The sequence below is a fragment of the Ptychodera flava genome, chromosome 1 (genome assembly GCF_041260155.1).
Source record: "Ptychodera flava strain L36383 chromosome 1, AS_Pfla_20210202, whole genome shotgun sequence".
NCBI lineage: Eukaryota > Metazoa > Hemichordata > Enteropneusta > Ptychoderidae > Ptychodera > Ptychodera flava.
This window is the reverse complement of record NC_091928.1, coordinates 26,827,388-26,889,887: the sequence shown is the minus strand read 5'-3', so window position 1 is coordinate 26,889,887 and position 62,500 is coordinate 26,827,388. Positions and strand designations below refer to the sequence as shown.

At 37.9% G+C, this 62,500-nt stretch overlaps 3 protein-coding genes across 3 annotated transcripts in view; all 3 read left to right on the top strand.

Moving 5' to 3' along the window:
- Positions 1–21,927: 21,927 nt before the first annotated feature.
- On the top strand, positions 21,928–32,334 carry LOC139133995 (scavenger receptor cysteine-rich domain-containing protein DMBT1-like). Its single transcript, XM_070700830.1, has 10 exons — positions 21,928–23,567; positions 23,797–23,931; positions 24,258–24,431; positions 26,030–26,311; positions 27,084–27,425; positions 28,154–28,339; positions 28,690–28,752; positions 28,853–28,900; positions 29,086–29,179; positions 29,475–32,334. Exons 1-10 carry the CDS (start codon positions 23,465–23,467, stop codon positions 29,824–29,826), a joined length of 1,779 nt encoding a protein of 592 aa, XP_070556931.1. The 5' UTR covers positions 21,928–23,464; the 3' UTR covers positions 29,827–32,334.
- A 12,679-nt stretch (positions 32,335–45,013) lies between these two features.
- Positions 45,014–47,869, top strand: LOC139135709 (uncharacterized). Its single transcript, XM_070703385.1, has 5 exons — positions 45,014–45,193; positions 45,523–45,585; positions 45,681–45,728; positions 45,906–45,999; positions 46,427–47,869. Exons 1-5 carry the CDS (start codon positions 45,058–45,060, stop codon positions 46,776–46,778), a joined length of 693 nt encoding a protein of 230 aa, XP_070559486.1. The 5' UTR covers positions 45,014–45,057; the 3' UTR covers positions 46,779–47,869.
- A 4,258-nt stretch (positions 47,870–52,127) lies between these two features.
- LOC139135666 (scavenger receptor cysteine-rich domain-containing protein DMBT1-like) overlaps positions 52,128–62,500 on the top strand; it is a 15,781-nt gene continuing 5,408 nt past the window's right edge. Inside the window, exons 1-5 of the mRNA XM_070703250.1 lie at positions 52,128–52,640; positions 52,890–53,024; positions 53,375–53,548; positions 55,060–55,347; positions 60,053–60,391. Of these exons, the coding sequence (XP_070559351.1) occupies positions 52,574–52,640; positions 52,890–53,024; positions 53,375–53,548; positions 55,060–55,347; positions 60,053–60,391 (1,003 nt within the window). The 5' untranslated portion in view covers positions 52,128–52,573. The remainder of the gene's footprint in view (positions 52,641–52,889; positions 53,025–53,374; positions 53,549–55,059; positions 55,348–60,052; positions 60,392–62,500) is intronic.

Sequence of the window (62,500 nt, the reverse complement as noted above, 5' to 3'; positions counted from 1 at the left end):
CAGCAGCCTAAAAGTAAAATGACACGTCAATTGACGTTATTAATCGCGCTAGTATGCAATCTAGACAAATTTCACCGTTTTTTTCCAGACTTTAGAATAGGATATATAAAGGTGCCTGATATATATCAAGTATGTCCTCTTCATATGGTTCAAGGTGCGCGCATCGTCATTCCTCGAGGACATAGTCCCAAGCACCTATACTTAGGCTCGATCTCACCATGCATCCGTCTCTGTATGCGCCCGTGTGTCCAAAGCCTTTCTCTGAAATCTGCGCACTCAAATTCCTTCAACCTGGCACGGGGATGATACACTGATACGTACGCACATATATGCACGTCATTTTAATTTGTTTCACAATATAATAGACGCGGCTCGACAGATCTATTTTTAAATTTATATACGGACAATATACGCATGTTAATTTATGTTGCGGCACGATTTAATATGGCTGCCAGAAACCTAATTTCTTTGTACAAATTTTGCATGCCCAGAGTCGTTACTGGGACATGTCATGTCTCGACCGATTTCCACTTCAGTATTACAATTTGTCGTGATACGATTCATTATGGCTGCTGGGCGATCATTTTATGATTATATTTCCATGTTTGGTACCAATGCTTGGACATAAATCCGTTTCAGATGAGTGATGTAAACAACTTTAATTGTATCAGCAGCAGAACTGTTTACTTTTTGAAAAGTTTGATTCATTGCTCGTTTGGTTTGATATTTTTCCAAACGTACCGGTTACTAAATCAAGTACATTTTCGACATATGCGACAAACTAAGTAGACTATTTCATTCTAGCTCTTTGGTAATACGTAGCACTTCCATGAAACTTTTCAACATTTGCATATCCTTTGATCGAGTGCACTCGCAACCACATTTCCTACCATGTCAATTTTTGTGATAAGGCAATCCCTCCCCCCCCCCCCAAACGACAAGCAAACAACATCTAATAACTCAAAAAGTGAGACTAATTTACATGTGGTCTCCAAACCATGTTGCAGCATGGTCGAGATGTTATGTCGATCACCCAACGCGAACAAAGGTGGCGTCGTTAGCAGCTTTCAAGTTTTAAATTTTAGCGACGATTGCCGCAAATACGTTTTTTATGTACAAGATACAAAAATCTATTTGCTTGGCTGTTTTACCATTATTTATCTGCAGTCTTGGATATATTATCATTTTGCTATGTCTCAATTTTAGTTGATAGAATACTAAACACAAAAATACCTGTTTTGTTGATTTTATTCAAAATTTGTAGATCGGGGGTTTTATGGTATAACTGCTTTACACAGTATTGTAATGGTCCTGGCATGTAGACAGTTTTCATCTCGCGTGAGGGCTGAAACAGAAAACTTTAAGATGATTTGGATGATTTGACGTTGTAGATAAAAAATTAATCGTCTAAAGTGCATACAAATCTCAGGGAGATATCAGCTCGAAGATGCTAAATTTAAATTTACCTGATTGTCGTTGTTATGCCATTTGGTATATGCCAAATTATGGGGCTCGGCAAACCTCGCCCGTTAATTTTTGGCTTTCCTCTCGCCCTTGCCCATAAATAAACGTTAATGGTCAGCGCGTCGCCCATTATTTCTATAGTAATGGAAATAACACTCTGCCCTGACCATTAACGTTTATTTATGGGTGCGGGCGAAAGGAAGGCCATAATTTACGGGCTTGACGAGCCTTTTGCCTATTAATATTTGGCGTTCCTTTCGTCTTTGCCCATAAATAAACGTTAATGATCAGGGCGTCGCCCATCATTTCTATAGTGAATTGCGTGATGTTCTCTTAAATCATTACCACGCGTACACTCATGCTATATTCACCACCACTATACATTGTCCGTGCGTCACGCCAATTATCGCTCTGTACGGATAGATGTAGATATGTATGGATATAGAGATAACTACATCTTATCTTATAAGACACGAGTTGAGATATAATTCGATAGACTCGATTGAAAAACGTTGCTGTGCATAAGGTTAAGTATCCATACGCGAGAAATACTGATTCAGAGGATCCAAAAAACGCATCCCTAGCCATGTTCACCTGTTAAACTGCCTTATATTCAATCACCATAGAGTTCTTGAAATTATAGGCGACCATGCTACCTGAACATGCTTATGGCTCTGTCCAAGGTAAGTAGAAACGTTTTAAGCTGTCACATACGGTTAAAATTTAATTGTTTTCTGGCAACGTGTATGTAGATTTACTTTAACAAAACAATTGATCCATTGAAAGCGCTTGCCTGATGGCATTCTTTGCCTCTTGATATCTGACAGTGATTTGCAGAACAACTTCTTTCAAACTACAACACATAACTGCTGACAATCGTACACAGGCAACGTTTCGTAAATGCCAAGTGGTATAGATCAATCAATCAGTCATTTAATCAACCAATCATTAATTCATTTAATCAATCATTCAATGAATCAATAGATCAAATACTCTTTTGTCCATTGAATTTAAAAATATAATGAACATTTTCTTTTTTCTTTACAGAGTCCCATTATACAACTAAAAAGCCCACTATTTTGACATAAAAAATACAACATGGCAAAATTGTATCGATCTGCAAAATGTAAGTATACAAGACCGAATCATAACTGAGAGAATCCAGGGAATGTGTATGCAATAGGTATGATTGATTCTTAATAATTGAACGTTTTTATCCGTTACAACATTATGGCTGGTGTAAAAGTCAGGGAGTTGTTTCATCATTGAATCAAAATTTCTTCCTGCCAGGCTGACGCCTAGTGTCAATTTTGTTTTGTCTTTAACAGAAATATATTCCAACACCAGATACAATATATCAAGACGCTGTGAAGGAGACATTGATGTTGAAATATCCCTACTAACGTTAAAACTATTAATCTTAAGTAGGAGCTAAAGACGTGATTGGACCTTATTAAAATGTAGTCAACATGATCTTTAAAACGTAGATTGCAATCAAGAAGATTTCAAAGATACTTAAACATGTTGATTTTCTCTTCTTCCTCTTGTTTCCGCCCTCCTATAATGCACATATCCTTCGTTTTCCGAACATTTAGTTCAAGGAAACTCATCTCTATGAAAACCACGATATTAGCGGGTGACCAAAACCATATCATCTTTAAGTTTGGTGAAAGTAACAAGAGCGTCGTTACACATAGGTTCATTTGTGTACGAAAGGAAAAGGACGGGTGACAAGACACATCCCTTAGGAACACTCGTGTTTGCGTACTAATTCGCTTGAAAAAGGACCGATTACGCTGACGCGTTGTGGTCGGTGGTTCAAGAAGGCTTTAATCGAGAGTATGAATACTGTGTTGGTGTGCTAATCTAGATTAAGTAACCATTTCAACAAATGTGTTACTGGGATGACATGAAAAGCAGAAGAGACTCCCATTAAAATATTACGAACAGAAGTGCCTCGGGGAGAATCAAGATGGCGATAAACTCAGTTTACAGTATTTGACTTGCATCTTCGACCCCAATTTGCGTGTAATGGATCCATAAGATCGGCCAAGGACCAGGTAAGCCTCTAACAAACAATATGCGATCCATTTGGTTGGTTCAGATCTCAATACTTTGAGAGTGGGAAACACTATCAAATGACCAATGGCTTCTCTGTTTGCCCCTCTCATCGTGCAATAGGACATCTGAAAGGCGGGATGTCAGATGATAGCCTTCGTAGTGGTGACGTCACTCTTTCAACGATATGTGTTGTCAACGTGACGTATGCTAGAAGTACAGCATTGCGAATTGTTCTCACAACATCACTGACAAAAATTGTAAGTACAAAAAGCAAAGTACAACTTTGAGTATTGATTTTCAAGGCGAACGTTTGTCTAATCTTTAATCCCGGTCCAAAATTAAAACCGGTGCAGTGGATGAACAAATCGCGGGTCTTTCCATTGGTATTAACTTGAAGTCACGAGGAACTGTTGTCGGGTATTCCGCTTTGAGGGCTATTGTTAGATACATCACAATTAGCAGTATAATTTTATGTGAGTGTACTTTGAACTATTAGGCGAGTGGTTTGTAAGTAGCGGTGCTGTGATTAGCTATCTACTGTAAGTCCGCGATCGTTTGAAAATTTAAATTTCAGGTGTCACTGCGCTAGCGCCGCTACAGCCGCTAACCATCCGCTGCTGTTGCACGAAGGTCGTATAGCAGCCTTTCCATTTCCCAACATTCTACTTTCCTAATGCATACCACACAGCAGCCGTCGTGTATCGGTTCACAAGCGACTGTGGTTAGGACCTGTTTGTATGTTGTTCAGAGTTTAGGTAAGTCTGGTCATGGCATCATAAGCGTACCACGACATCACCAATTAGTCACTTATTTCTCATAATTCCCACGTTGAGGGTATGTTTTTACACACACAACAATCACGCTAAGAATTTCTGGCTGGATTGTATGCACTTTGAACCGGCCAACTCAAGCAAGTCATAAAATCACATATCATTAATACTTGTTTCAAGAGTCCGCCTGGTCGAATGTCAAACTGTCTTTGAATCAACCAGCATGGAATTCCAGTTATTCCTAGTATCAACGATTCTGGTTACTTTATATGTTCACCGGACTGTACAACGTAAGTGAAAATGTTCTGAATCGTTTTCATACTGGTAGAATTGTAACGTTTACTGTAAACTTGTATCCGGGTTCGCATTAAGGAAGCAAAGTACAACACGTACGCTTTGTCCATAACTATGTCACTGCTGTCGTTGTTAAAATAAATACAAGCTTTATGAACAACTTGTGAATGTAAATGGGCGATATAGCCTTCCGTTTATAAAAAAAAACTAACACTGCCCTTTCATTTTCACTTCCTAAGAAACCGGGAAACTAACGAATGGTCTGACGCCGTACGAAGGCAGAGTGGAAATGTTGACTGAGGAATATGGTTGGATGCCAGTCTGTGACGAAAATTGGAATATGGCCGATGCAGAAGTATTCTGTCGTGATATAGGTAAGCAAAGTAACATTTGAAAGTGAGGTTCTCATTTCAGTATCTGACTTTTTATTTTTGGATGAAGGAATAGCAGCTGAAGGCGTGTTCTTATATGTATGTCATCAATCCCAACGACGTTCATTTTAATACATTCTTCCTCTTTTGGTAGTTGAATGTTATTCAAAGTACATCTTCATGGCACACACGTTTATGATATCACAATGTCATTGCTGACAATTTTGCATAACCCAACTTTGTTGTTTATACGTTTTCTTATCGTTTAAAAAATTCACTGAACTGACAATGTGGGAAATCGCATTTAGTTATGAATTACATTTCTATTACTTTTGTTTTGTTTTGTTTGGTTTTTTTTTTGTGTTTACTCTATATAATACATGACAGGATATACGAAAGGCGCGATGAAAGATGACAGCCCACGTACTAGTGACGTCACTGTTTCCACGAGATGTGTTGTCAACGTGAAGTGTGACGCGAACAGTACAATATTCAACGAATGTTCTCATAAAATCAGTGCCGACTGTAACAATTGTATTCAGACAAAAGCAACGTGCAACTGTGAGTATTGTTATAAGCTAATAATATCTTGCAGGTCAAATAGGCTTACATCGTCCATCGCAAAAAAGTCGGACAGAGCAACAAAATGTCTGCTTTATGAAGCATAGTGTTTCCCAGATCCTTGCACGAATAAAGTCATGATAACAGCTATGGTTTCGCAACTAATTTCAAAGATTTTAGGGGCTTGAAGTCTTTTCAATATTGATTACAAGTTCAAAGATTCGGGCAATACAAGCATATTTTGTATACTACTATGTTCTCGTCGTCTGTCTCGCAAAAAGTAGGCTTTCGTCTGGAAAGAACCAACAGCGTGAACATTTCACAATTTAAAGAAATCCCTCAAAAATGAAGAAATTTTGCTTCTATTGTGATCAAGGGAACTGTAAACTTTTTTATAGTTTGGCAAAATTTATAGTTTTGGATAGAAATAAGGGATCAACGTACAAATGGTTTGATGGATATTAAACTACGTCGAATGTATCAAACTTTGGAATTAATTTGATTAAAGGGACGCAGTCGTCGGAACTGTGCATGTGCGACTTTCTTGTTTACAATCAAAATATTTCATACATGATATGTAGCTGCATTATGTAAACATAGCTGCAACATATAAATTTTACGATGTACATCATGATAAACATGTTTTAACCTTCATCAGTCGCCAACGTACCCGGAATACAGTATTTAAATCGGGCATATGGGTCCCTTTGGACTTTTGAGCGCAGTTACGACGACCGCCTCCCTTTAAATTTAGACTTGGTCCACACTCTCTAGAGACAATGGAATTTTGCAATATTTTGAGAGCTCCTAAATCTGACCGCGGAGGGGGGGGGGGAACTGCATTGAACACAGTAATCTCGGGAAGATGGATCATTATATATTAAAAGAAGATATTCAAAATAAGACATTTTTAACACATTAACTTTCACATTGTTTTAGGATTTGCATGGCAATGATACTCTTTTTCAAAATCTTCCGTGTGTTCATGCGACATTCATGTGGATATTATTTGAAAAGCAGCGTGTAATTGTTTTAGTGACTTTTGCCATGCAGATTTTCTTCACTTAGACACAATCCAAAAGATCTTATGGCCCATTTCTACTATTCTAGTCTATTTCGTTCGGAATATATACCGAATTTTTGAAACGTTAAGACGCAAAGCTTAAAAAATTACCTGCACACCAAACCAATATACCTCAGTCAGAAGCTCTGCCACTACACAGAAAATGTTTACAAAGCTTGACAAATTGTATATACTAAGTCTGGAAAATTAATGCCAAGCTGTTTTGTCTCACCAGTTTACACATACAAAGGATGCTATCATTTCAACAACTGCAACACTAGTGGAAATTTCGCCGATACCAACATGACGATACAATATTGCACAGAATACTGTCGAACCCAAAATTCATCCCTCGCGATGTTACATGGTAACGATGGAAACCAGTGTGAGTGCCGAAATCTGAATTCTTTGTGTGATAAGTGGGGTCGTTTGCCAAATTCAAGGTGTTACAAATCATGTGCGGGCGCCGACTGGCAAATTTGCGGAGGTGGTGCTACATCAGCTAGTGTCTACGATGGTGAGTTACTCTGTAATATAGTGGGCGGTGCGTTGCGTTTGCGAAAATTTACGTGTCTATTGTCGTCAGTATAGTCACTTAACATAATCCTGTGGTTACTTCATATAAATTGACTGCACTGTTTAATACAAATAACCACATGTTTATAAATGACTAAGGAGGATGAACTCCATTTAAGATTAACATTTAGAATTGGAGATTCGTACCCACTTTTATCAAGGCAGTTTGATATCCAACCACGATTTCTCTGTGGTGAAAGGTTATATTATGTGTAAGGTCATATTTTGTGTAAGGTTATATTTTGTGTGTGTGTGCGAAGGCGCACACACTACAAACACACAACAACAGCAACAACAACTCTCTCCCTGCCTTCTTGCCTGCCTGCCTTAATATGCCAAGCTCGTTGAATGCATGCATGCATGCATGAATTCATACATACATAAACACACACAAAGTGTGTGTTAATACGCTAACGAAAGGTTGAACAAGAAACGTCTGTGTTTCGTGATTATCCTGTTTATATCCTAAAACTCACTCTGTTGTCTTATTTTGTATCTGAACAAGTGCAATGTTGTGTTTCTTTTTAAAAATGTAAAGTAACAGCATTTGTCGACAACGGGCCGATCAACATTATACATTTGAGATGCAAGGTTCTACCAGTTATGTTTGGAGATACAACCCATTATAGTGTAAACAAATTTTGTAAAAATATCATTTCGTAAAAAAGTCATATTGGCCTTTTTATTAATATTATTTAAACACAAATGTTTTTGAATTGCATTAAATACTAAAAATAAAGGTACCTCGATGTTCTCACGATCAAGAAACGATCAATTGAATGTCACTGCAATGAATTCACTTATGTATCGGGTCATAAGCTCGCATGGTATTTGAGAGAATGAATATGAGTGATCCAGATATGAGCTATAACCAGTACCAGAGAGTTGACAAAGTTGGGTCACTTTGTGACAATTATATAATCATGAAAGGTGAAAGAGATGTATGCGTTTGGTTATTATCGCTTTTTGTTAGGGGCCCAAGCCAACTTGGTGTGGGACCCCATTCACTTTGGCCTTGTTCGAATTAGCGCCCTAAGCTCACTTGGGCGTGCGCCCCTATCGTTATTGTTCGAATTCTACTTCTTCTGTTTCTTCTTACGCCCTTTTTCCTCTTTTTTCTTCTTACATTTCTTTGTCGGCCTAGAACTCAACAACTACTTGCAGCTTTAATATTTTATACGTTTTTAACCTGTTTCACTGACTACTACTCAAGTTTTATCGAGGCTATTTTCGATTCAACGAAAGTACCTGAGGGTTTCCAACAGTGTAAGTGACCAAATTTTGTCGTATGTCAGAAGACGACGCAAGATTCGGAAGCATAGCAACATATGATCAGGTAAAATCCCGTGTCGCTTGATCTCTCGTGAGCACAACGCGAAATATGCCAAAAGCGAAATACAATTTTTTTACTAATATATCTATCTCCATAATGATATTTAAGTCTACATGTTAGTTTTAGGTTAACACTTCATTTTCCAGTACAAATGGGAGCATGTGGAGGTGAATACCAACAACAGACTGGAACTATCTACTCTCCATATTTCCCCGGATATTACAAAACACAGGATTATTGTGAATGGACCATCGAATCACAGGAAGATCATATCTCAATAAGGTTTACCATATTCAACCTTGTCAACGATAATGACCACGTCATAGTTTATGAAATGTACCAAGGTAAAGAGAGAGTCCTCGGTAATTTCTCCAGGGCCTTTCCTGCGAGTGGTGATATTTACAGCTGCTCGAGTGGTGTTTTGATTGTATTCCAAGCGAATGATAGTGAAAACCAAAATGGTACTTTCGCGCTTGATTTCTCAGGTAAATTGTGCGTTTGCATTTATATTTGATTGGTAAAGTGTTTGAGAAGCCTTGCTATAAAAATCGAATGAGAAACCATTATATAAACATTTTTGTTTTTATATATGAAATTTAATTCTTAAGGACGTATTATCTAATCGAATCTGCTTAAGACCCATAGTATATGTTTTGCATAAAGTGACTCGATCTCTCTTTCATAGTCAGATTTAATAACAACAGTTTTGACATTCTGCTAAGCTAAGCATATTATATCATATTCCATTTTAAGCTCTTGGAACAACTGATATTGTTATTAGCGAGTATTACCGATTGATGTCGATTTAAGCATATATATACATATATATATATATATATATATATATATATATATATATATATATATTTCTTATTGTTTCGGTAAGGGCGAATGCGATGTGATAATCCCAGCGAGGTTGATATCGGGACAATCACTACGGACAGCAATTGCCCATACCGTACTGGTGACATTGCTAGGGTTGTTTGTAACCCTGGTTACGAGACGAATTCCTCGCATCAGTCAGTGAAGTGTCAAGATGGTATACGGAATGGCACGTTACCGCAGTGTGTAGGTATGTCTGTACCTGTAAAGGATGCTGTTTCCAACTTCAAAGACAATTCAAAAAAGCGACAAGTACCAGCATTCAGAAGTTACCTTAAGTAGATGCTTGTGGTGCATTGCAAATGAACTTTCGCCATCAGAAACGTCTACTATGCAACTTGTGCGGGACGAGAACTTGCATACGTAGACCTGCTGGTTGCCGATAACAAAGCATAACGTTTAGACTAAATCAGTCGTTTGAAAACCGCCAACAATTTTGTAAACCTTCTGTAAATCTACAGTGTGACAGTATAACTTGAATGTTTACATCACTAGTACCTTGGTTTGATGCGATCATACCCTTATTTTTATTTTCTTTCAGAGAGAATAAAGATATTTTCGACTGTTCCTTCGCCTGGTGCCTCCGAAGAGTTCATTTCGACAGGTATGTTCTTCTTTCCGTACACTCGTTCACTATGAGCGCTCCTAAAAATTCAGACGCTAACTATCAAGCGAAAAATTTATCTTTATCATTCCTTTCACAGAACTTCAAACAACCTCCAGCACGAGTGACACATGCAACTTGTCGATTGATGGGTTTCAATTCCGGATTGTTTTTGTTTGTATCGAATCGTTTGTTGTGAAATATATGATATGAGTAGGAATATTTTTTACATTTCATTTCTCTTCTAAGTTTACATTTTCGTAAGCCCAGAGTAACTAGCAGGTTAAAATCCTGGATGGATTTTGTGTCTAACAGGCTTAATATTCGGCGTTACAATTCGGTGACTGGGCTGGTCGTATTGGTAATCGTACTTACTATACTACTGATTCGTAGACGTCGCAAGGCATGGTAAGTTGTTTATCGGTCATCTGATGTGGTTATTATCTACGTCAAGTATGGCAGGTTGTAAGATTTCCTGGTATTCATGATAATGCTTATGATCGATAATGATGCTTATGATGATGGTGATGATGATGATGTTGGTAGTAGCGGTGGTGGCCAATACCATTTTCGTTGTTGAAATTTATGAAAACCCCTGTACCAGCAGTATAACGAATTCACCTTTGAGTTTTAACAATTGAAATTATTTATTATCAATCTCGTGGCTTCGTCAACACAAACTCTTGTTTGTAAAGCACAATGCTTATACGTATCTAATCTTGTTTGCCATATTTTTTCAAAGTTCACGAAACAAAGACGCCAATAGTTCTGTCGACTTCGTACAAGATGCAGTTCCTTCCAGTGGTACTGGCTGAGAAAATCACCAGTATGACACTATTGATGCCAGAATGATTGGTAACACATGTGAGATGAATCCTGTTGTTTCCGTAACACCAGACAGTGATCCTATTGAAAATAATCAGGCAGACATCGTTCGCAATGTCGAATCTGAAATATATATTGTTACGTGCAGAGAAAACGAACAAAAGGGTGAACTCAGCAGTTTCCGTTTAAACAAAATTTATTACGAAAACAAAACTATTGCTAAGTTAGGGACAGAGTACAAGCTTTAAAAGTGTACAGACTACTTATCTCAGCTGGGACGGCAAAGCTCCAGTCTCAGAGTTGTAACAGTCAGTCGGATGAATGAACAGTCCTTTGGCTTGCAGGCTTGAAGCTGCACAAAGACCACAGTATAAATCCAGCGTTGACAGTGAAGGTCTTGAAAAGTCTTGAGAATGACTACTGCTGGAGTTTAGTAACACACAAGAGACACGATCCCAAAAGTCTGACTGGAAGCTGTGCACGTCCCTTTTATAAAGGCATATAAGAACAATGTAGAACTTTTATTGACATGCTAATTACTGTTCTAAAATTATCTCTCTTACACAACTAATCAACTTTCCAGAACATTCCAAACATGACTAATTGAATTCAAGGTTGTGAAGTCATTAAGGGCAGTGACCTTGAGAATGTTCTAGACTAATTGAACTCAGGTCATGATGAGTGTGGGGAAATGACCTACATAACACACCCCCTCTTCAAAAAAAGAAAATTTTTCAAGAAAAATCTTTCTTTTACAAATGTAATCTTGAAAAGGATTTAAGTACTCAAATTTTGTTTACTCTAAAGTAAAATTTCTTGAAAGTGAACAACAATAAACTCTAAATACGAGAGAGACAGTCTGCAATTAAATTGTCTCTGCCTTTGATATGTCTAATGTCAAGATTAAACTCCTGTAACATTAAACTCCATCTTAGCAATCTCTGATTTTTGCCTTAAATTTCTGCAGAAAAACAAGAGGGTTGTGATCAATATAAACCACTATTGGCTGATTTGAAGAAGTAACATAAACTTCAAAATGCTGTAAAGCTAATATCAAAGATAAACACTCTTTTTCAATTGTGGAGTAGTTTCTCGGGATTTGTTAAATTTGCGTGAAAATAGCAAACAGGATGATCTACACCATGACTATCCTCTTGCAATAAAACAGCACCAGCAGCCGTATCACTAGCATCCACAGCTAATTTGAATGGCAAAGTGAAATCTGGTGCAGACAACACTGGGGCACTTTGCAGTATGGCTTTAAGTGTGTCAAATGCCTGTTGGCATTGCTCTGACCAAACAAACTTTACTTTCTTTTTAAGTAAGTTAGTCAAAGGCTCAGTAATTGTGGAGAAATTTGGACAGAATTTTCTGTAGTAACCAGCCATACCAAGAAAGCGCATCAGTTGTCGTTTGCAGTTTGGTATGGGAAAACTTGAAATGGCACTGATTTTGGCATCAACAGGTTTTACCTCACCCTGTCCTACAGTATGTCCGAGGTAAGTTACCCTCGCCCAACCAAACTCAGATTTGGCAAGGTTGACAGTCAACATTGCTTTACTCAGTCTCTCAAAGAACTTCCGCATGAGCTTGATGTGTTCCTCCCAGGTGTCACTATACAGGACGACGTCGTCAACGTAGGCTGCACACCCGTCTAGCCCGGATATGACGTCGTTGATCATCCGTGGAACGTTGCCGGAGAGTTCTTCATTCCGAATGGCATCACCTTGTACTGGAACAATCCGTCTGGTGTAACAAAGGCGGATATTTCACGAGCACGATCCGTCAGAGGGACTTGCCAAATCCCTTCAGTAGGTCAAATTTCGTCACATACTTGGCTTTTCCCACTCGGTCGATGCAGTCATCAATCCTCGGGATTGGGAAAGTGTCTGTCTTTGTTAAAGTGTTGACCTTCCTAAAGTCCGTGCACATACGATAACTGTGATCTGATTTGGGAACAAGTATGCACGGCGAACTCCAGTTACTTTTACTGGGTTCAATAAAGTCATTGTCCAGCAGGTATTTGACTTCTTCCTGGAGATATTTCGCTTTTGTTGGATTCAGTCTGTATGGATGTTGTTTTACAGGCTTACTGTCCCCAACATCAACGTCGTGATAGATGACGTTCGTCCTCGTTGGAACATCTTGAAACAGGTGTTTATATTCATGGAGCAGTTCTTTCACCTGTTGTTGTTGTTCTGGCTGAGGTGTGCCAACTTTGTAGACTCCAGCTTCTCCAGGATTTCTGAGTTCTGAAGCTTGACCGAGCCCAGCTTTGAGTTTAGAGTATTTTCACTCAAGTCAGTTTCAGTATCACTATCTTCATAATGGTTTGAACTGACTGCACTGACAGGCTGAGTTATAGTAGGATTATCCCTATCCAATATGGCTTAAGCATATTTATGTGACATAGCTGTTTTTGTTTTCGCCTGTCAGGTGTTATTATGATGTAATTTAAATCACTCAATTTCTTATCAATTAGGTATGGCCCAAAGTAACGAGCATGGAGTGGTTTGCCAGGAATTGGAAGTAGAACAAGAACTTTTGACCTGGTTCAAACTTCCGTTTTGAGGTGCTTTTATCATATTTGGTTTTCATTGACTGCTGAGATGACTCAAGATTTTCTCTGGCTAATTCACATGCTTTAGAGAGTTTCGTACGAAAATCTGACACATATTGCAAAATATTCAGACAATCATCATCGTCTGATAGGAATTTCTCTTTAACGAGCTTAAGTGGGCCACGGACTGTATGTCCAAATACAAGCTCAAATGGGCTAAAACCAAGAGACTCCTGAATTGACTCTCTAACAGCAAAGAGCAGAAAATGAATTCCTTCATCCCACTGCTTCTCAGTGTCAAAACAGTAGGTCCTAATCATGTTTTTCAAAGTTTGATGAAATCGCTCAAGAGCACCCTGACTTTCTGGATGATAGGCGGAGGACCTATACTGTTTAATGCCTAGCTGATCCATTACTTGTTGAAAAATACCAGACATAAAGTTGGAGCCTTGATCGGACTGGACACATTTAGGGAGGCCAAATAAAGTGAAAAATTTGACTAAAGCTCTCACTATAGTCTTTGTCTTTATATTTCTCAGTGTGTATGGCTTCTGGGAACCGGGTTGATGTACACATAATTGTCAACATGTACTCATTTCCTGATCTTGTTTTTGGTAGGGGCCCAACACAGTCTATTAGAATCCTACTAAATGGTTCTTGAAATGCAGGAATTGGCTGTAAAGGGGCCTTTGGAATGGTCTGATTTGGCTTTCCTACCATTTGACATGTGTGACAAGTTTTACAGAAATGTGCTACATCCTGCCTGAGATTAGGCCAATAAAAGTGACTGAGAATTTTGTGATAAGTTTTCCTTACTCCAAATGACCAGCCCAGGGCGTTTCATGGGCCAGGCGCAATATTTCAGCACGATAGGGCTTTGGAACCACAATTTGATGTTTTATAGCCCAATCGTCATCAACCAAAACATCTGGAGGTCTCCATTTACGCATGAGAATACCAGATTTTGTATAATAGGAAACAGAGCTATCTGAAGTTTTACCTTCATCATCTACCCTGTCAAACAAAGACAAAATATCTGGGTCTTTGTGTTGTTCTGCAATGAGATTTGATCTAGAAAATGTCTGACTTTGGTCAGCAGAAGTTTTACTGGAAGTTTCAAATCCACGAGGGATAACGGAATGATCCGTGTCAAACACCTGACTGAGAAAGGTGTCATTTAAGTCAACATCTGTGACATTATTTTTGAGAGTATTTTGATTCTCGGAAGTTTTCTTTGACATGGCTCGAGTAATGGCACATGATGGGAAAAGGCCGGGAATGTCTTCCTCTATTGGCTCTGGATTTTGATCTAAACTAGGATTATCAGTCACAAGTGGATTAGTAATGACCTTGTCCCCAGCAAGGTCGTTTCCAAGAAGAAGGTGAATCCCTTCAAAGGCAAAAAAGGCCTAATACCTAAAGTCACAGGTCCAGAAACAAAGTCCGAAGACAAATAGACATTATGGAGAGGAACAGGAATAAAGTCATTGCAATCTACCCCCTTAATAAGAACTTTAGAACCTGAAAATGACTTTTCAGAAAACGGCAGGGTATCTGCCAACAAAGAGACTGGGAAGCCCGGTATCTCTTAAAATTTTGACAGGGGTAGCGGAAGAAAAATCACTAGAAAGTGATATAAAACCATCATGAATAAATGGTTCGAAAATACCCATAATGCTATCTTGAGAAGAATTGACCTTGACCTCATTAATTGGGGATGAGAGGGGTTTAACCTCAGAAAATGTGTTACACACATTATTAGACTCTAATTGAGTTGATGAAGAAATAAAGCCGGTGGGCTTAGATCCACTTTGACCACTTTGACCTTCACGTTTTCTTTTCAATTTAAAACAATCTGACATTAAATGGCCGTCTTTCTTACAATAATTACAAGAAAGTGTACCGAACTGTTTGTCAGAAGGAGATTGAGACTTGGGATCTGATGATGTGGGAGTGTTACTTGAATTTGTGAACTGTTGTCATTTGATTTCCTACTCTCCTTTGAGAAATTCTTGGATGAAAAGGAGGAGTTAAATTTACCTGCATTGTTTCTGTATGAAAAGGACTGGATGGTTTGCTGAGAAATGAAGATTTGTGGGTCAATGAATAATCATCGGCCAAACGTGCAGCAACCTCCAATGTATCTGCCTTTTGTTCATTGATAAACGTCTTGATGTCACTCCGAATGCACCTTTTAAATTCCTCAATCAAAACAAGTTGTCGTAATTTGTCATAATTCTGACTGACCTTTTCAGAAGAGCACCAACGATCAAAAGTTGTTCTTTTGTTCGAGCAAATTCAACATAAGTTTGATCCTTCACCTTCTCACAATCCCTAAATTTCTGACGGTAAGCTTCAGGCACCAACTCATAGCCCTTGAGAATTAATTCCTTCACAGAATCATAATCCGAAGCCTGCTCTACTGACAACTGAATGTAAATTTCTCTGGCTTTACCCACCAAAGCACTCTGCAAAAGCATAGACCAGGACTCCTTAGGCCAATCCAGACTCTGAGCAATTTTCTCAAAATGAAGGAAATATTTATCAACATCCTTTTCTTGGAAAGGGGGAACTAACCTGAAATGCTTAGTGATGTCAAACTTGTCTGAAGGGAAGAATTTCCTGACTGTCCAAGCTCTAAACGTTTATTTCTACCTGTAATCGCTGTTCTTCTAATCGCAATTCTTTTTCTCTCTGTCTTTCTTCCATTTCTAATCTTTCCTGCCTTTCTTTTTCTTTCTGTCTTTCTTCCATTTCTAACTGCATTCGTATTTTTTCTTTTCTAATGCCTGTCTCTCTTTTTCCATTTGTAATTCTTTTTCTTTCTGTCTTTCTTCCATTTGTAATTCTAGTTTCTTAATCTCCAAATTTGTCTGCAATTCTAATTCTAATTTTCTGAGTTCAGAGGAAGACTCAGGCTCATAATCTTTTAAGGCAGACTCCTCAAAATGGCCAGAATTAACTAAATGTTTTGCAATCTTGAACTGTATTTCTCGCTTGCGCATAGATCTTTTGACATCTACTTTAAGGAAATTTGCCAGTGCTATGAGGTTGTCTTTTCTGAGGGAATTAAATGTGTCCTGATCAAGGTCATCCATAAATTCGTCTGGCTTGAATTCCGCCATGATTGAATTTCGCTGAGTTCACAGTATACAGTATTTTTGAAAAGGCTAGTCAAAATGTTGTCAAACGGCTCAAAATATTCGTATCCCGGACAAGCCCCCAATTTGTTACGTGCAGAGAAAACGAACAAAAGGGTGAACTCAGCAGTTTCCGTTTAAACAAAATTATTACGAAAACAAAACTAATTGCTAAGTCAGGGACAGAGTACAAGCTTTAAAAGTGTACAGACTACTTATCTCAGCTGGGACGGCAAAGCTCCAGTCTCAGAGTTGTAACAGTCAGTCGGATGAATGAACAGTCCTTTGGCTTGCAGGCTTGAAGCTGCACAAAGACCACAGTATAAATCCAGCGTTGACAGTGAAGGTCTTGAAAAGTCTTGAGAATGACTACTGCTGGAGTTTAGTAACACACAAGAGACACGATCCCAAAAGTCTGACTGGAAGCTGTGCACGTCCCTTTTATAAAGGCATATAAGAACAATCTAGAACTTTTATTGACATGCTAATTACTGTTCTAAAATTATCTCCTTACACAACTAATCAACTTTCCAGAACATTCCAAACATGACTAATTGAATTCAAGGTTGTGAAGTCATTAAGGGCAGTGACCTTGAGAATGTTCTAGACTAATTGAACTCAGGTCATGATGAGTGTGGGGGAAATGACCTACATAATATATATATCACTGACGGTTATTCTGACACTGATTCCCCGCTGACTGTGACACCAAACCTTGAAGCAAACGTACCAGAGAGTTCACAATCAGGGTTTGTGGAGAACGTTGCTTACGAAGGAGGCGATCATCTTCGTTTGTAATGAACTTGATAGTTCCTAAGAGAATCTAAATAACAAAATGAACACATGGAGAAATCTTAGAATAGATAGATAGATAGATAGATAGATACATACATACATACATACATACATACATACATACATACATACATACATACATACATACATACATACATACATACATACATACAAGCATGCATACATGTGTATATACTATAGCTCTGCGTACAATGCTGTGTGTTCCCGGCGTTATACGGCATTATACGACATGCGGTCCCAATTAGGAACGCGCACTAAAAACTACTTTTCTTACTACTTTCGGCCGAAATCAACTCGATTCCAATCTATGCCTACCCGAAAAACTCAAACGGTCACCAACTGCAAAAAAAACAAAATTGCTCTCGTGACGTCCCAAACCGTTAGTTTGAGAGTGTGAGTGATGCACGGTCAAGAGCCCAATGGCTCGTCGTTCATGCACGATAGGGCCTGTCACCTAAAGGAGCGACGGAATCGAAAGAAATCGACCTTGCTTGTTCCGCGCTGTTCGCATAGAAAAGTTGGTTGCTAAGGGGTGATGGTAACCATACCACTGACAGGCCATTCCACTTCGGGTTGTGCTCAGACTCTTTCTCTCACAGCACCTCTTACAGCCAGCTACGCCTCGGATCATAATACCGCCCTCAGCGAGCCGGCGAAATATCCGCTACGCTATGACCTGGCTGGCTCGGTGAGCCTCGCTTGCTAGAAAGAGTGTTGAGGGCGCATTACCATGTGGTTGAAGATAGAGCTGCGTTGCGGATAAGGGGCTGTGAGAGAGTCTACGGTAGTGCTGCACTTTCAGAGAGAACAATTAAAATGTTCAGATGTCGACGCAGGTTTTCACAGTTTGTTGGACGTTTATGTGTAGCTTCAGTGAGACGGCAGATGTAAAATATATTGTGGGCTGGACTGTGTAAAGTGAGTAATTTTTCGTGTTATGAAAAATAACGTCAGCCCTTCATGAACGTTAAGTTGTAGAGCGGTTCTGTCATGATGCAGTCGACCAAGACGGCACTCTCCAGGAATGTAGACGACAAGAAAACTGAACGGGACCGTGAACGATGGAAGGTGTCGCGATGTCAGTCGCAATGCGTGCAACTTTTCAGTGCGTTCGTTCCTCTGTTTTGGGAAATTGAAAGCAAACATTACAATTTTGACCAAAATTATTATGACGTTTCGTTGTATCAAAAGTTCTGTACGCTCAACTGTTTCATGTATATGATCATACCAACGCGTACGCGTAGCTGTAAGTTGTGCCGGTTACAGTGAAAATATGACTCATATTTTAACATGTATGATAAGTTCTTTATTGAAAATATCACATATATTTAAAAAAAGATGATTTTTCTCATTTCGTGCCGTTACCTGTGTCTAGAGTGTGATAATTGAAACATCGATGGCCATCAAGATACTTGAATTACAAGTATACATGCTTGACAGTTGATGTTATGAATTTCTTCTGATTACCTCGTTGTCGTGTGTTACCAGATTGAAACACATCGCTATACCCATCGGTCTACGGTTCCGGGGAATAGCAATGTTTTCTGATAACACACGGCCCCTCGGGGTAATAGACGGACGCTATAGCCCGTGTTTAATATACTTTCACGTCAACTTATGTCGTGATACGATCGATCATGGCCGCTCAACTTTCATCCTAATATGGTTTTGACATGTCTCAGCAGATTGATTTCAATTCTCTACAATATATGGGATCGTTCTTTACAACCTACGATAGTGACTCACCGTTGAAAAAGTCAGAGATCAAAACCACCCTGCTGAATTAAACTGTACAATGGTGGTTCAATAACCAAGTTAGTTGTTGCGAATTTTACGCCAATCCTGCCACGTGGTTTAAGTTAATTAATAACACTTGTATACACACACGTAGCTATACACTGACATACATCACACATTGACTCAATCTGTAATTATAAAATCGCTAAACTTGGTTTCAAATAGCATCGGGTAATATTCATTTCAACAGCAGAACTACCTACTCAGGTTACAAAATTCAGTTATTTCATTATTGGAGACTCCTCAAAAAGTTGTCTGCATAAGTGAATTAAGTTGTTGCGATCGACCATTTATTTTTGAAATAATCAGTGTGCGTAGTTGTAAGCAATGAGCGATTATAAATTATTATCGGCTCAACAAGTCTGTTAGCAATCGAACATTGTCAGTGATTCGACAATTGTACACAAGAATGTTAAAATCCAAACAGGGATCAACAGCACCGATAAACAGTTGATTCAGTGGGTGGCATCTGCAGTGACTGTTAAACATAATATTTCAGTAAAGCTACAAAGTCGGAAGGGCTAAATAGATATGACGCAATATATGTTACCAATAAAACTTCGTATTCAACAAACTACGTAGACTTATTCATTCTAGCTCTTTTCAACTTCTGCTCGTCCTTTGATCTAGGAACCTTGCGACTACATTTCTTAATCAAACAAACAAATCAGGGTATAACCATATAAATTTTGTGAGGAGACTAATCCTCCCAACGACCAGCAAACGATACCTAATCACATTCTACTTTATATTTGATTTCCCCAAAATATTGCAAAGTGGGTGAGGTGGTATGGCGATATCGATCATCCAAAAGCGAGCAAAGGTCACGTCATCAGTAGGTTGAATGTTTTGAATCTTACCGACGATTTCGGCAAATACCTTTTTATAAGACTATCGACAGTCTCTCGTGCCTTTTCTGTCTCTCATTGGTGTAATGTCTTGCACATACGACTGTGGGGGGGGGGGGGCGAAAGCATACATTGACACAAGGGACTGTCCTCTGCTGCAGGATTTGGGTTGCTATTATTTATTCATGAGATATGCCGTTGAGAACAGGTCGGAGACAAATGAGAAAATTTGCATAGAGTTCACAAGTGCAGGTGAGATCATACAATATGTCATGTCTTGAATCTGGGAACAGAGGCTGTATTTAAGATGCGCGCTGTATTCACTAATGTATGCATGCAATTCAGTGAAGACTTGAACATTCCCGCCTGACTTTGTTTTAACGTTCAAACAAACACGACGACACTAAATCAGACATCTTTGCCGGTAGCACAATCGTCAATAACTTGTCTCTGAAAGTCTTTGCAGTGCGAATATCCGAGTTCCTCCAAGGCTTTGCGTAAAGGTCCTTCGCTGTCGCCATGTTGCGTTGGTACTGTTGCCAGCTGGCCATGGCGTGACCGGTTCTTCTATGACCTGCTTCACCTGTCAATCATTTCTTCTGCGTCAGGTTACAACAGGATGTTCCCTGTTGTTGTCGTTAAGGGCGCGGCGGGAGGCGACAGTCCCTCATGCTCCGCACGTGGATTGCCCAGATCGTACCCTCGGCGCTTATACTCTTGCGATTCCCAACACCGTCGTAGGTGCGAGAGACTACACCAAACAGAAGCACAAGGGACTGTCGACAGTCTTCTTTTTTCTGCACAATACCAAAAACAACTTTTGCTTGGCTGTTTTATTGTTATTTGGCTGCAGGCTTAGATATACAATTGTTTTGCCTGGTCCTATATATGTTTGTTTGGTTGATAAAATAAAACGAAATACAACGAAAAAGACCTATTTTAGTTTATCTTATTCAAAATTTACAGATCAGGGCTTTTACGGTATGGCAGCTTTCCACATTGTGGTAATGCTCCCAGCATGTGAACAATGCTCATCTCGCCTTAAGGCTGAAACATCGAAAATTGCACGATGATTGGATGTTGTACAAAAAAAATTGCACGCCTGAACTGAAAAAAATGGCACTGTGAAATCAGCTCGAAGTGCTAGGTTTAAATTTGCCTGTCTGGCGTTGTTATGCCATTTGGTATTGGACCAGGTGATTTAATTGCTAATGACAACCACAGAATATATACAACTGGACTTGATCAATGAGCTAAATGTCGCTTGTGTGTTACTGTCTTCCTCATTTACGAGGGCGCGCCGTTTGCTCGAAATCACAATCACAGAAGAGAAGCCATATTGGATGATACTTCCCTGCTGGTCATGTGATTCGCTGAACTACCGCGGGAGAGGGAAGGAAAACAGCAAATATTATCTGACGGAAACACAAACGTCATGATATTATCAGCGGGTATCGAACAGACCTCTTATCAATGTTAATATTAGTATCATAGCGGTCAGTCACTTTGCAGAAGTAATCTAAGAGTCACTGTGATAAAATTAATTCGTTTCTATCACCTTCAACGAGGTTCTGTAAACGAGTTAACAAGCCCAAAAAACAAATCGATTTACTTGTTAAATACGACGAAAAAGGGAGCTTTCATACAAAGCCACAATCCGTCAGCTACAATAGCTGAATTTTTAAGAGTAAATAATAAAGGCTAAGATCCTTTCACTGGGCTACATGGAAAGCATCGTTCAGCAGATGTACATACATATATTCGTCTAATAGGAGAGGATTATGATCAAAAGTCGGTATTGAATTGTGTAATGTTCTGTTCTCATTACCACGCATACAACCATGCTGAATTTTCCACCACTCTGCATTGTACGTGTGTCAAGCCAATTATCGCCCTGTACAATATATGTAGATATATAGGGATATTATTAACTATATCTTATAAGACACGAGTAATATATGTTGCTGTGCTTCAGGTTAAGTAACCCTACGCGAGAAATACTGATTTAAGGGATCCCAAAAACGCTATCCTTGCAATATTCGCCTGTTAAACTGCCTCCGTATCAATCACTAAGGATTCTTGATATTCTTGGTATCAACGATCATGGTAGCTGAACATGCTTATATGCACTGCACAAGGTAAGAAGAAACATTTCAGGCTGTCATGTACAGGTTAAACGTTAACGTTTTTTTTCTGGTAACGCGTATGTAGATTAACTTTAAGAAAACGAAGTGCATCATGTAGACTCACCAAATGTCAATATCCGTAGGAATCTTCCGTTTATCTTATAAGTAACAAAGCACTCTGAACCATTATAATGTCTGACAAACTAAACGCTACTTCTCTCAAATGACATCTCATAGAAAGAGCGAGACTAACGAACGGTCTGACGCCTTTGAAGGTGGAGTTGAAATGCTTGTGTTGCTCCTACTATATGGACAGATTGCTTATCTTGCTCGAGAACTACAATATCTGAAAATGTACGATGATTTGACATTGTACAGCAAAGTTACTTGACTTAACTGTAAAACACTACACAGAGAAAGCTTTCTGGGCTTGTATTTGGCTGTTCGTTTGTGATATACCATTCGGTGTTGGACCATGTGATTTGGTTGCTAACGATATATATTCAACCACAAAATGTATACACGTGGGCTTGATCGATAGGCTATATGTCGCATGTGTGATCAGCAATCTTCCACATTGACGAGAGTGCGCTCCTCGCTGTTTACTCGAAATCAAAAAAGTCCCGCAGGCTATCTTTACTCTCCAATCAGACCAGATAAGTTGTGGGTTACACTTCCGTCTTGACTATGTAATTTATATAGGTGATACTTCTCTCCCAGTCATGTGATTCACTGCAACTGTCTGGACAAGGAAGGGAAACTGTAAACATTATCAAACGCAAACGTTGTGATATAGTCAGTGTGTATCGAAAGATAGCTCTTATCAATGTTAATAATTAGTAACATCATCAGCCGCTTGCAGAAGTAAGCTAAGAGTAAACTAGATAAAATCCGAAACAACACGGTTTACTCGGTAAATAACAAAAATCATTAAGTTATTTTTTCAAAGAGAGAGACGTTCTGTCAGACAAATACGTTAACTTTTTGTTAAAATAAGAGAAAGTAAATGTTCAAATGGTCATTTGCCAACATACAAAACATCCTAAGCACACACTCTCCTTATACTAAATTATAGGGAAGTGTTTATGAGCAATAGTTGGTATTGAATTGTGTAATGGTCTCTTTTCATTATCTTCACATGTGATCATGCTAAATTCTCAACCACGATGCAATGTTCGTGTATCACGTTAATCGTGACCCTAGAGAGATAGATAAAGTTATATATATCCTTATGAAATTGATATATCTTATCTTCTAAGGCACGCTTTAGATTTTACCTCAAAACTCAATCGAAATATGTTATTGTGCATTAAGTTAAGTAGCCTTGCGCAAAAAATACTGATTACAGGAGTCAGCAAAACGCTGTCCTCACAATGTTCGCCTGTTCAACTGCCTCAGTATTTAAAATCATGGAATTCTTGGTATTTTTGATATTAGCGATCAAGATAACTGAACAGACTTATAGCACTGCACAAGGTAAGTAGAAACGTTTATAAGCCGTTATTTACCTGTTGAAATTAAACTTTTTTTCTGGCAACGCATATCCGAGTCAACTTTAAGACAACAAAGAGCAATACGGATGTTAACTAACCAAAGACGATATCCGTACACTTATCTTTCAATCTCTGATGTAGGTAGCAAATTACTCTGAACCGTGATAACGTCTGAAAACTAAACACTGCTTCTTTCAAATGCGTTCCCATAGAAATCGCGAGACTAGCGAATGGTTCGACGCCATACGAAGGCAGAGTGGAAATACTGACGGGAGAATATGGTTGGACTCCAGTCTGTGACGAACATTGGGATATGTCCGATGCAGACGTACTCTGTCGTGATATAGGTAAATCTGACATTCAACGAAAATATATGTAATAAGTGTTCTGATTTCATGGTGCTTGATTTTATTTGTTGCTGGAGGAGTTTAAATATTAATATTAATCCTAGCAATTCAATCTAAATGCATTCTTCCCCTCTTGACATCGGACAATGATTCGCAAGTTTGAAAATTCGTTCAAACTTGGACACTTTCTCGTCTCACTGATGACAATCTTTTTCAGCTAAGCATTCTGTATCTGTAAAGTTGTTGTTTATACATAGTGTTTGGCTGTGGGAAGTATAATTAACTGAGTATCGGTTTACCTTTGCGCCCCTAATATCACATAATAGGATATCGGAATGGTGCAATGTCCAGTGATAGTCCACGTACCAGTGACGTCACTCTTTCGACTATATGTGTTGTCAACGTAACGTGTAATGCGGGCAGTACAACCCTGCGGGAATGCTCTTATAACATCAGTACCGATTGTAACAATTGTTATCAGGCAAAAGCAACATGCAACTGTGAGTATATCTTTGTTTGTAACATGTGGCAGGTCCAATAGAGTTACATCGTCCATTGCAAATAAATCATGCACATGAACAGAAAGCCTGCTCTTTAAACTAAGCAACCATCTTAGGTTGTTGTTCAAATTACGTATAATAATAGCGCTAGAGTACCGCAACCGATTTCAAAGATTCTGGGAGCGTGAGTTCGCTTCACTTTTCAGGTTTCTTTAGGACAACCTGTGGAACGCGGTAATGCATGTTCACTACCTAATACATGTCGTAGATCAAGCTTACATCATCATCAAAAATTTAACATCATCTGACAAATTCCGAAAAGAACGCGGTAATGCATGTTCACTACCTAATACATGTCGTAGATCAAGCTTACATCATCATCAAAAGTTTAACATCATCTGACAAATTCCGAAATGAAATGAATGTTTTTTTACTTTAAAGGAGCTGTTTTGTTTCATCTACATAGAAACTAGTATTCAACACTTTTCGGTGGAATTTTCGAGAAGCAAAGTTTGATTATCTTTTAAACCATGATAATAACTTCCGAAAATGTTCATCTGTCTGTCAGGCTGCATTTATCTAGAACACGATTCCGAACACGGAACTAATTTGGGATGACTTGATTTTCATATTTTGCAAATTTCTCAAAAGTGTTAGGTGCCATATAGCTGAATGTTGCAATATTAAAAGTATTCAATCATCATCATTAAACTATTATAATTGTTTTGTTATAATAATCAATGGTTTGTGTAAGTACAGTTGCGACCATCCAGTGAAGGGACGCAAGCATATTTTGCGCCATAATTTTCTCACCGTATACCTCACAAAAAGTGGCACCATGCTTTCGTCTAACATCTATCAGTACATTGTAACGATAGCGCAATCATTATTTGTTGTTAAACGGCAGTAAGTCCCCACCAAATGAACAAAACTTGCTTTTAAATTGTGCTCCAAGAATCTATAAACTATTGTTATCATACTTAAGGATAGAAGAAGGAATCCCCAAAAGAAATGTTTGCCAGGAGTGCAATTTATGTGTTGAAATTCAACATAGTTACCATTCTCTGATGAGAAGACTCTTTAAAAAGGATATTAAATTGCCTATTTTCGCAATAAGCCCCCTTATGAGTCCACTTAAATTATTGCAAGATTTTGAGAGTTAACGCTTTTCCGCATTTTACCTCGAGAAGTTTATAAGGGGTTCCACATTGCCTTTATTTTCAGCATCATGAAGTTGCAAATATTTTTTTTGGATTTTCAAAGTCATGCATAGTTTTCTCGAAAAAAGATCTGCTTTTTTCCGCCAGCATTTATGTTAATGTGAAGCAGCCTGCACTCTAAAAGCCAATTTTTAGACCTGCAGATTGTTTTCCTAATCTATTGGTCCATTTCTAAATGTAAGTCCATTATCTACTTTGTACGTTATGTATTCCGAATTCTGGAAACCTTTACTACGCTAAGTTCAAAGTGATATCCTTCATACAGATCCCCTACCTAAGCTAGATGACTGACCATTACCCTTGATAGGCTTACAAAGGTTTTCACTTGCAGTAAATTAAGTCGCTATTATTCATGTCAAACACATTTTCTCTCATCAGTTTACGGATACCATGGATGTTACCATTTCAGCACCTGTAACAACAATATTTGGACAGGGCATGACAACATGACGATACAGTATTGCGTAGAACTCTGTCGGAACAACGATTCATCTGTCGCTATGCTTTTTGGTGAATTTGGTAGCGAGTGTATCTGTAGAGACCTGAATTCTACTTGTGCGGAGTGGAGCAATGTGTCAAATGCACAGTGTAACAAATTATGTTCGGGTTCCGACTGGTTAGCTTGTGGTGGTGGTCATTCCTTAGCCAGTGTCTACGATAGTGAGTTGATCTATTATTCGTAGAAGGCGGGATAACAGGATTTACGTGGTGAAAATAGACTTTTCTATCTGTTTCATTACTTATTGTAATAAATATTGTAGTTGACTTAAACAATAAGACTACACTGTTTAATATGTAGTTTCCATGTTTATCAACGACTGAGTTCCGAATCGGTTTTATGCCTTAAAAATTGGAAATGCAAACATTTAGAAATGACATACATTAATGAAGATAATTCAATAATATGACGATCAATTTGCTCTCCTTGGAGTGAATCCAAAGGTATTAAATCCTAGTTCATATATCGATTACATTCAACTTTGTTGTGAGTTGAAGCCATGATATTGAAAAAATTAGTGAGTGATACTGTTATTGGCGTTTGTCTACACTAGAAATGGGTCGAGGTTGGGATAATTCTATAATAACAATTAAAGGTAGCAGGGACCCTGCACTTCATTTTACTCCTTTTTCTTTTTGTGTACGCTGTTTTATGACTATACAAGTAAACAACAACAACAACAACAACAACAACAACAGTACTTGATGCTGCTCAACTATAGTTGATCCAATTTCAATTTGTTATATGTCATAAGACCGCGCCAGATTTAAAAGTATAGCAACAGATACTCCAGTAAAGTTTCGCTTGGTCTCCTTTGAGCAAATTTTACGTGATGCAAAATACGGAAGCATAGTAATACCAAATCAAATTTATGTAATTGTCTACACAATGACATGCATGTTCTAGAATTAACAATTTAACTCTTCTTTTTAGTACAAATGGGAGCATGTGGAGGTGAATACCAACAACAGACTGGAACTATCTACTCTCCATATTTCCCCGGATATTACAACACAGAGCATCATTGTGAATGGACCATCGAAATACCCGAAGAGTATACTATCTCAATAAAGTTTACCATATTCAATCTCGCAAACAATTTTGACAACGTTAAAGTTACAGAAACGTACCAAGGTGAAGAGCGACTCCTTGGGAATTTCGCCAAGCACTCTCCTCCAACTGATGATATCCACAGCTGTTCAAATGTCGGTCTTATTAGATTTCAATCGAGTGATGGTGAAAACACAAACGGCACGTTTGCGTTTGATTTCTCAGGTAAACCGTCTGTAAACATTAATTTTGTTTTGTTTATGCTTACTTTTAACATTAAAATAAATCATGACACAATTAGCATATTTGTTTCGCCCTAAACATTTTCATTTTTGAATATTTTTAAATATCATTATTATAATATGAATTATATATTATATAATATATAATATATGAATCTTCGCATCATGGGTGAAAATCAGCTAAGAATATTTTTGCTATGCTTAAAGCAGAGCATTATAGATAATAAAACAAATTACTTCAAGTACTAAGTAATAACATCTGTTGTTAGTTTAGAGCTAAGGATTCTTTCACTTCTGTCTGTAGATTGCAGGATGTATAGAATTTAAGAAACAGATTATTTTGTACTTCATGAATTTGCGTTATTATTTATAGCGCTCTGGTTTTCCCATAAGGATTTATATATATATATTATATATATTATATATATATATATATATATTATATATATATATATATATATATATATATATATATATATATAATATATGTGTGTGTGTGGGGGGGGGGCGGGATGGTGGGGTGTGTGTGTGTGCGGTGTGTGTGTGTGTGTGTGGTGTGCATGTGTGTTTTCTGATTCCTATTTTATTCTACACGATCATCACTTTGTCTACATTCGCACATAAAGATAAATAGAATGCACCGAAAGGTGTACTACTGCAATCAACTTCATTTTCCCACATTTTTCTGATGACATATTGTCATTTTTCAAGGGCGAATACGATGTGATAATCACAGCGAGGTTGAAAACGGAGAAATCATTACGGACAGCGATTGCCCATACTATACTGATGACATTGCTGCGGTTGTTTGTAACCCTGGTTACGAGACGAATTCTTCGCATCAGTCGATAGAGTGTCGGGATGGTATTTGGAATGACACGTTACCGCAGTGTGTAGGTATGTCTGTACATGATGTAGAAGCTGTTTCAAACTTTAAGACAATCAAAACCATTGCTAATAATTCTCCGTTCACCTTATATGAAGGTGTTTGTTGGGTAGTGAGAATTAACTTCAATCATTGAGAAATACGCTATGTATCAATGAGCTTGTAGCAATAGGCCATTGGTAGCCGAAAACGACAGCCAATAAGTGTAATGTTTAGATTAAATAAAGTCTACATTTGATGTTTCGATATGGTATCTGTACTCTTTTATAATTCCCCAATTTGTGTGGCGGTAACTAAATGTTTGTATCATTAATCTCTATTTACGATACAATCATGAACTTATCCCCCCATATTCTTTCAGAGAAAATACAGACAACGCATAGTGTTCTTTCGATCCCAACTTCCGAGGATTTTACTTCGATAGGTATGTTTTTGTTTTCGTTCACTTACTTTGAATGAGTATTCTTAGAAATAGAGAGACTAAATGTCAAACGACTGATATTATTTTTCAATTCATTTCATAGGACCTAAAACAACCCCCAGAGCAAGTGAAACATCGGAACTGTCGATTGGTAGGTTTCGATTCCGGATAGTTTTAAAACATTAATGGCAAGGTATCATTTTTCTGTATTATGTCATTGAAATCATTATCAGAAGGAACAACCTTAGAATTTCCTTTCTCTTTTAAGTTAACAATTGTCGGATACATAAAGTTACCTTAGCATATTATAATTCTGGATGAATTTGTGTTCCCTAGGTTTAATAGTAGGCGTAACGATTGGGATAATAGGTTTTGTCCTGTCAGTAGTTGTACTTACTTTACTGGTGATCCGTAGACGTCGCAAAGCTGGGTAAGTTATTTGATTTATTTATGTATATTTTTTATTTTTATGTAAATGATTATAATGATTTGTGGGAGTAGTGGTGTTTGTCGTGCCCAGTTTTATTTCCCTGTTGAACTCTATGGAATTACGTGCAAGTGACACAACAAATTCACTTTTGACAATTGATATAATTCACTTTAGATATAGATCATTTTCGTCAACACAAACCTCATCTCTAAACAAAAGGCGTCAACCACTTTTGAATTTCTCACAATAGGCTTATACATGCACATAATTAAATTTTCCCCATATTTTTTCAAAGTTTACGAAACAAAGACGACGCCTGTAGTTCTGTCGAATTCGTACAGGATACAGTCCACACTGGTAGTACTGGCAGAGAAAATCACCAATATGAAACTATTGATCGTGACAGAATGATCGGTAAGGCACGTCAGATAAATTCTTACATCTCGATAACGCCAGACAGTATTCCCTTGGAAACCAATCAAGCCGAGATCGTCCGCAATGACCAATCTCAAGCATATTTCAACGACAGTTGTTATGAGATATGTGACAGACAGACAGACGTCGAAGCAAACCTGCCAGAAAGTTCACAATCTGGGTTCATTGATTATGCTTATGCTTACTATGCTTCTATCAATGATAGAAGATAGATAGAAGATTGATAGATAGATAGAATGATAGAAGATAGATAGACAGAAGATCGATAGATAGATAGATAGAAGATAGATAGAATGATTGATTATGAACCCGTTTGTTGATTATGAACCGGATCTTATTCTCAAAATGAACGCCAGGAGAAGTGATAGGAAACGCTGTGGCAAAGTGTCACCATAGGAGTAGAGCATTGTACAGTTCAAATCAAATAAATACATCGGGCTAACACATAGAAACGGTATTCACAAAGCGAAAGAAATGGAAGTAGGTTTTGGTATATTGGTATTTAGGTAGATAAGAAAGAAAGTGCTTCTTAGATAATCTGACATGAAGACAGAGATAATTTAAATAGATAGATAGATAGATAGATAGATAGATAGATAGATAGATAGATAGATAGATAGATAGATAAGATAGATAGATAGATAGATAGATAGATAGATTATTAGATAGAAGATACATAGATAGAAGATAGAAGATTGATTGATAGAATGATAGGAGATAGATAGAAGATTGATAGATAGATAGAATGATAGAAGATAGATAGAAGATTGATAGATAGAATGATAGAAGATACATAGATAGAAGATCGATGGATAGGTAGATAGAAGATAGATAGAATGATAGATAGACACCTTGACACATACTGAGACAGATAAATGAATAAATAGATAAATAAATAAATAATAAAAACAGACGAGTGATTACTTTGTATTACATATATTTTATTCATATAAAAGGTAACCGGGTTATAAAAACAGGCATTCCTAGTAATGTAAAGATTGCTTGCTCTTAATTTCCTGACTTTTTCGTATGTCTGTTATCTTTCCTACACTCTCAGTATCTTTGAAATCATTGTCAGCAGGCAAACATACTGCTCTTTTAGGATAGGTTTAATGACCAATTATGAGTATTAAATGAGTACTCTTTTCATTAGTACTCATACTATGCTTAATTCTTCATCGTGAATCATTTGATTTTATTGACTCGAGTGAAATATGTTCGTGTGCATTAGTTGCACGTTGTGTAATCCTCTTCAGGGTTTCTGTAGTCAATCATTCGTTCAATTGTCGCATATTTTACTTTCTTCGTCTCAAAGATTCGGTGTTATATTGCAAAAAAGAAAATGACGACCAAACTTCAAACTTTTGAAAAGAGTAACCCCCTCCCTCATACTAACCTGGCGTAAGATAGCGCCTGTCGCTGACGCCACCTAGACCGACATCGTATCGCTGCACACTCCGTTCATATTTAAGAGACAGCTGTCATGGAATTTAACGCAAGAATGCCTGTTGTACTCACCTTGTTTACTAGTGCATATTACAAAGACGCTTAATCCAAATATTTTACATGGTATTTACATTTTGTAGTCTTTATCGACCGAAAGATACAAGGATTTCTTGAACTGCACTTAATCCGCTAAGGTTTAGTGTTACTAGTAAACTCCAATAAAAACCCATTGTTCTTGGATTGTTTTCAACAAACAATGGAAGATGCACTTCCATTTGAATATTGAAAAGTAGAAATATCTACCACCTCACTCACATGTTCAATGTACAATGATATTACCAATAAATTGTTACTGGCATTTCCGTCAATGAAAATACCGTTCTATGTCTACCTCTTGGTTATGATATATATTCGAACGTTGAGGGAGATTCGCATTTCTATTCTAACGAAAATAAATGTGAAAGTTTCACTGCCAGATCTAATGCTTCTGAGGCAGAGTGAACGATATGCAGACTGAGACATTCTCGATAGTGTACCAGACGGTACCCACTTGCTTGATGATGAAAACGGACCTCAACGTCAGAAAGAAGAAGAAGAAGAAGGTGATGATGATGATGATGATGATGATGATGATGATGATGATAGTGATTGTTATGATGGTTGTAATGGTGAAGGTAGTGGTGGTGGCCACTGCCATTCCCCTTGTATGAAAGCCCCTGTGCCATCGGTATAAGGAAATCAGTTTTCAGTTTAAACAATTGAAACTATTCACTTTCAACCTTGTATTTCATCAACGCAAACCGTCAATTCCAAAGCGAAGGGTTTTCTATACAGTAACTGTTTAATTCCTTGCAATAGGCTTATGCGCAATTGATTTTGTTTGCCATTTTTTCAAAGTTAACCAAACAAGGACGACGTCGGTACTTCTGTCGACTTCGTATACAAGAAAGTATTGGTGGTACTAGCATTGAAAATCACCAATTTGACGCTGTTGATGACAGAATGATTGGTAACGCATGTTAGATGAATCCTGTCGTTTCCGTAATGTCAGACAGTGTTCCTTTGGAAAATAATCAAGCACTGATCGTTCCCAATGACGAATCTAAAACAAATATCAACGACGGTTGTTCTGAGACGGGTTCCCCGTTGACTGTGACACCGGGCCCTGAAGCAAACGTACCAGAGAGTTCACAATGAGGGTTTGTTAAGAACATTGCGTACGATGGCAGCGATCTTCTTCGTTTTTAATGAATCCGTTATACGAGATGGGGGTGTGGGAGAAACTAAATGTCAAAATGAACATGTTTAGTAATCTTAAAATAACTATTACAAAGATAGATAGATAGATAGATAGATAGATAGATAGATAGATAGATAGATAGATAGATAGATAGATTCATGCATGCATGCATACGTACGTACGTACGAACGTACGTGCATGCATGCATGCATGCATTCATCAATCCATCCATCCATCCATCCATCCATCATCCATCAATCCACTTTCATGTCCATTTGTGTCGTGATATGATCAATCATGGCCACTCAGCTGAAATCGTGTTTTGACACGTCTTAGCAGATCGATGATATAAGTCCGGTGTTCTTCTTGTTATCACTTTTTACCATATATATATATATATATATATATATATATATATATATATATATATATATATATATATATATATATATATATATATATATATATATATATATATATACACTATGTGTTTAACAATTTCTTTTCTCGGATTTGAGGCTAAATTAAACTATACATCTGTAGTCAGGCGGAGTTATACACAGTTGTGGTGCGACATTTGTCGCACTATTTATATTGTTCTTGTCCAGTATACGGTGTTCAGTGAGTTTGTTCTGTTACCTTTTTATTGACCTTGTTATTGATTGATTTGTTGTATATCTGTCCAATAAGTGTATTGTGGCAGGAATTGGCTTTGTTATAGATATTTGTCAGTAATAAAAATCTCTTCGTTATACTGTTAAACGTAGTATGACGTAAGTTTACCCTAATCGTGCCAGAGAGTTTACGTTCCATGAAGAACACTCATACACACACTCGTAGCAATAAATTAACATACATCGCACACCGAATCAAATCAATAATTAAATCGCTAGAATGTGTTTCAAATAGCATCGGAGATATGTCTTTTCGGTGGAAGAACTGCGCACTCAGGGCAGAAAATTTAAATGTTTCTTTATTGGATTCTCCTCCTCAAAAAAGCTGTAATAAGGGGGTTAAGTTGTTGCGATCGTCAAGTTAAGATAATCGCGTAATTTTAAGCAATGAGCAATTTAAATGACCATTGGCCCCAAGAGTGAAATTTTATAAATATAGTTTGTGATTCGCCAATCCTAGATAAGAATTATGTTAAAATCAAAACAGGGACCAACAGCGCCAGTAAGCAGTTTATTCGGCGAGGACTTTATCATCCTCAACAACTATTAACGTTATAAAGCTACAAAGTCAGAAGGGCTCAACAGGTATGATTCAATATGTCACTGATAAAACACCATATTTAATAAACTACGTAGACTATTTCATTCTAGCCCTTTTGTGGTACGTAGCACTTCCATGAAATTTTTCAACATCTGCTTATCCTTTGATCGAGGAAACTTGCAACCACATTTCTTAATCAAACCCATAAGTCGGGGTTATAACCGTGTAAATTTTGTAAGGGGTCAATCCTCCCGACGACCAGCAAACGATATCGAATCCTGTTGAGAATACTTTGTATTCGATTTCCCAAAATAATGCAAATTTGGTTGAGATAGTATGCCGATCATTCAAAGGGAGCAATGGTAACGTCATTAGTAGGTTGAAGGTTTTAAATCTTAACGAAGATTTCTGCAAATACCTTCGTATGTAGGGTACCGAAAACAATTTGCTTGGCTGTTTTACCATTATATAGCTGCAGTCTTAGATATCCAATTGTTTTGCCAAGTCTCACCTTTGGTTGATGTAATAACATGAAACACTGTAGCAACAAAAAGGCCAATTTAATTGATTTTATGTAATTTACGGTATAACAGCCTCTACAATCTTGGACTTGATTGATGAGCTAAATGTCGCTTGTGTGATCTACAGTCTTTCTCATTAACGAGGGTGCGCCGTTTACCTGAAATCACAATCGGACCAGAGAAGCCATATTGGGATGCTCATCACCTGCCATTCTTTCAAAGCTGCAGACGACACTACGGTCAAATAGTCTTCCAAAGATCCAAATATAATCAAACTTTTCAAAAATGCCTTCTGACGTCACTTTTGTTGATTCTGTGAGGATAGGACGTAGCTATTTTCCCGTCACGTGACGCATTCTGGCGAATCGCAACACGAAATGAGCATATGGCGTGTTATAAAGATAACTATATATTATCCTATAAGACACGAGTGGGATATAATTCGATAGACTCAATTGACATATGTTGCTGTGCATTAGGTTAAGTAACACTACGCAAGAAATACTGATTCAGAGGGTCCACCAAAATGCTTTCCTAGCCATGTTCACCTGTTAAACTGCTTCTGAATCAATCACCATGGAATTCTTGGTATAACCAGCGACCATGCAGCCCGATCATGCTTTTAGCATTGCGCCAGGTAAGTAGAAACGTTTGAAACTTACCTACCGATTGAAATTGACCTTCTTCTGGCAACGCGCATGTGGATTAACTTTGACAAAACAAAGTGCAACAGACTCACAAAATGACAATATCCATACCGATCTTCCGTTTTATGTTATCAGTAAGCACTCTGGACCATTATAATGTCTGGCAAAGTAAATGTTCTTCTCTCAATTAATATCCCATAGAAATCGTAAGACTGACGAATGGTCCAACGCCTTGAGAAGGAAGAGTGGAAAATAATTTAATGCTTAATGAAAAATATGATTGAATGCTAGTCTGTGGCGAATACTGGCGCGTAGATGATGTACACGTACTCTGAAATGATATAGGTAAAGCCAACATTCAATTTAAATATAAATCAGTGCTCTGATTTCATGTTTTTGGATTTATTTGCAGCTTGAGTAACTATTCATTATTACATAAGCTTATGTACCACAGTTTACTTGCACTGCAGTGCAATACCAAAAACATTATGCCATTTCTTTATGTTAATGAGTATTTACCAATTTTGACCCGGAACTATTTTTGTTTGTAAACACAAAAAATGTCGTTTACAAGATTTCGTTTCTCTTTGGTTCGATGCTAGTTATGGTAAAATGCATGACATTACCGATAAAAACTACGATAAAGAAAATTGCATGTACTTATTTTAGTGTGATGATGATTGTTATTATCCGGAAGAGCAGTTTGTTTGTCAGCGAAGCAAAAACATTGACAACGGGCGACGTCCGTGTCTAGCTCCGTACCACGGCGGCCATCATACATTGAAACACACGTAACTGCGGGCGCAGCGGAGCCAATTAAACAGATAACATTTTCATAGACCTTTTTTGCCAGTAGTTTTCTCACGGGACATTCCCTGTTTACAATAGAAAGTCACTTTTGCATGCAGTTTATTCTGACCACGCTATTGATAACAGTGAGCGCTTGTGTGCCACGGTGAACACTGAAATTTGATCGTTCGACAAGTTACGTTTGCCGTATCTTACTCTTAAATTTCCCGTAAAAATCTTCGAACTGTTATTTGTATCGATCATTTAGAAGAATTTCAAGCTCAAAATGTGAAAAAATCAAAAGCGTTCCATGTTCAAAGTTCTCTTCGTTTGGCCATCTGTGGCTACGTATGTGTGAGCGATCGCAAGCAGAGTTGGAGCCCACCGACGTTCCTCTTACGTCATCCTTGATAAACAAGTAAACAATAGTTTAGCCAATCAAAATAGAGGGTGTGGCGGCGTTGACCAATGAAAAGTGAAAGCTGATTCGATGCCTCATTACAGTGATGTCAATGTTATATAACTCCGCAGGGTCGCCCTGAAGCTTTGACAGACAAGTAGTACGCACGACTAATCGTCGATTCTCTGGATAAATGATGCAAATAAAAGAACATGTAATAATAACAGAACGAGCGAAGCGAGTGAAAGGACAGCCGAATACACCGCAGCACGAGTGCAAATACCGCTAGTACGGCGCGCTTGCACTCACCGGCCACGGGGTTCTGTCATATAAATCTGAATAATATACATTGAAAGCGCTTGCCCGATGGCATTCTTTGCCTCTTGATATCTGACAGTGGTTTGCAGAACAACTTATTTCAAACTACAACACATAACTGATGACAATTGTACACAGGTAACGTTTCGTGAATGCCAAGTGGTATAGATCAATCAATCAGTCATTTAATCAACCAATCATTAATTCATTTAATCAATCATTCAATGAATCAATAGATCAAATACTCTTTTGTCCATTGAATTTAAAAAATATAATGACATTTTCTTTTTTCTTTACAGAGTCCCATCATACAATTAAAAAACCCAACTATTTTGACATAAAAACACAACATACAAGATACAACATGGTAAACTTCCATCGATCTGCAAAATGTTCGTTTACAAGACTGAATCATAACTGAGAGAATCCAGGGAATGCGAATGCAATAGGTATGATTGGTTCTAAATATCTGAACGTTTTTTCCGTTACAATGGCTGATGTAAAAGTCAAGAAGTTGTTTCATCTTTGAACCAAAATTTCTTCCTGCCAGGCTGACGCCTATTGTCAACTTTGTTTTGTCTTTAACAGAAATATATTCAAACACCAGATACAATATATCAAGACGCTGTGAAGGATACATTGGTGTTGAAATATCCCTACTAACGTTAAAACTATTAATCTTAATTAGGAGCTAAAGACGTGATTAGACCCTAAATTGTAGTCAAAATTATCTTTAAAACGCAGATAGCAATCAAGAAGATTTCAAAGACATTTAAACATGTTGATTTTCTCTTCTTCCTCTTGTTTCCGCCCTACTATAATGCACATATCCTTCGTTTTCCGAACATTTAGTTCAAGGAAACTAATCTCCATGAAAACCACGATATTAGCGGATGACCAAAACCATATCATCTTTAAGTTTGATGAAAGTAAGAAGAGCGTCGTTACACATAGGTTCATTCGTGTACGAAAGGAAAAGGACGGGTGACAAGACACATCCCTGGGGAACTGGGGAACATTTGCGTACTAATTCGCTGGAAAAAGGACCGTTTACGCTGATGCGTTGTGGCCGGTGGCTCAAGAAGGTTTAATCGAGAGTATGAACACTGTGTTGGTATGCTAATCTAGATAATAAAGTAACCGTTTCAACAAATGTGTGACTGGGATGACATGAAAAGCAGAAGAGACATCAATGAAAATACTACGAACAGAAGTGTCTCGGGGAGAATCAAGATGGCGATAAACTCAGTTTACAGTGTTTAACTTGCATCTTCGACCACAATTTGCCTGTAATGGATCCATAAGATCGGCCACGGACCAGGTAAGCCTCTAAAAAATAATATGCGATCCATTTGGTTGGTTCAGCTCACAATACTTTGAGCGTGGAAAACACTATTAAATGAGCAATAGCTCCTCTGTCTGCCCCGTTCATCGGGCAATAGGATATCTGAAAGGTGGATGTCAGATGATAGCCTCGTAGTGGTGACGTCACTCTTTCAACGATATTTGTTGTCAACGTAACGTGTGCTAGAGGTACAGCATTGCGAATTCTTCTCAAAAAATCACTCACTCCAGTCTGACAAAAATATGTAGACAAAAGAAAAGTACAACTTTAAGTATCGATTTTCAAGGCGATCGTTTGTCTAATCTTTAAGTCCAAATGACACCAATCCCGGTCCTAAAATAAAACCGGTGCAGTGGATGAACAAATCGCGGGTCGTTCTATTGGTATTAATTTGAAGTTACGAGGAACTGTTGTCGGGTATTCCGCTTTGAGGGTTATTGTCAGAAACATCACCATTAGCAGTATAATTTTATGGGAGTGTACTTTGAACTATTAAGCGAGTGGTTTGTAAGTAGCGGTGCTGCGATTAGCTATCTACTGTAAGTCCGCGATCGTTTGAACATTTAAATTTAGGATGTCACTGCGCTGGCGCCGCTACAGCCGCTAACCATCCGCTGCTGTTGCACGAAGGTCGTTGTTTCACGTCGAAACACTGGTCCCGTCGGAAATCGCACCCAAATAAGCACAGAAGATCTTTTTGGACGCAAAGAGGATAGCAGGTATGATTTAGGAGATGTGTTGGATACATCGATGCTGGTTTATTGAATAAATTGTGGATTTTTGTGAGGAAAAGCCGTCTCAAAATCGGCGACACGTGCGTATAACAGCCTTTCCGTTTTCATACTTTCTACTTTCCTAATGCATAAACACAGCAGCCGTCGTGTATCGGTTCATAAGAGACTGTGGTTAGTACCTGTTTGTATGTTGTTCAGAGTTAAAATAAGTCAGGTCACGACATCATAAGCATACCACAACATCAATAAACAGTCACTTATTTCTCATAATTCCCACGTAGAGGGTATGTTTTACACACACATCAATCACGCTAAGAATTTCTGGCTGGATTGTATGCACTTTGAACCGGCCAACTCAAGTAAGTCATAAAACCACATACCATTAATACTGGTTTCAGGAGTCCGCCTGCTCGAATGTTAAACTGTCTTTGAATCAACCACCATGGAATTCCAGGTATTTCTAGTATCAACGATTCTGGTTACTTTCAATGTTCACCGGACTGTACAACGTAAGTGAAAATGTTCTGAATCGTTTTCATGCTGGCTAGAATTGTACCGTTTACTATAAACTTGTATCCGGGTTCGCATTGAGGAAGCAAAGTACAACACGTACGCTTGTCCATAACTATGTCACTGTTGTCGTTGTTAAAATAAGTACAAGCTTTATGAACAACTTGTGAATGTAAATCTGCGATATAGCCATCCATTTCAAAACCTAACACTGCCCTTTCATTTCACCTTCCAAGAAACCGGGAAACTAACGAATGGTCCGACGCCATACGAAGGCAGAGTGGAAATGTTGACTGAGGAATATGGTTGGATGCCAGTCTGCGACGAACATTGGGATATGTCCGATGCAGACGTACTCTGTCTAGAAGTAGGTAAGCAAAGTAACGTTTGAAAGTGAGGTTCTCATTTCAGTATCTGACTTTTTAGACTTTATTTTTGGCAGAAGGAATAGCAGCTGAAGGCGTGTTCTTATATGTATATCATCAGTCCCAACGACGTTCATTTTAATACATTCTTCCTCTTTTGATAGTTGAATGTTATTCAAAGTACATCTTCATGGCACACACGTTTATGATATCACAATGTCATTGCTGACAATTTTGCATAACCAAACTTTGTTGTTTATACGTTTTCTTATCGTTTATAAAATTCACTGAACTTACAATGTGGGAAATCTCATTTAGTTATGAATTACATTTCTATTGGTTTTGTTTTTTTTTGTTTTTTTTGTTTGTTTGTGTTTACTCTATATAATACATGACAGGATATACGAAAGGCGCGATGAATGATGACAGCCCACGTACTAGTGACGTCTCTGTTTCTACGAGATGTGTTGTCAACGTGACGTGTGATGCAAACGGTACAATATTCAACGAATGTTCTCATAAAATCAGTACCGACTGTAACAATTGCATTCAGGCAAAAGCAACGTGCAACTGTGAGTACATTTACTTATCTTGCTGGTCCCATAGGGTTACTTCGTCCATCTCAAAAACACCCGACAGAGCAACAAAATGCCTGCTTCTTAAAGCTTAGAGGTCTTCCTAGATGTTGCAAGACTTGAGTCATAATCACAGCGCTATCACATATATATATATATCACTGCATAAAAACCCTATAATACTTACTGTATTAACATGGATTATTGCCTGTATTTTAGCTGAAGAGTGCATATACAGATGAATACAGTCAAGAATCCATTTTTTGTATTCAGCAAGCCTGTATTCGTATGGATTCATGTGAATTCACGTGTATTACACTATAATACAGGCAACTCATTAACGTGAATTTATCTGAATTTTTGGGTTTTCATGCACGTTTCGCAACTAATTTCAATTTTAAGGGCTTGAAGTCGTCTCACTGTTGAATACAAATTCACAGTTTCGGGCAACATAAGCGTATTTCGTACACCACTTGACTATGTTCTCGCCGTCTGTCTGGCACAAAGTATCCATGGGCCTGGAAAGAACAAACAACGTGATTATCATTCCTAAATGTAAATAAAGCCCTCACAAACGAAGACATCGTGCTTCTACTATGCTAAAGGGAACTATAAAATGTGTTTGTAGTTTTGAATAGAAATAAGAGATCAAAGTACAAATGGTTTGATTGGAGATAAACGTACCTCCAATTTATCAAGCTTTGGAATTAACCATGCCGACCATACTCTGAGTAGATTGTATAAAAAGAAAGAAAGATTCAGATCTTAGGCAAGACAAGTTTAGAACCTAGTACACACACTCTGTAGAAAATTTTGAGAGCTCCTAAATCTGACTGCGGGGGTAGGGGACTGAATTAAGCACCAGCAATCTCGGGGAAATAGATCGTTATAACTTGAAAGAGGATAGTCAAGCTGTGGCAATTTTAACATATTAACTTACACATTTTTCAGGACTTGCACGGCAATGATACTCTTTTAAAAACATTCCGTGATTTCCTTCGACGTTAATGTGGATATTATTTGAAAAGGAGCGTGTAAATGTTGTAGTGACTTTTGCTATGCAGAATTTCTTCACTTAGACACAATCCCAAAGATCTTATGGTTCATTTCTACTATTCCAGTCTATTACTTATGGAATGTATTCTGAACTGTTAAAACGTCAAATCGCAAAGTCTAAAGAAATTACCTTTACATAATACCCATATATCTCAGTCAGGAGATCGACCACTACACCAAAATAAAATATTTACCCAGCTTGACAAAAAAGTGTGTATATATATATATATATAATATATATATATATATATATATATATATATATATATATATATATATATATATATATATATATATATATATATATATATACATTAAGAATTAATGTCAAAGCTATTTTGTCTCATCAGTTTACTTATACAATGGATGTCATCATTTCACCAACTGTGACACCAGACGCGAGTTTACCGATGCCAACATGACGATACAGTATTGTGCAGAATTCTGTCGAAACCAAAGCGCATCCCTCGCTATGTTACATGGTAAAGATGGAAACCAGTGTACGTGTAGAAACCTGAATTCTTGGTGTGATAGGTGGGATCGTGTGCAAAATGCAGCTTGTTATCAATCATGTGCGGGCGCCGATTGGCAAATTTGCGGTGGTGGTGCTCCTTTAGCTAGTGCTTACGATGGTAAGTTAAACTACCGTAATCATGTGATTAATTTATGTGAGTCGAGTGCACTGTTTAATATAAATAACCATATTTATCAACATGTTTATCAAAATGTTTATCAACAACTACGTTCAGATGAATAAATATGTATTTTTCACATGCTGATCAACAATAGATTCCAGATTTAGGCTAACATTTAGTAAAGATTCGTATCTACTTTTACCGACGGAGGCAGTTAGATATCCACCCAGGATATCTGAGTGGTGAAAGGCCATGTTTTGTTCAAGGTTATCTTTTGTGAACGGTTATAGTGTGTGTACAAGCCCGCGCGCAGACACACACACACACACACAACACAACAAACACACAAACACAAACACACACATAAACACAACTCTCCTCCGGCTTGCTTGCCTTAATATGCCTACTTCTATGAATACATACATACATACATACATGCATACATACATACATACATACATACATACATACATACATACATACATACATACATACATACATAACAAAGTGTTGAACCAGACACGACTGTTTTTCGTGATTATTCTGTTTTATGTCCTAAAACTCGAATGGCTTTCTTACTTTGTATCCGAAGTAGTGGTGTTTTATCTCTCTTTTCAAGCATTTACCCTATATGGCTGGCGCAAATGCAGCAATCCCATTGGTCGAGACGTGAAAAGAACCGTGGAACATTCGCGATATACCACGGTTGGCACATGTGCGGACTCTTACAAGTGCAAACATCCTTTTTTGACGTTTCATACCAAAATTTCAATATACCGTTATGATATACGAGCTGAATCACACCCAGTGACAGTATATCACTCGTTTTGACCATTTTACTTCATATACGCACTCACTATCCCTCATTCATAAATATCATGAACTGATCAAACTCTCATGGTATACCATCGCTGGGGTTGCTTTATTGCCTAAGTAATTTACAGCATTTGTCGACACCGGGGCGATCCAAATTTAACATTTTAGACGCAAGTCGTATCAGTTTAGTTTGAGAGATAAAACCCATAGTGGTCATAAACAAATCTTGTAATAGTATCATTTAATATGTGCAAGTGGCTACTTTTTAAATAAAACTATGTATACATAAAGGTTTTGAAATGTTATTAACTACTGGTAATAAAGATAATTCGATAACATGACGACTAGGAAACAATCAATCAGATATCATTACATTGTATTATCTAATGTATCAGTTCATAAACACACAGGCCAATTATGTTCGATGCTGTCCTGAATAGAAATACAATATCGGAGAGAATGAATATGAGTGATCCAGATATAAGTGATGGTCCGGTTCAAGAGACTAGACAAGGTTGGGTAAATTTCGTGAAAAATTGTATAACCATGAAAGGTCAAAGAGATGCACGTGTTTGGTCACTATCGCTTTTTGCTTGTTAGGGGCCGAGCCAGCTTGATGTTGGCCCTGTTGGTTTCGTTCGCATTAAGGGCCCAAACCAACTTTGGCGTGGGCCCTTCTGTTCTTGCTGGAGTTCTACTTTTCTTCTTCAGCCATGTTTTCTCAAAACTTGAGAATTACCCTTGACCTACTTATGAGTACCTCGGCAACTATTAGAGCTACAGTTCTGGTTTGTCGAATGATGACCAGTATGAGATCAAACGTTTTTTTCCCAAAAATGTGAGACGAACTTTGAACAATTTTGCGCTTCTCAGCAACTATGAAGGTTACAGTTCTGATTTTATTGGATGACGACCAGTATGAGAGCCCGTGTTTTGTTCTTTAAAAGAACTGCCTTTGAACTACTCTCAAGTATCCCTGTAACTACAAATATACAAAAGATTTGGTTTCTGTTGTTAATGAGGCTAATTTTTCCAGAGAACTTTTTGAATACCTTTTTATGTATAACATTTGGGACTATATGTTAGTTTTAGACTTAAGATTAACACTTCATTTTCCAGTACAAATGGGAGCATGTGGAGGTGAATACCAACAACAGGCTGGAATTATCTACTCTCCATATTTCACAGGATATTACAAAACACGAGATTATTGTAAATGGACCATCGAATCACAGGAAGATCATATCTCAATCAGGTTTACCATATTCAACCTTGCCAACGATAATGACCACGTCATAGTTTCTGAAAGTTACCAAGATGAAGAGAGAATCCTCGGTAATTTCTCCAAGGCCTTTCCTGCGAATGGTGAGATATACAGCTGTACGAGAGATGTTTTGATTGAATTTCTAGCGAATGATGGTGAATGTTATTTGTATTGATTCATGATAAAATGTATTAATTGTTACTTCATAAACGTATATATGACAACTATGCCCAGTTTCCCTCTGATGAAAGCAGTTCACGTACGTACACGCGCGGACGTCAAACCCTGCAGCAGTGCAGGTAGGCCTATAGATTTTCTGTAACGTGTAAAAATTTTGGACAAAAATTGGCAAGTTTTACATTGATAACAGCCTATTGCGTTAAACAAGGGACGTATCATGCAATCATTATCATTGCAATGGTAACCGCACTGCCCAACTTCCACTTGCAAGCTGAAAACTATAGCGTTCCGTCTAAAAAAAACTGGCAATTTTTGAATTTAATTATTGACACTGGGGGCGCTTTTCTAAAATTCAATCCCAGCATTCTTTGCGTATGCCACCGTTCATATGCGCGACTGTTTTCTCCCTTTATCTATATTAACGATATTCTGTATCAGCGACAAGGTGCATAATAACATTTACTGGCTAATAAAGAGGTATATTTTATAAATGGCATGTTATATATGATATTTGTTTCGTATTTGTTTATTTACGAGTACTAAAAAAACAAACATGGCGGCGCCCACGAAAGAAGGGTACACTTCCGGTTACTCGCATAGTATATTATGAATAAGCGCATGCGTAGTCAGTAAGCCGCTGGCGCGACTATTATACATCAAACACAACGTTTCGCTCTAAATTTAGAGCTTCTTCAGGTGTTTTCTACAATAAAAAGTACGAACATAAAAATTCAATGGTTGAATTGTATAGCAAAACGAGCAATCTGGAGTTACAAGTATCTGAAAATCTGTAAACGTACATAAGTGACAAGAGAGAGACTAAAAAATTACAATGGTTTAATTGTATAGGAAAACGAGCAATGTGGAGTTACAAGTATCTGAAAATCTGTAAATGTACATAAATGACAGGAGAGAGACTAACCTCGAGGCTGTGAGTAAAGTCAAAACTGCTTGGACTGGAAATTGGCTCGCTGAAGTCCAGGGGGGTCCCTTTAAATACTCAAAAACTGGTATGTGGGGGCGTTATTGAAGACTGTAAATTTTGGGCGAATATTTAGGCCAGGTGGGGATAGTGTGTCAAGTTTTTTGATCCATTGTGATTGTAAATGTTTGCGTAGTTTGTCATCCTGTTTGTTGATTTGTATGATGCCAATTACTGAAATATCACTGATACGTTTGGAACCTAACAACCAGGTGTGGTAATGTGTGTCAACCCAAGTTTCTTATATATATATATATATGTATATATATATATATATATATATATATATATATATATATATATATATATATATATATATATATATATATATATATATTCTTGATGTTCCTTTAAGGTAAACAGCGATGTGATAATCACAACGAGGTTGAAAACGGGACTACAATTATGAACAGCGATTGCCCATACCGTACTGGTGACATTGCTACGGTTGTTTGTAACCATGGTTACGAGACAAATTCCTCACATCAGTCAGTGGAGTGTCAGGATGGTATTTGGAATGACACGTTACCGCAGTGTGTTGGTATGTCTGTACCTGTAAGGGATGTTGTTTCCAACTTTAAAGACATTTGAAAAACCGTGATAATTACCAGGAGAAAGAAGTTAGCTTGATTAGCTGCATGTGTTGTATTGCAAATGATCTTTTGTCATCGAGAACGTTTACTATGCAACCATGTCCAGGGCAAGAACTAATGGCTGCCGATAACAAAGCATAAGGTTTAGACTAAATCAGTAATTTGAAAGACGACGACACTTTTGTAAATCCATATTTTGTGTGACAGTGACTAGAATGTTTACATCACTAGTATCTTTATTTGATGCAATCATCGACTTATTTTCATTTTCTTTTAGAGAGAATACAGACAACACCGACTGTTCCTTCGATCGGTACTTCCGGAGGTTTTATTTCGACGGGTATGTTGTTTCTGTACACTCGTTTATTATGAGCACAATTAGAAATGCAATCACATACCAAACAATAATTTATCTTTTTATCATTACTTTCACAGAACTTCAAACAACCGCTAGCATGAGTGACACATCCCACTTGTCTATTGGTAGGTTTCAATTCCGGATTGTTTTAGTTTGTATTGAATCGTTTGTTGTGAAATATCAGTTATATGATATAAATAGGAATACTCTTGGAATTTTCTTTCTCTTCTAAGTTTACACGTTGCCGGAAATATACTGTTCCTCAGCAGATTAAAATTTTATATGAATTTTGTATCATACAGGCTTAATACTTGGCGTTACAATTGGCGTGACGGGGTTTGTCGTGTTGGTAATTGTACTTACTTTACTGCTCATTAATAGGCGTCGCAAAGTAAGGTAAGTAATTTATCGGTTAATTAGAGTGGTTATTGTGCATGTCAAGTATGGAAAGTTGAAAGTTTTCCTGTTATTTACATCTGATGCACATGACGCTGATGATGATGATGATGATGATGATGATGATGATGGTGATGATGATGATGATGATGATGATGGTGGTGGTGGTGGTGGTGACGGTGATGATCATGATCATGATGACGATGATAATGATGGTTGTGATGGTGGTAGTAGTGGTGGTGGCCAGTGCCATTACCGTAGTTAAAATTTATAAAAACCGTTGTACCAGCAGTATAACGAATTCACCTTTGAGATTTAACAATTGAAATTATTCATTATCAACCTCATTGCTTCGTCAACACAAACTGTTATTTGTAAAGCAAAAGGCTTACGCGTATTTAATCTTGTTTGCCATATTTTTTCAAAGTTCACGAAACAAAGACGCCAATAGTTCTGTCGACTTCGTACAAGATGCAGTTCCTTCGAGTGGTACTGGCAGAGAAAATCACCAATATGACACTATTGATGAAAGAATGATTGGTAACGCATATGAGATGAATCCTGTTGTTTCCGTAACGCCAGACAGTGATCCTTTGGAAAATAATCAGGCAGAGATCGTTCGCAATGTCGAATCTGAAACATATATCAACGACGGTTATTCTGACACTGGTTCCCCGCTGACTGTGACACCAAACCTTGAAGCAAACGTACCAGAGAGTTCACAATCAGGGTTTGTGGAGAACGTTGCTTATGAAGGAGGCGATCATTTTCGTTTGTAATGAACTTGATAGTTCGTAAGAAGATCTAAATGTCAAAACGAACATATGGAGTCTTAGAATAGATAGATAGATAGATAGATAGATAGATAGAATCATGCGTACGTGTGTACATACTATAGCACAGTGTACGATGCAGTGTGTTCCCGGCGTTATACGGCCTCCCACCACAGCCCGGGAGATATGCGTTCCCCATTTGGACCGCCCACTAAAAACTACTTTTCTTACTACTTTCGGCGAAATCAACTCGATTCCGATCTATGCCTACCCGAATAACTCAACCGGACGCAGACTGCAAAAAAAACAACACAATATTACTCTCATGACGTCCCAAACCCTTAGTTTGCCAGTGTGAGTGATGCACGGTCAAGGACCCATTAGCTCGTAATAGATACGTTCACGCAAGGATAGGGCGGTCACTGAAATTAGCGACGAAATCGACAGAAATCGACCTTGCTTGTTCCTCGCTGCTCGCATAGAAAAGCTGGTTGCTAAGGAGTGATGGTAACCGTACTACTCACAGGCCATTCCACTTTGGGTTGTGCTTAGACTTTCTCACAGCCCCTATCACAGCCGGCTACGCCTCAGACAATAATACCGCCCTCAGCGAGCCGGCAAAAGTTTGATACACTATAACCCTGCTGGCTCGGTGAGCCTCGCTTGCCAGAAAGACTATTGAGGGCGCATCACCATATGGTTGAGGATAGAGCTGCGTAGCGGACAAGGGGCTGCGAGAGAGTCTAAGGTTGTGCTGCACTTTCAGGGAGAGTAATTAAAATGTTCAGATGTCGACACAGGTTTTCACAATTTGTTGGACGTTTATGTTTAACTTCAGTAAGAAGGAAGATGTAAAATGTATTGTAGACTGGTGTGTGTAAAGTGAGTATTTTTTTGCATTGTGAAAAATAACGTCAGTCCTTCACGAAAATGAAGTTGTGTAGTGGTTCTGTCTTGATGCAGTCGACTAAGACCGTACTCTTTAGCAGTGTGGACGACAAGAAAACTGAACGGGACCGTGAACGATGAAAGGCTTCGCGATATCGGTCGCAATGCATGCACATTTTCAATGCGTTCAATGACGATTTTGACCAAAATTTTAACATTTTAAAATACTGGGAAGTATTAGTACTCTTTAAACAAGAGGACAATGGCAATACAGGCATAGCAAGTATGAGAAAATTCTTTAATGAAAATATCACAAATATTATGAAAATACGATTTTCTCGTTTCGAGCCCTAACCTGTGTCTAGATTGTGATTGTTGAAACACCGAGAGACATTGTTATAAAATACTTAAATTAGTATACATGCTTGCATGTTATGCATTTCCTCTGGTAACTGGTAACTATCAATCTATTAAGTTGTAGAATATATAAAATAATTTATTGAAATATACTTTTAGCAAATTTTGTCATTCACTTTCTTTTAATAAATCGTATTTGAACTCAAGGGAGATTTTTCTGTTACAAGATGCATTAATTGACTATTTGATTTATAAAATATTCGGTCATTCATTCATTATTTCTGTGCTTTCCTACAAATGTTCTTGTTTCGGTACCTTTTTGGTAACATCTATGCACGACGTTTTGTTTCACGATACGACAGATACGTTTTAGCAGACACCGTTCAGACACCAAATGTATATACGGACAATGTAAAATGACATAAAATAACAAAAAAAATTATGTTTCGACACGATTTAATGTGGCTGCAATTTTTGTGCAATTTGTGCATGCCCATGGCCGTTTCTTAGACGTGCCTCGACTGATTTCCACTTCAGTATCAAATTTGGTCATGATACGATCCAATATGGATGCTGGGCGATCACCTTGTGATGATATTTCCATGTTCGGTACCAATGTCTTAACATACATGAAAATAGTCACTAGACACTTTGTACTCGAAGACAACATATTGTATACTTTCACGTCAACTTGTGTCGTGATATGACCAATCATGGTCGAACAACTCATCCTATTATGGTTTTGACACTATATATGTCACTTTGCGTTCAGCAATTCCTTGATCGGATTCGATCTTTACACCTACGATGTATGTCAGTGTATAGCTAAGTGTGTATGTGGCAGGATCGGGGTAAAAATCGCAGCAACTAACTTGGATATTTCACAGTTTAATCAGGGTGGTTGTGATCTCTGACTTTTTCAACGGTGAGTCGCTATCGATTTCAATTCGCTACAATATATGTCACTATGAGTTAAGCAAATTTTTGAATGGAATCGTTCTTTACAACCAACGATAGCGACCTATTTTAGTTTATTCTATTCAAAATTTATAGATCAGGGGTTTTATGGTATGACAGCTTTCCACATTGTGGTAACGCTCCTAGCATGTAGACAGTGTTCATCTCGCCTTAGGGCTGAACGAAATTGTACGATGATTGGACGTTGTATAAAAAAATTAAACGTCTGAACTGAAAAAAATGGCACTTTGAAATCAGCTCGAAGTGCTAGGTTTGAATTTGCCTGTCTGGCGTTGTTATGGCATTTGGTATTGGACCAGGTGATTTAATTGCTAATGACAACCACAGAATATATACAACTGGACTTTATCAATGAGCTAAATGTCGCTTGTGTGATCTACAGTCTTCCTCATTTACGAGGGCGCGCCGTTTACCCATAATCACAATCATACCAGAGAAGCCATAACGGATGATACTTCCCTGCTGGTCGTGTGATTCGCTGAACTACCGCGGGACAGGGAAGGAAAACAGCTCATTTACGAGGGTGCGCCGTTTACCCGTAATCACAATCACACCAGAGAAGCCATATTGGATAATACTTCCCTGCTGGTCATGTGATTCGCTGAACTACCGCGGAAGAGGGAAGGAAAACAGCAAATATTATCTAACGGAAACACAAACGTCATGATATTATCAGCGGGTACCGAACAGAAAAGTCTTATCAATGTTAATATTAGTATCATAGCGGTCAGTCACTTTGCAGAAGTAATCTGAGAGTCACCGTGATAAAATTAATTCGTTTCTATCACCTGGAATGAGTTCCTGTAAACGAGTCAAAAAGCCAAAAAACAAGTCGATTTACTCGTTAACTACGACGAATAAAGAAGTTTACTTTCATACATAGCCACAATCCGTTAGCTACAATAGCTGAATTTTTAGGAGTAAATAATAAAGGCTAAGATCCTTTCACTGGGCTACATCGAAAGCATCGTTCAGCAGACGTACATACATATATTCGTCTAATAGGAGAGGATTATGATCAAAAGTTGGTATTGAATTGTGTAATGTTCTGTTCTCATTACCACGCATACAACCATGCTGAATTCTCCACCACTCTGCATTGTCCGTGCGTCAAGCCAATCATCACCCGCACAATATATGTAGATATATAGGGATAACTATATCTCATAAGACACGAGTGATATATGTTGCTGTGCATTAGGTTAAGTATTTCTACGCAAGAAATACTGATTTAGGGGGGTCCCAAACACGCTATGCTTGCAATGTTCGCCTGTTACACTTCCTCAGTATCAATCACTATGGAATTCTTGATATTCTTGGTATCAGCCTGGATCAAGCTAAGGCTTGTTGCACTGCACAAGGTAAGTAGAAACATTTCAAGCTGCCATTTGGTGGTTAAAACTTAACTTTTCTCTGGCAACGCGTATGTGGATTAACTTTAACAAAACAAAATCTTCCGTTTTTTGTTATAAGTAACAAAGCACTCTGAACCATTGTAATGTCTGACAAAATAAACGCTTCTTCTCTCAAATGATATCTCATAGAAATAGCGAGACTAACGAACGATCCGACGCCTTACGAAGGTAGAGTGGAAATGATTACTGAAAATTATGGTAGGACGCCAGTCTGTGACGAATTTTGGCATGTAGATGATACAGACGTGCTCTGCCGTAACCAAGGTCACAGTAAAGCTGACATTCAATAAAAACATATACGTAATCACTGCCCTGATTTCATGTCTTTGGGGGGGGTTGCAGCTGGACAAAATTACGTCATAAATCTGAACAACATTTATTGAAAGCGTTCGCCTGATGGCATTTTTTGCCTCTTAATCTAGGACAGTGATTTGTAGAACAAGTTCGATCACACTACAACACATTCCCGTATAACTGCTGACAAACGAAGATAGGTAACGTTTTGTGGCGCGCCACGTGGTATAGATCAATCAATCAGTCATTCAATCAACCACTCAATCAATCAAATACTCTATTGTCCATTGAATTTAAACATATAATAGATTTTTTTCTTTTTGCGTCAAATAGTCCCATTAAGTAATCAAACCACAATTTTGATAAACAATCAACGCAATAGACAAAATACAAAACAGTAAATTAAAAACTGAATTGATCTTAGACTACATAATGTACGTTTACAAGACTGAATCGTAATTGAGAGAATCCAGGGTTTAAAATAGAAACAGATGATGGAACAAAGAACATTTTATAGGATTTTTTCCCTTGCAAGGGCAACCTTGAATCGTCGACTTGACGCCGGGGTTTGGAACTGAGTGTGCAGTGGGTGTGATTGATGAATATTTCTTTTTGTTTCAATGACTGGTGAAAAAGTTCAGAGAGTCGTTTCTGCTTTGAACTAACAACTCTTCCTGCCAGACTGACAACTGACGTCAACTTTTGATTTGTCTTTGACAGATATATTCCCATACCAGGAAACATTATCGAGTGTCAAGACGCTGTGAGAAATATGCTGAGATTCAGATGTTAAATTATCCCTTTACTAACATTAAAACTGTGAAGCCTAGGACTGCCTCGACAACAAACCCATCTCTTATTGGAAGGAAATAATTTGTCACTGCCAAACAATACCTTGCAAACGGATAACTGTTTTTACGAGGTGCAAAATGTATTGTCATTATTTGATTGTTGAATATTGTGACGCAAACATCGATCGTGCAAAAAATGTGAAACACTTCTCTGATTTCACCATTTCACACATGAGTTTCTGAAAACTTTCGATGCGAGAGAGGGGGCAACCCCACTCGTGCTCCCCCTTTTGCGTGTCCTTTGTCATTTTCTAATAGGTTTGCTCAGTAAAAAAACACCTCTCAGATTGCACTAGACTGAACTATTAAGCAAATTAATTTATTAAAATGTTCCATGCAAGAAAGGGGCATCGCCCTCTCTCACTCTCCCCTTAGCCTCTCGCGTACACTCTTACACTGTACTTTCATATTCTTCCTTATCAGACATCCTAGTGAAAACCCTGTCGTGATACACATCCAAATTAAACAATACTATATGGTCGGACACTGGTAACAGCGCGAGCTCTTATATCGGTATTTTGAAGTGATTTTGAATTTCATTTGTTTGTGTCACCTTTTTCAACCGTCATAAACCAGGATTTGAAAGGTCTTTATCTTTTGTAAATTTTACAAACACAATCTTCTAAGCTGGAGGGTTGTCAATCAAACTTTCTGTGTTAGAGAGGGGGTTACTCAAATTCATCATGGTTGGCAGAGGGGTTACTCGAAATTTCGGAGTTTCAAAGAAATTCCTCCGATCCCCCAGGCCGCGAATAATGAGCGGCTCCCTTAGTACCTGTTTGTATTTGAGTTAAGAACTAAGTCCGGTCATGACATCATGACCATACCACGATATCCCCTATCAGTCACCTATTGGTCATAAATCCTACGTTGTAGGTATGTTTTACATTCACGCTAATATTTTTTGTGAGTGTACTTTGAACCGGCCTGCTCAAGTAAGCCGTGAAACCACATATCATTAATTCTTGATTCAGGAGTCCGCCTGGTCGAATGTTAAACTGTCTTTGAATCAACCACCATGGAATTCCAGGTATTCCTAGTATCAACGGTTCTGGTCACTTTCAATGCTCATCGGACTGTACAACGTAAGTGAAAATGTTCTGAATCGTTTTATACTGGTAGAATTCTAACGTTTAGTCTAAACTTGTATCCGGGTTCACATTAAGCAAAGTACAACATGTATGCTTGTCCATAGCTATGTTACTGTTGTCGTAGTTTACAACAATTACAATTATAACATTTACAAGCACTTATGGACTACTTTTGAGCTATATTATAGTATATAGCCTTCAATTTCTAAACCTTACATTGCCCTTTCATTTTTACATTCCAAGAAACCGGGAAACTAACGAATGGTCCGACGCCATACGAAGGCAGAGTGGAAATGTTGACTGAGGAATATGGTTGGATGCCAGTCTGTGACGAACATTGGAATATGTCCGACGCAGACGTAGTCTGTCGTGATATAGGTAACCAACGTAACATTTGAAAGTGGTGTTCTCATTTCATTTCCTGGCAGTTTATTTTTGGCTGAAGAAATAGCAGCAAAGGGGTGTCCTTATCTATGTATGTCATCAATCCTAACGACATTAGTTTTAACACATTCTTCCCATTTTTAAGCTGAGTACCATTCAAAGTACAACTTGGTGAAACACAAGTCTATGAAATCTCAGTCAGTGTAATTAGTGACAATTTGCATAGCCCAACTTTGTTGTTTATACCTTTTCACTGGGTTTTTAATTTATGAAACCTGATTTAGTTATTTGTAAAATTTCCGGGGTTTTGTTCTTTTGTTTTTACTCTATATATTATATTACAGGATACATGGAAGGCGCAATGTCACATGACAGCCCACGTACCGGTGACGTCACAATTTCTACTAGCTGTGTTGTCAACGTTTCGTGTGAGGAAAGCAGTACAACATTCCAGGAATGCTCTCATGACATCAGTAACGATTGTAACGATTGTTATCAGGCAAAAGCAACGTGTAATTGTGAGTACATTTGTAAGCTAATATCTTGGTGGTCTCATAGGCTTGTATCGTCCATTGCAAGTAAATCAGGCATAGCAACAAAAATCCGATAATTAAAGCTTAGGAGACTACATTGCACGAATCATACATAGTCATAGCGCCATGGTTTCGCAACTAATTTCAAAGATTCCAGGGGTGTTAAGTCGTTTCACCACTGACCACAACTTTACAGTTCTGGGCAATACACCGGAAGCAGTTATGCATGTTCACGACCTAATACATGCATTCCCTATATCAAGCGCTTATCATCATCATCCTGAAAAATTCGACATCACCCGACGAGTTCCAATTTTTCTTTCAAAGAAAGACGACTTCTTGACTTGATAAGTTATTTTTCTGTTTTATGTACATTTAATATTGTATGCAAAATTGTATGAAAACGCGCTTGCGTTGTACTCTCAAATAAAATTTTCAAGGGGCTGGTGATAACTGTCAAGTACCATTCTTACGGTCTTATGAACGTCCATATATGTTCATCCGTCTTTCAGCTGCGTTCTGTCCAGTCTGCAGGGTTTTATCCATGAACCATGCGCTCTTGTTCCACACTGTTTACCATTCGACCGACATTCATCGATTGTCGATACCTTCGGATATAGATACTTAAAGTCTGCGTTTCTTTTCGTTGAGAATAATCACTCAGGTCGAACAATTTCATCATTAAATGTCGTTTACTACAGAGTGATCGTTTTGGTTCGTGCTGACCTCGAGCCTCTTGTGTCTTTACAGCAAATGTAGAACCAACGATGAACGTATTTACGATGATTTTATACTTAAGGTTTCTATATGCACTGAAATTAATCAACTTTAAGCTGTTTTTACTTTTGTGTTGCTGACTCTACATGTACAAATTGGGTGATATTAACAACACCAAAACAATCACAATTACACCAATAACAATTTAGCATTATAATTATAAAGTAAGGGCGGTTGTGATGGACGCGGGCACTTTTTGTGTAATTAATATTTTCACCGTGTATAGCTCGCACAAATTGGCAATGTGTGTTAATCTGTAATGAACCGATAGCGCCACCATTATTTTGTAATAGCAATAGATGTTGCTGCCATAGGGTGCTCTAGGAAGCTGTAAAGAATTCTTTTAACAATTTCGGATAAAAATAAGGAATCGTCGTAGAAAATGTTTGATAGAAGTGCAATTTGCTTCAAATTGTTAACAATTAAAATTCAACATAGCCACCATTCACTAAGTAAACTATGAAAAAAAAATACAATTTTCGATTTCAACCAAAGACAAGACGGCAAGTTTTAAAATGAATCCCCACGTGCTGTATACAACATAATGTTTGATGATTCAGAGAGATCCCACTTTCTCGCATTCTACGTCAACAATATTAGAAAGTGGTATTAAAAATTGCGAATCCAACATTTTTGCGTAATACAGTTTGACACTTTTTGTCGGATTTTTCTCGTCATTCATAAGTTTAATAAATGTCAAAGATTCTTTGTCTCATCAGTTTACGGTTACTATGGATGTTACAACTTCAACGACTGTGACAACAATATTTGGACCGGGCATGACAACATGACGATACAATATTGCGTAGAATTCTGTCGAAACAACGATACATCTGTGGCGATGCTAACTGGTGCACGCATGGAACTAAGCGAGTGTATTTGTAGAGACCTGAATTCTACATGTGACGTGTGGAGTAATGTGTCAAATGCAAAGTGTAATCAAGTGTGTTCGGGGGCCAATTGGCAAATTTGCGGTGGTGGTGCGTATCATGCTAGTGTGTACGATGGTGAGTTGAACTATTTTTATTTTTATAACCTTGGTGCATAATGGATGTATTTATTGTTTTCAATGCTCACTCACACGATCTTGTAGTTACTGTACATGAATCGACTGCACTTTTATCAACAAAATAGTTTATGTTCAGGTTCACCTTGACATGGAAATGCTTGATACGTACTTTCACCGACTCGGAGGTTCTTCAACTTCAACTTGGATTGCTTTTTACTTTAAAAGATATCGGCCTTTTGACTGGGTCATACTTTACACCGGCAAGGACACAAACCCCTCAGTGTCTGCCAAACTGAATGCATGCGTACATGAATAAATGATTACGTACAAAACACTAACGAACGTTTGTCCACTAATGCTTTAATAGCAGCTATCCGGTTTTATCCCGAAAATCCGGGGTTTTTTACCTTTCATTCGAAGTTGTGGAGTGTTTTCCATTCTTTTTACGAGGTTCTAATAAATTAACAACATTCATTGACACTAAGCCGGTCAGAATTTCAACAAACTTGAGATGGAAATCCCATGTATTCAGCTTGAGATATGTGGCGCATTCCAGTCATTATGATTGGGGGTCTACTCAAAAGTAATGTGTTTGCTCTGACTAATTATAACAACAATGAACATAAAAAGGAGTTTCCTTCCTACTTTTTAAGTCAGGCGGTCTAGGCGGGCTTTTTCTGCTATAAACAGGATTGTTTCTCTTCGTGGATGATTTCACCGAAACATACAGATAAAACTTGTCAGAGGATAATGTTATTAGTCCCCACGAACGAAGTCCGGGGGGACTTATAGATTGGGTCATGTCGGTCCGTCCGTCCGTGCGTCCGTCCATCCGTGCGTCCGTCCGTCCGTTCATGCAGATATCTCAGACATGCCAAGGTCAATTTCTTTCTAATTTTGCACAAGGATAGTACCCTACCCCATACAGATGCACAACGATTTGTTTTACAATGCGATCAAATTTGGCCGTGTTAGAGGAATTTTTAGTTTACACCTCCATAGACTCCCATGTATAAATCAGTTCTGCATAGAATCCCATGTATAAGCCCCCCACAGATGAAGTACAGGGGGCTTATAGATTGGGTCATGTCCCTCCGTTCACGCAGATATATCAGATATTTTGACAAAATGTCACGTGACCTTGGTGACCTTTGACCTCAAATATTCATATTTGTCCATAACTCAGTAAACGCAAGTGCTACACCCTTAAGGTATGACGGGACACCTTATGACGGCACATATTGTACCTCATTAATTATGTGCATATCTAATTTTGAGCGAGCCAATTGAGCTAGAGGTCTGATTTTTGGTATAAAGGGATGACTTAGCATTAAAAATTTTTTTACAAAACGTCACGTGACCTCAGTGACCTTTGACCCCAAATATACATATTTGTCCATAACTCAGTAACCACAAGTGCTACACCCTTCATATATAGTATTATGGGACACCTTATGACGCAACATATTGTACCTCATTAATTATGTGCATATCTAATTTTGAGCGAGCCAATTGAGCTAGAGGTCTGATTTTTGGTATATAGGGATGACTTAGCATTAACATTTTTTTTTTTAAATGTCACGTGACTCCAGTGACCTTTGACCCCAAATATACATATTTGTCCATAACTCAGTAACCACAAGTGCTACACCCTTCATATATAGTATTATGGGACACCTTATGACGCCACATATTGTACCTCATTAATTATGCACATATCTAATTTTAAGCGAGCCAATAGAGCTTGAGGTCTGATTTTTGATATATAGGGATAACTTAGCAATACAATTTTTTTTGACAAAATGCCACGTCACCTCGGTGACCTTTGACCTCAAATATACATATTTGTCCATACAAGTGCTACACCATTCATATATGGTATGATAGGACACCTTATGACGCCACATAATGTACCTCATTAATTATGCGCATATCTAATTTTGAGCAAACCAATAGAGCTAGAGGTCTGATTTTTGCTATATAGGGATAACTTAGCTGTACAATTTTTTGGACAAAATGTCACATGACCTCGATGACCTTTGACCTCAAATATACATATTTGTCCATAACTCAGTAACCACAAGTAATACACCCTTCATGTATTGTATGATGGGACACCTTATGACGCCACATATTGTACCTCATTAATTATGCACATATCTAATTTTGAGCGAGCCAATAGAGCTAGAGGTCTGATTTTTGGTATATAGGGATAATTTAGCAATACTTTTTTTTTGGCAAAATGTCATGTGACCTCAATGACCTTTGACCTAAAATACACATATTTGTCCATAACTCAGTAACCACAAGTGGTACACCCTTCATATTTGGTATGATGGAAGAGCTTATGACGCCACATACTCTACCTCATTCATTATGCGCATATCAAAAATTCTGAGCAAGCCAATAGAGCTGGATGTCTGATTTTTGGTATATATAGATAACTATAGGATAGAAATTTTTTGATATAATATCATGTGACCTCGATGATCTTTTACCTAAAATATACGTTTATGTCAATAAATAAGTTAACACAAGTGCTATGTCCTTTATATTTAGTAGGATGGGAGACCTTATGACAACACACGCTTTTCCTCATTAATTATGCACATGTCTAATTCTGGGCAAGCGAATAGAGCTAGAGGTCTGATTTTTGGCATATAAGGATTAATTAGCTGTACAATTTTTTTTCAAAATGTCACGTGACCTCGATGACTTTTGACCTTGATTATACATATATATGCATAACTCAGTAACCACAAGTTCTATACCCTCCAATTTTGATAGGATATTAGACCTTAAGATGTCACATCTTGTACCTAATTTATTATGTGCATATGTATTTCTTGGTTGGCCAATACAGCTAGAGGTCTGATCTTTTTTCCCGATTTAGAACCATAACTTAGACATGCCTCATGTGTTTCAAATTGGGAACAACGACATAGACCTATGTGCCCATAGATCTCAACATATACACTCCAGTGATACTTCTTAATGACCACATTTCCCTGCCCCATCAAGACTAATACTCTTATTACAAGTGGGGACTATGTCATTGTCAATGACTTGGTCTTCTGGGGTTTTTTAAATATTTTTTGCGTACGTTGTGCCCAAGCTGATTAATCATATCAAGAATATTAAATAAGATGAGGGGATTTCTGTCCTATTTTTGAGTTCGGGGTCCTTAAACACCTACCGCATTTCCTACAATAAATGGGCTCTGCTTTTGTCATCTTTTGATGATTTTAAAAAATACAGCCCTAAAAGTAGTAAGGCCAGAGGAGAAAAATCTTGTTCATCGGATTTTTCGGACCAAGGTTCAGGAGTGGCGAGCGAAATTTTTCTTTTGGCCAAAGGTAATCAGGTGAGGTAATCGCGGTCCCTCGGACATTTTTGCCGCGATGCAGACAAGGCAAAAAAAATCTTTCCCCCTTTTAGGCTAACCAGAAATATCTCAGACACGATATATTGATACTGGCTATTGAATTCAACACTATATTTCTTAACAAAAACATAGGGAATTACATATACAGTCGGTGTGTACACAACATATTCTGAGTATTCAACATGCTCTCAGAATAAAACTAATATTCATAGCAAATCACTGAAATCCAACAATTCAGCATTGTCCTTCAATATCCTCCTGCTAGAACCTAGCATCTGAGTTATTTTTCAATTTACTTTGGCCCTGCGATTCTTGGCCTCTTTACTGCTGTCTTGACACATTTTACACGATGGTCTAACAACACTGTATCGTGATCTGAGTGAAGTTATATTGTCATCGTTCAGAAGGTTCTATTGTCCTCCATAATAGAAACAGTAAGTTTCAAATGATACTGTTGTTGCACTGTAGTAAGTTGTTTCCTATGGACTGTCTGCGTTCATTACCGGGGGCAGCGACAAATTGAACACTACAAATTTCATGTTAAACGTGTTATCAGGAAAAACACTGAACAGCGTCTTTGGAACTAACTGTTGGCCATTGCATCGAAGTAATAGCCATGGTGTTATAGCCTTAACAAAACGTAGAAATTTCAGCCCAAAATTGACCCAGTTTGTGTCGTGATTTGCAAAATTCAGACGTCACAACAACGTGTTGACAGAGCTCAGTGCAGACACATCGGAAGTCACATCCAGAATACCACCTACCCGCGAAAACCCGACGAAGTGTAGGGCGCCACCAGCGGCGGTACTAAAGTATTTGCAATGCAGAAGTATGACTTTGCCGAAATAAAAAAATCCAAATCGGACAAAGTAGAAGCGGCGATTCCGATGAAAAATTTATTTTTTTTCTTTCTGGCCAAAGGAATATTGTCATTTTTCTGATGTTTGCATAAGTTGTGCTCCGACTTATTCCTAGATTTATGTCAACATTGACAAAGAGGAGTTTCAGTCGTATTTTTTGAGTTAGGGGAGTACCCCTATCCCACGCTTTGGTACTGTAAAGTGCCTTCTTTTTGTCATCTTGTGATGGTTTCGGAAATACAGACGCATAAAATTTGCCAGTGTTTTTCGTTATTTCGTTAAAACATCCTTGTAATACTATTACTTTCTCGAAACTATTGTCAATTGGTCTCTTGTGAGCAAATTTAACAGAATGCAGTATATGCTAGCATTAATATGTCAAATTAAATATAATCTATCTTTACAATCATATCCGAGTCTGTTTGTTCTAGAATTGACATTAACACTTCATTTTTCAGTACAAATGGGAGCATGTGGAGGTGAATACCATAATCAGACTGGAACTATCTACTCTCCATATTTTCCTGGATATTACAAAACAGAGGAATATTGTGAATGGAGCATCGTATCACAGGAACATCATATCTCAATCAGGTTTACAATATTCGACCTTGCCAACGATGATGACTACGTCAACGTTACTGAAAATTACCAAGGCGAAGAGAGAATCCTCGGCAATTTCTCCAGGACCTTTCCTGCGAGTCGTGAAATATACAGCTGTTCAAGTGGCGTTTTGATTGTATTTCTAGCGAATGATGGTGAAAACCAAAATGGTACTTTTGCGCTTGATTTCTCAGGTAAATCGTTTGTTCGCATTTATATTTGAAGGTAAAGTGAATGTGAAGGTTTACGATAGAAATCGCTATATCAACATTTTTTTGTTTTCACTTTGAATTTTCACTTTTATAGCGCACACATCCACAAGTACATGTGCTCAAGGCGCTTTACAATTATTAATACCCCTGGTCACTGGACCTAATATGATACCACTCAACTCCCTGGGGAGCAAACAACAGCTCACATGTGCAGCCAATCACCAAAGCAGAGCTAAACGCACACATTATAACCTCTGTTCTACCAGGTACCCATAACTCCTGGGCGGGGAGAAGCAATGAGGAGTAAAGTGCCTTGGTCAAGGACACAACACCATGCTGAGGTTCTAGCTCGTTATCCTGTGATCGTGCGTCCACTGCTGTAGTCACTGGCCCATGATGCCTCCTGTATATAATAAGAGTTTTGATGTAATAAAATAACAGCTGCGAAATTCTCCTGCGCTATGCATATTATACAAAATCGACTGATCGACGTTGTAAGCTATTTGAACATATATATATATATATATATATATATATATATATATATATATATATATGTATGTATTTGTATATATAATATATATGTATGTATGTATATATATATATGTTAGTATGTCTGTGTGTGTATATATATATATGTGTATATATATATATATATATATATATATATATATATATATATATATATATATATATATATAGTTAGTTAGTATGTCTGTGTGTGAGTGTGCGTGTGTGAAAATATCTATACCGTACGGCCTGGCAACTATCGCAAGAACAATATGCACACACACTGAAGACTACAAGGACCAGAGAGACCAAATAAAATACCACATGAAAAAGAGGGGATACAAAATCAGACACATAGAACAACAACTGAAAAAGTCGACCAGATCAACAGACAAGATCTGCTCTACAGACAAGAAGACAACACCAATAGACGACATAATGAAAGAGTTATTTTCCCGCTCACATACACCAATGCACTTCCAAATGTATCGCAAATCTTGAGAAAACATCTGAACATACTTCACAAATCCGAAAGATGCAAATCAGCGTTCCCGCAACCACCAATAATTGCATGGAAAAAAGAACGAAACCTCGAGTCGATACTGATCCACAAGAAACACGCCAAACTATTCAACAAACAAAAGCCAGGATCATACCAATGCCAAGCTACAAGATGCGCTATGACACACATGACACACATGACAACAACATCCACTTTCCGAGGACCAAATGACACCAGTTTCAAAATTACAGGACACATAAATTGCAAATCAACAAGTCATCGTTGATGACACACAAAGACACGAAAAATCGCAAAAAATGGCCGCCTCACGCCCATATTGGATTGTATCGCAATATAATTTGACATGCATATGTAGGCCATAGTGTTATGCCTTTATGCCAAGTTTGAACAGAATCGGTTCAAGGATGTTTGAGTTATGGTTCAAAGACATGAAAAATCGCAAAAATATGGCCACCTTGCGGCCATATTGGATTGTATCGCAAAATAAATCGATGTGCATCTGTAGGTCATAGTGTTATGCCTTTGTGCCAAGTTTGAACAGAATCGGTTCAAGGATGTTTGAGTTATGGTTCAAAGACACGAAAAATCGCAAACAAAATGGCCGCCTCACGCCCATATTGGATTGTATCGCAATATAATTTGACATGCATATGTAGGCCATAGTGTTATGCCTTTGTGCCAAGTTTGAGCAGAATCGGTTCCAGGATGTTTGAGTTATGGTTCAAAGACTTGAAAAATTGCAAAAATATGGCCACCTTGCGGCCATATTGAATCGTATCGCAAAATAAATCGACGTACATCTGTAGGTCATAGTGTTATGCCGTTGTGCCAAGTTTGAACAAAATTGGTTCAGCAGTGTCTGAGAAACAGCGACGGACGGACGGACAGACGCACGGACGGACGGACGGACGGGACCCAATCTATAAGTCCCCGCCGGACTTCGTCCGCGGGGACTAACAAGCGTGGTATATGGAATCTACTGTGAACAATGCAGACACATAGTGTACGTGGGCGAAACTGGAGACACAATATACACTCGCATGCAAAATCACCTATCC

What these genes read in the sequence shown, in the direction of transcription:
- LOC139133995 (XM_070700830.1), top strand. Translation starts at nt 23,465, where the DNA reads ATGTTCGCCTGTTCAACTGCCTCAGTATTTAAAATCATGGAATTCTTG. An exon ending in GACTTATAGCACTGCACAAG is followed by an intron (nt 23,568 to 23,796) that starts GTAAGTAGAAAC and finishes GCGTTCCCATAG; the next exon opens with AAATCGCGAGACTAGCGAAT. An exon ending in CGTAGACGTCGCAAAGCTGG is followed by an intron (nt 29,180 to 29,474) that starts GTAAGTTATTTG and finishes ATTTTTTCAAAG; the next exon opens with TTTACGAAACAAAGACGACG.
- LOC139135709 (XM_070703385.1), top strand. Translation starts at nt 45,058, where the DNA reads ATGAACAGCGATTGCCCATACCGTACTGGTGACATTGCTACGGTTGTT. An exon ending in CACATCCCACTTGTCTATTG is followed by an intron (nt 45,729 to 45,905) that starts GTAGGTTTCAAT and finishes TGTATCATACAG; the next exon opens with GCTTAATACTTGGCGTTACA. An exon ending in AATAGGCGTCGCAAAGTAAG is followed by an intron (nt 46,000 to 46,426) that starts GTAAGTAATTTA and finishes ATTTTTTCAAAG; the next exon opens with TTCACGAAACAAAGACGCCA.